Genomic DNA, 72,089 nt, shown 5'->3' with positions numbered 1-72,089 from the left:
TGCTGTGTATACGCTTGGTTTTCTCCCGCTTTTTGCCTGGCAGCAGCTGGCCGTTACAGCTGGCTCTCTAAGCTACTAACTGAACTACTCTTTTCATTACTTCTTACCCCTGCTAACTGCAATCACTGTTTCTGTTTTCTCTTATCCCTGTTAAAATTATAAATAAAAAAAAAAGGACTAAGCATGATGTAGGGTTTCAACATCTCCACAGTTATCATTATCAATCCATATGTCGCTATCCCGTTTTTCAGGATCCCACTCCTTTCCAATCAATGCCCTCACTTTAATGGCAGACACCAAGCAAGGTTGAGATTTCAGTTAACATTGTAACGTTGCTTCTCTAACAATGAGATTCTGAGTCTGATTTTCAGAGATCTCAAGTCTGTGGCTATAGGAAATAAGATTTCTGTCAGGGCACTCATAGGAACTTTTATATCTGTCATACGGCATGTAAACTTCTCATTTAGAGCCTTCAGCTCATCCCTGTCCCTCATCAATGTACACAGCCTATTTAACAACAACCAGCCAAATCTCTATACCTCTTAATTCCACAAAACTCCATAAAGTTGTTAAAAACATTATTACCCAGAGCCTGGCTTCGTATAAGTGAACAATTAGCAGAATCAAATGGTGATATTTTGACTATCTCTTTTGCCAGCCCACCCCATGGACGGGCAGTGTTATTCTGATTATGGGAAACAGAGTCATTAGTGCCTTTGAGTCTTGTCAGAGTAGAAAACCAATAAAAAAAAAAACAGACATTTTTAAAACTCTGTTTTGTTAAGAACCACTTCAGGTACCAAGCTGTATTAGCTAGGGTTCTCTAGAGAAACAGAATCAGCAGGAGATACCTGTAAATATAAAATTCATAAAAGTGTCTCATGTAACCATGGGGATGTAGGTCTGTAGGGTAGGTTACAAGCTGGCAGCTCCGATGAAGGTCCTCAACAAACTCTCAGGAGAGGCTGGCTAGCTGAAGCAGGAAGAGTGATTGTCTCTTCTGAATCCTCTTCAAAGTCTTCTGGTGATTAGATTAATTGTCACTCACTGCAGAAGACACTCTACTTAGCTGACTGCAACCAATGTGGTTATGATTTAAGTCTATGAACTGTCCTCATAATAAGAGAGGCCAGCAATTGGCATATTAAAGATTATATTCCTCTTATCAAGAGGTGGGGTCTATTTCACCTCTCCTTGAATCTGCGTGGGCTGTGTGTCTTGTATGACCAGAAGAAATGCTTCATTATAAAGTGCTAGGTTGGGGGTGCAAGGGTAGTTCAGTGGTAGAATTCTTGCCTGCCATGCGGGAGACCTGGGTTCAATTCCCGGTCTATGCACTTCCCCCAAAACACCAACAAGCAAAACAAACAAAACCCAAACAAACAAACAAAAATTCAACAAATGGTGCTGCAATAACAGGCTACTTACATGGAAAAATAATGAAATGTGACACTGCCATTCAGCATACAACAACAACAACAAAATGCTAGGTTATCAGAAGACTTGCCCTTATAGATTTCCTGCTTTATGAGAAGAAAGATCAAGTCCATCAATGAATTACAATATGCCCAAACAGTACTGATTTCTAAAGACTAAGAATTTTTTTTCTGCAATTCAAAATTAAAATAGAATGGACAGATTTCATACATTTCTTACAAAGTCAAGGAAATGGAAAGAAAAGTATAGTGGTGTTAACCTAAGCTGAACCTAAGATATATAAATCATCCAAACAGAAAAATTAAATGACTCCAAGGATTTAAGGAACCAAGGATCTAAAATGACACAAACAAAAATACATTGCATCTAAACTTGCTTTATCTCCTGCAATTCTGGTTACAAAGCTGAGAAATTTCTAAGCCATGACAAGGTGAAAAAAATCTTTAAAAGGGCAGAGAAATTCAACACTAATTTCCTGTTTTGGGAGAAATGAGTAGGCTTCTAAGTCAGCATATCATTATTGTGGTCAAATGTTAAGAATTTGGGAAATGACATGAAGATCATGACAGCTACCAATAGGGTGATTTCATTTTCCACCAAATTCCACATTAGGTAAGAAGAGCTAGATCCCTTAACTTGCAAACAAATTCTCAAACAACTAAAAGGAGTGATTCTTATTTTGCAAATAGTTGTGAACAAAGCAAGAATAGAAAAGGACTTCAATTAATGACAGAGTTATAAACATTTTTTATGTTGTATAACATTTTACAAAGATTGAAATGATTGTTTAAGTTCTCATTGATGGAAATAAACTAAACTTTATTCTGGGCTAAAAGAGTCTAGCCATGTTTTTTATCCCCCAAACCATACTGCATCTATATACCACACAGCTCCTGTAGAAATCCATATGAGACATAGACATTGAAGAAATAAGCCATTTCAATTGTGTAATCTGATAAACTAATTTCCCCAGAATTAATTTTCTAAAACTTAACTGAGAAATCGGTACAAGCCCCTGAATTCAAGGGACATGTTACTTTTGTTGGTTGCTCAAGTAACTCTAGGCATTATGAAGCTGAAGGAAAGATACTAAAAACTTTCTCCACATTGCAGCCTTCAGTTCATCTTGGGTTCCCCTTATACTGGCCACATATAAATCTCAATATAAAATCTCAAATAAAGAAAAAGGATTCAAGGTTAGTTCTACAAAGACGTATTAATTGAATCAAGGATATAATTTTTTCCTCTTCTGTTAACTTTGAAGTGGCATATTTTTCAGAGCTTATATAGAAATAAGCTTAAAGAGAAAGGCAGTTAAATTCATGGCTATATTTATTAAAAGAAAAATATCAGAAGTGAGGAGCATGTGTGTGTCAAAAAGCTCAGAAATGGCAAGCCTTTCACTGCTGACAAGCTGTAAAGCCTCCAAAGTCAACACAGGACTGGAATATATACAGAGCCTAATCAAACCCTGGACCCAACAGCCAAGATCAAGGCCATTCTCTGAGAAAAGCAAACCTTGAACCGTATCTATCAAGGTCTTTTTTTATTTTCTTCTTTTCAGCGCTACGGCTATTTGGGAACATCAAGGCACCAAACTGCACTTGCACATGGCCTTGATCCTCTAAGTTTTCTATTCCCATGTTTATACTAAGATACTTCTATATTCTTTGGCTTACATATTCTAAGCAAATGGCACCTATAAAAAAAATGCAATGCTATTGCCACACTTTCAATAATAATAATAAAATACCAAACCATTATGAAATGAATGGGGGAGATGCTATTCACTACAACTTAAGAAAGGTAAATACTATTTATTTATTTTCCCACTGAGGACCCCAATTGTTTGGCTAAGGAGATAAGTTTATGATTAAAGGGAGAAGACAAGTAATGGCTCTATTTAATGGAGAGAATTTGGAGTTCTTGGGTAGGGGGGGTAGGAGGTGGGAACTAACCTTCAACTAGGGAACACAGAGTCCATGTGATGGCTTAAAGCAAGGAAGTGTGGCATGGAATAAGGTAGCCAAAAAGCATCCCTAAGGATGGCACAGTGGATGATTCTTAAAAACAGAAATGTTGACTACTCCATTGAAGTTGTTTGTCTTGCTATAATATTTCCCCTTCCACTATAATCTCTTTTTATTAAAGTCTGCTGCCAATAGAAAGAAGATTTTGTGTATATAGTTGCATTTTTGCTGGGTTTTGATTTGGGGAATGTGTGGAATAGGTGAGGAAATCATTGTGTCTAAGTTTGATATTTGTGTCAGTCTAGAATAGGTACTGCTATGAGGGGCAGGGAGATGATCATTCACAAATGGAACTAATTAAACAGAAGCAATAGGCTGGGGCAAGGATGAGTCCAACAATGAAGTCTGCAGGATGTGTAGGAATAATGAGAGAGCTTTTCACTTCCAAAGATTATGGATTGGAGGTCAGAGTCCATCTCATCCAGATAAGAGAAGGAAGGGAAACCCCAGTTGACTTTCAACAAATATGTATCTTCACTTAACTCTTGAGAAATACTATTGCATTTTTCCCATTTTATAGGTTAAGAAACTAGAGTTCTAAGTAACTTTTCCAGGGCCAACCAAGAAGGAGTGGTAGAGCTATGGATTAAAGTGAGATCTCTCTGATTCCAGAGCAATGTTTAGTTTACTAGTCTACATAGAAGCGATACAGACCCTCCTGGAATTGCTGAAATGTATATATACTTACCCTGGGGTGGTGTGGGGGTACTCTGTTGGCTTATGAACTAAAAAGTTCAGTTTGTCATATATAGTGGCACTAACTAAATATCGATCTATATATTCTAAGTCCTAAAAAAATGAGTAGGAAAGAAAAAACAGAAATAAGTAGGAGAGTTAAATGGAAGTAATTACCTTTGCCATATCATTTTTCCATTTTTATCTTTAAAATATTTGTTCTTCACCGGAGATGGATGAATTTGCTGCAGAAAACAGAATGTTTCTTCCCTTTTTACAGAAATTGGGGGAAAAAGAAAATAAGCATGGTGAAAATATTGAAAAGAATTTATTGTTGGCAAGTGAGGGGGGAGTGGGAGAGAGTGACAACTAGGCTGCAATCAAAATAAAATGGATAAAATATGACTGAAAAAGTAAGAAAATAATTATATGTAAATCAATATAGATGAGATTGGAAGTTAATCACAATAATGAGTAACAGAAAAAAAAAGTGAAGTTTTTTTTTTTTTTTTTTGAGGTATAATGGCACAATAGTTTAATACAACCACCAGTCTTCACAAAATAATTTTAATACTTTGTGCCTGGGCTAGCAGCATCTTGCACTGTGACATTCCTATACACACATAAGCATTTTATCCAAGTACAAATGTTTGTTAAAAGAGGAAGTTAAGCAATTGGACTATACAAAGATAAATAGACACTGTAGGTTATTTTTCTTCTTGAATCATTTTTGCTGCATAGTAAATTGCAATTACATGTCAGTATAATGTTACTGATCTGTAGAAAACACTTTGAACTGTGAGGTATGACAACTCCCTTTGAGAGGAAGCTAATATGTAAACCTGAATATTTTGAGTGATTTCTCTTCTTCTTTTTTCTTTTTTTTTTTAGCTGCCATGGATGGGTAAGACAAAAAAAATCCAGCATTCAGAGACCCTAGAAACTTATTTTTTCTAACCACTAAAAAAATAAAATAAAATAGTAGCTATCGTATATTTCTTACAGCACTGTTGAATGCACAAATGTAAATACTGAAGTGAAGCTAAATTTCTTATGGATTAAACCATTATTAAAGAAAAATATCCACAAGGTAACTGTTCATTTACTTTACATCAAGTTGAGATCCTGATATATACATCCCAACTTTATAATTCAAGACTGCAGTTAAATACTTCTAATTCACTTGAATTACCAAGTAATAATTAGAAATGTTGTATTTTCTTAAAAAAGACATGCTAAGCATTTTTTGATATTACTTCTAAACTGAGATGTTGCACAAACATTCCCCCTCACCTAATATTCAGCTCAAAAAGTTAAGTGGTTGAGAGTTGGTATAGCAAAAGCTATCACTGATTTAACATTTCCACCAGAGTAGATACCAATAAACAAAGGTAACTGCTGTTTAAACATCTAATAGGTAAGAAATTAACATGAACCATTTGACTGAAATTAAAAAGTAAATATACTGCCATTCCAATTTGAATATTTTCAACAAATTATTTCCTAAAAAGTGAAGATTTTAAAGATCACACAATGAAGAGTCTCAATTCAGTTAAGAGAGAAGACTGAAGAACACAGTATTTTGGCTATTTCTAACAATTGAGGGTGACAGAAGTCAGATTTCAAAAGGGAGAGAATTGGAGGGTGGACAGCTGAGGCAATTCAAGTGTTTACTCAAAGCACCACAGAAGCAAAATGTGGTTCAGGCTCTACTGAGGAGAAAGATAAAGGAAATATGAAGGATGTCCGATATGTAGGAACATTAAAGGGGAAAAGTTGTTTCTTCCTTAGTAGCTGAGAAAGACAGAGAGTGAAGGGGTAGGGGGAGAAAGAAAGCAGATAAGATTTTAGGAAATGAAGGGCTGAAGGAGATTATGAGGTATATATCAATAAAGAAAAGGGAATTGTCCTAAATGAAGAGTTACAAAGTGACAAAGTGGCAAGATTTATTGAAATTTTTACTGACAAAAGGACCTAAGTGAGTAATTAAGCAATTGGGCTACTCAGTGGCATACACACAGAAAACAAAGGATACTTTCACACCAAGTCTTCATAGTAGACTTGAGTGAATGAAAAGTGAAAATAAGAGTGAAATCAAGTAAGCACTTAAAACAAGGAGGAGCAAAGAAAAAAGAGAATAATACAAGAAAAATAGAACTGTCTACAATCAGAATGTTAATGGGAAAAGTGCAGTAGTTAGCTGTTAAAACTATATTATCTCATTTAATTCTCTTTTACTAAAGGTGGGTACAGTAAGATAACTAAGGCACAGTGGGTTTAAATGGCTTGACCTGAAGTCACCAACTGGAAATGGTGAAGACAGGTGTCAAACCAACGCCTGTCTGCAAAGCCTTTATTTCATCACCATTAGTATTTTTTTGTTGTGGTTAATGAGTAGGTTTTATTGAAGAATTTTTTTTTACTTCAGTAAGCATTTAAAAATGGAACATTTTTCTACACACTAAAACCATTATCACATTTCACAAATTAATTATAATTCTCAATATACTGCCTCCAAATTAAAACTTCATAAACTGCTCTCAAAATGTCACATTTACAGCTTGTCTATCCAAATCAGGATCCAGTACAAGTTGACACTATTCTGGCTATATAATCTACCTGTCCTGTGGTTTAGAAGAAGTCCTTTTCAAAACACTATGCTTCATTATTGGTTGGCCTTCTTTATTTGTCTTATTACTTCTTTGTGGCTTTTACATTATTCTTTTGTCTCTTGTATTTCCTGTAAACTGGAAGTTATATCTAAAGGCTTGATAGATTCAAGTTAAATGTTTTAGTTGAGAGTACCTCATAGGTGATATGTGTACATATTGCAATCCATTAGGAGATGGATAATATTTGTTTTTTTCCACCATTAGTGATGGTTGATCAATGAATTAGGGTGAGGACAGTTTTATTCCTCCATTGTGCAAGTTTAGCCTCATTTCTCCTCTTCCATTGCACAGCTGTGATTTCTCTCTTGTGATGGAGAATGTAGAATTTTTAGTCTTACTTGGGCAAACCATAACAAAGGTTCAATTCTCCATCAATTACCTATAATTTTTTTTTTGTTTGTCTTTTATGGGCAGACTCCCGGGAATCACTTATAGTTTTAATATTAATTAATGAACCTTGCCTAAATCAGTAATCACATTATGGGCTACAAAATGCTGATTTTATATTTCTTTATATCATCATTTACATTTATTAGCTGGCATTCTTCTGTTTCTCTTACCAACTAGGGCTATTGCTTACCCAGAAATACAGATCTTATTGGAAAGGCAGGACAAATGTTTTAACCTTCCATTCTATTTACCAATTTTCAATTTATGATTTATTTGAAAATGAGTCATAACGGACTTACGGATTTTCAGATCCAAGGTGTTTCAATGAATTATAATCTTGATGGTCAAATTGTGCCAAATTACGCCACTGGGCCCTACATCAAACTGGCTTCTATGCCCTTTTGATGATATTCATTGAAAACTTCTTACTATTAGTCACAAGATAACCTGGTATTTCCCTGCTATGGACTTGGAATTAGTTATTTCTTCAAGGAGTGCTGGTTATTTTGATTGAGTAATGATATTGGAGGCCAAAATTTGGGGCTTGAAATGGTAAATACATTTTTTTCTAGTTAAATTGTATATTCTATGGTAAATCTGTTTTCTAACTTGACTTTTATCTCTTATCATTTCCCCCACATCATTAAGTATTGTAGTGGATATTTTTTTAATGACTGACAACACCATGTTTTTTATTGCCTAAGTCTAGGTAACATATATTTTTAAGGCTATTAAATTTTAAGCCTAGGGAAATTGTATTGGTCCTGTATAATATTCATCAATTTTAATCTACTTGTTAATGTTACCCTTTGTCAGCTATTCAATTTCCAGTAACTAGATTAAAATGTTTTTAATATGAATACTCAAATTCCCTTACCAGTAGATATTCCCAGGAAGCCAACCCAGAAGAAAAAGAACAAAAACATGTTATAATTTCTCTAGATCTATTTAGTCTATCATGACATTTTTAAGCACATGTTATATTGATCTGTGTTTAATTCTGTGAAACACAACTGGAATTAAGAACTGAAGGATGGTTTTCTAATCCTTCCATTTGGGAGATGAGAAATTTGGGACCTGCAGAATTGGTGGCAGAGGTGTGATAAGGAATCCCCAACTCTTTTTACTGCTCTTCATTTTCATTTTGCAATTCTGCCACTGATGTCTTTGTTAGCTGATTTGTAGCTTGTAAAGTGGCATCCATAATTTTGGGAGAGGGAAAGGTAGAGGTCAAAGGAGAATTCACTAAGGTAAGAACTGATGACTGCAAAGGTAGGAAAAAGGCAGAATTAAAATCTGAGAAAAGAGAATTTAACCAAGGAAAACATAAGAAGGGGATATGGCAAGGATAGGAATGGGAACACAGTCAAGGACTAATTTTTCTGGTGATGCATTTGATTGGAAAATGCATGACTGAGGGAGCTGAGACTCAATGGTATTTTAAAATGCTTTTCAGGAAGAACACTCAAGTATGAATATCTGGTATTACATTGAAAAGAACCCAAGCTTTCTACACTCACATTGTCAATATCTTTGCAATTTAAAATCATTTTTCTGAAGATGCTAAGTATATTTAGCTGAATATTTCTTAACTAAACTGCAGAAATCAGAAAAAGCATGGTTAATTGATACTAGTGTCTACCTCTTATTTTAACAAGTGAACTTGGGTCCTCTGCCTTTGTTTTGTTAAAGCAGCTAAGGGAGACTGACTTAAAGCCTTTCCCAGGCCCTGCACATCCCCTGCTGGACACAAGAAATAAACAAATTCCCACATCCCTATGTCCCAATGTTAACTTGTTAAAGGTAACTACAAGACTTTGTCAGGAGCACAGTGTTCTTTGTGGACACTAATGAGCCAATGGCCTTAATTATTGCCAGATAATGACCTAGAAAAACCCCGTTTCTTCACTCACTGTTTTCCCTCATGTGTTCCTCCTCTGTAAGTATTGCTAGGTGGAAATGTAGCTGTGCCCTTGTCTTATCTTCCAGCTGTTTTATAAGATCCACATCATTTTGTGAAAGAAGTGAAAATGTAATCAATGATAGTATATTCCATGCTATTAATTGCCATCATGCAACGATATCTGATGTAGTATCTCTCTTCTTACGTTCAGGTTAATCATCTTTTTTCTCCTAGATATTTTAATAAATAAGATTTTAAAAGAGTGGATTATGACATTTCTGATTTCTAGGCTAAACTTTGGCTTTTGAGGTATTCTGGCTTATAGTTGAGTAAGAATACCAGATTCTTGTACTAGGTAATTTTAAAAAGGACTTGATTCTTATGCCTCTAGATTTATTTATTTTTTTTAAGGCATAATAGTCCTATAGAATTGAGTGCCAGAGACTTTCAAATAATGTTTTTCTCTGCCACATCATCATTGGTGTAATACAATTACTAAGATAAGTTTGAAAACAAAAACAAAAACAGCAAACACTGAGGAAAACTAACAAAATACTGAAATGTATTAAGAATACTCCACACAAGAAAGTTAAATACAACTAAATAGGGAAAGTTACTGAATGGTTATAAAAGAGCAACATTTCACCTGAGAATATTTTGATGGTAAACCTAGAGTCACCATAGTTGCTGAATATTCTTTCGAAAATTACTTGACCTTTTATCTATAATCTATAAAATAAGTATCCCACTATTTCCATATATATTGTGGATGAATATTAAGACACAAGGACAATGTTTTTTAGCCAACACTGTAGGAAACTGGAAACAGAACCACACCAGATGTAAGAAAACATTGACTTCATCACTCTTCACAGCGTGATTCTTTGCAAGTTATTAAATTTTTTTATTCCCCATGAAAATAATGGGGATATTTATCTGCTTATCTCTTAAGTTTCTTGGGAAGGTCATATGAAATAATGTATGGAGAAAGAAGCTACACAAATTCAAAGTGATGTCATAGTAGTTTAAGTTGCTGATATTTACAGATTTATCTCCATTTACAAATTAGATGTCCTGAGATGTAGAAGGTAAATAAATTTCTGTAATTAGAATATACTTAAAAGAATCTGTAGTGAATTGCTCAATCACTATTTTATTCAGCAGTTGAACTGGCAACAATTGGTGATGAAGCCTAATAAGTAAAAATTGTTTTGAAAAAAGATGTATCTGTGTTATGCAGCTTTGCTTTTTCAGTCATCCGACCTGATCTTGTCCCAGTATTTTCAGAGTTCTATCCACACTTGCCTCTTCACCCAAAAATGTTTCAAATAACAGATTATTTGAAAGTCTCTGGCACTCAATTCTATAGGACTATTATGCCTTTTCTTAAAAAAAATTGAATCTATTGTTCTATTTAAGTATACTCCTAATTGAACCTATTGTTCTAAGGAAAGTTCTTGGGGAATCAAAAGTTTAGGATGTAATATGGGTAAGTATATGGAGAACAAAGAAAAAAAAAAAACCCGAGAAGAGAAAGGGCAGGAGAATTAAGAATGAAGTGAAAGGTTGTGGATTGGAAATTTAGAGGTATATAAACAAAACAAAACAAATCACTACCACCACCACCACCACCACCACCTCCACCACCACTCCTTCCTTCCCCCATGAGCACCACCATCACTATCACCACTGCCACGGCTACCTATGGCTTCTGCACCACTCCTCCACCAGCCACTCCATCCCAATACAAAAACATATAGAACAAAGTCTATATATACATATATGTATCTCAGGAAGAATAATGAGAAAATAAGGAAATATACTTTTGTATATACTTAAATTTAAGCCTTAATTAAGGAACTACCTAGAATAGTGGAATCAGTGGGCCTATTTCCAGGTATGAATTTAAAAACATAATGTTAAAGAAAAACAAACAACAAAACTTGTAGTAATGCAAACATCTTTTTATAATTTATTATTCTTACCAATAGATTAAACTAAGGCAGGTCCTCTTACTTAAAAAATTTAGAGAAAGAAAATAAATCCAATGGTCTTTGCATTTGAGAAAGGTGAATCAAATTGACCTGTGCCATGCTTTCACCGAGGCATATGAAGGGTACTTGGAATTAAATCTAGCCTCTTTACTATTTTTACTGCATCTGAAACAAAAGAAAGAAAATGCCTGTGGATACAGTCCTGGACCAGAAGCAATTTATTTCAAGGATCACATATGACTCCTGGTCAGTGCCATTTTTAATGCCAAATATAATTAGTTTTAAGATTTGTAGTTTTAAGATTTGTCCATCAGACAAAAGAAATCTGTGAAAATTAAATAAGTACTGGTTGAATATCCTTTCTTTTCTGAAAAATAATTCCAAGAAACACATAAAAAAAACTCATACATGTTTGCAGATAGCCTTGTCTGTTTATAAAGGCTATTTGGAAACCTGTAACTCCAGGTCATTTCTGCCTTCTTTGCTTGCGTGGTAGATTGGGTAATGGAGTTAATTTGGAGAACAAGAACAATATATAATGACAAGTAGAATTTTTTTCATAAGTTCAGCCAAATTGAGAGTGTAGCCAAAGTCAACAGCTTCTCAAACTGATTTGATTTCAGAAGCATGACAAGTGATTAAAGTTCTAATATCATCTGCTTTTCTGTAACTTCTCAGTTAAAAAAAGTTATCATACATATTTAAGTATACTCCTGATCTTCTGTGGTTAAATTTTCTAACTCTACTTATACATTTTTGACATAGCAATAGTAAAGTAACAAATGATGAGGCATTACACTCTAAAAAAAAATAGCTAAAATGTTAAATTATGTAAAATAAACTAATCTAAAGTAGTAAATAACTTTCGATTGGCTAGCAGTTAACTCTGACATGAAGACAAATTCTTTAAAAAAAAATTATTTCATAAGCAAATCAGACTACATGACAAATACCAGCATATCTCTGCTTGTTTTTCAATCAGTTACTTAATGGGTGCAGGGGTTTCCACCATGACTTCACTGAACAGTCCCCTTTCTCATCGCCAAACTTCTGGAATCACAGTATCTACTAGTGGGATTCAGAAAATCCCAGGTATTCTATACAATGTTCTTTCCTCGTCATCTTACTTCTACCTATAGTGCTACAACTCCCAGAAATGAAATGGCCGGTCACTTCTTCCAGAATAGCTTTCTTCCCTTCTAGAAAACCCAATCCAAAATGTGCAAATGTTCTCTGTGACCAGAATCGACTCTGTCTGCATCTCTCATTTTTAAAACATTAATGAACATATGACAATGTCCAGAAGATTCCAGTCTTCATTCACCATTTTATTACTTAGATAAAATTTACTGGATGACTCTTATGGGTGGATATTGATCTAGGCTCTTGGTGGTAAGACAATGGCTCTGCCCATGTGGAACTAGCCTTCTGAGTGTCTGGGGGAATGGGAAGGGACAGTATTAGCAGATGGGGACCAAATACAAAACAAGATAATAACAGCTCTTGCTAATGCTATGGTAAATAAGGTGATGGGATAGAGAGAGATCAAGGGATGACTTTACATTGAGGGGTCAGGAAGGCTCTCTGAAGAAATAACATTTAGGCAGAGTCAGAATGGCAAACAGTAGTAACCTGAGTGACCTTCACGCTAAATAACATATTGCCTGCCAACAAGAGGACTCTGCTTTTAGAAGGTCCTCAGCAAATGTTAAATCTAAGAAGTAATCCCTTAGGTACTTACTCCTTATTGCAAGTGAGCCACATGCTTAATATTAAAGAATATAAAATCAGATTAGTTTGAGATGCCATAGAACACCTATGTACACAATATTTCAAACACATGTTTATATGTACAGTATAAACATTTACAATAGGTTTTTAAGGAATAAAGCCCTAGTCTTGATATTATTATCATGTGTTTTATAATACGCAGGTATAGCATATGGTATTTGCATAATATTTTAGTATATTAACAAAAATCACCACCTTACCCCACTACCAAGGAAAAGAGGTAATGGAGTGGAATGTTCAATCTGACATGGAATTGTAGAGAGAATACATCTTTCTGTAAGGTGTTACTTCATTCAGCTACCTTCTAAGCTCAAATGGAACCAAACCCATTTAAAAAATTCCAGGCTACTGGGAGACGGCCTCTGCTTGTATTCAACTCTATTGATGATTTCACTTTCTAGCTTACTGATGTTCTGAATATCTGTAATATTTCTAGGTGTTACTTTCTAATCAAGAAGGATTCTGATGTGAAACAGAAAAAAATTATCATTCTTATCACTCCCAATCCTAAGATAAAAACAATAAAACCTGTCATCTTTAGAAGAAACAGTGTTCGACAAAGACAAAAATGAAAAATAAAATGGGAAGGATGTGAAATACAATACAAGTACAGGACCTCAACAGAGTTAGCAATGTATTACAAAGAACATTGAAAAGTCTACTACACAGATAAGGAAAACACAGACCAAAAAAAAAGACAGTGCAAGCAAAGCATAAAATAAAAAGGCCATTTAAAGTACTCTTCTATTGCCAAAGTTAAAAGAAAGTCCCTGCTTCAAACATGAGTGCACTGACATCTACACTAACTGGACACCAATTTAAACAGTGCTACCAAGCTAATATGGATGGAACAGGGCTGAGTAAGGACACAACCTTCATCTTAGCCCTCTTTTGATTTACACACACACACACCTCAATTCAATAAGCCAACAGAAAAAAAGCATTGTATTGGTAATTGTGTGTGATGGGTTTTGGTTTATACTAATAGGTTGGTAATTATTTATCAGGTTCTTAAAAAAAGCAGGAAGTGTTTGTGGTACAATCGACAAAACAGAATGACTTAATAGATCTCTTTCCCTGCAGTGTTCACCTGAGTAGCTGCACTTTTAATTGTGCCATCAAAGCCACATGAAAAATAATAGGGCGACCTTATGTTACAAGTACAAATTCTAAAGGGTCAAAATTGAAAGCTAAGTGGATTATAGGTAGCAGATTGGCTCTAGGCCACATATATAATTTTTTGTGTGTTATACATAAACACACCTTTTTTTTTTTTTTTTTTTTTTTGCATGTGCAGGCACCGGGCATCGAACCTGGGTCTCTGACATGGCAGGTGAGAACGCTGCCACTGAGCCACTGTGACCTGCCAATAAACACACATTTTTATACATACATATTGGGGTCCTTTTTTTATAAACCATTTAATTAGAGTGAGAACATAATTTAAGCTAATTAATATTTTTTTAGATACACTATATCCAAGCAATGAAATTTTATTCAGCCATAAAAATAAATGAAGGGCTGAACATGCTACAAATGGATAAACCTTGAAAATACTATATGCTGTGTGAAAAAAGCTGACACCAAAGGACAAATAATGTATGGCTTCATTTTTATGAAATTTCTAGAATTAATAGAGACAGAAAGTAAATGAGAAGTTATCAGGAGCTGCGGAGAGTGGAAATGGGGAGTTATTGCTTAAGGGGTACAGACTTTCTGTTTTGGGGTATTGGAAGTTTTGGTAATGAATGGTGTTGATGTTAATACAACTTTGTAAATATAATTAATGCCACTAAATTGTACACCTTTAAATGGTTAAAATGGCAAATTTATATTATGTTACCACAATTGAAAAAAAGAGATGAGAAAAAATTTATAGAGAATTACAGAAACTAATTCATAGTCTTTGACATATTGGCCATATATGGTATGTTACATTAAATTACATCGCTGCTCAGAGACACAAACTCTTTTCATGGGAAAACTTAATCTACTTTATTTATAATACACACTGACGAGGTTTTCAGGAGTCCACTGTGGCAACAAGAAATACCTGCACAGAAACAGCAATGGGAAATTGAGATAACACTGCGATAATTCGGTTCCTTTTCTGCCCCTCAAAAATAAACACCACAGGAAATGTTAACTCATGTTTAAAATTATCTATTCAGTCACTCAAATAAAACTACAAGTCAAAGAAATGTTGAAAAATATTTTCAATGAAAACATTCTTTATTGTTCAGTGCACATTTCAAACCTTCTAATTGTATATATATATATCATGCAAGATGACTGACCTCACGGTTGTCTAACTGCTCACTGTAACATAACCTTTTCTGAGATTAAACATTTAAACAATTATACTGACTGCAGTAATAAAAATAATTAAGGGAAATGACTCTCAACAAAGCAAAATGCTACAGAGCACATATCAAAGTTTGGTTTTTTTATTGTATTTAATTCTCCACCTAATGCAAATCTCTATTTTTGATGACTATTATTTACAAAAATGACCGTGGTTTTGTATGCAATCTATAGGCACTCCATCTAGCTGATGAAGAGAAGTTACAATAAAATTTCAAGTAATTTCATAGTTTGCTTTTTTTTTTTTTTTACCCCATTTGGTTAGTCCAAAACAGAGCAATACCTTTTTACTTAAAAATGCTTGTTTTTTTCAATATACAATAAAATGCTTGTTTCTTCTCTTTAGGAAGATAACTGATTTTACTCCTATGAAAATGGAGCTGACCTCTGATAGTCTTTTTGGACAGGGGCTGATTGCTCTTTACATGTTATCCAAGTTGTTTCCATTAAGTGGAAAGGAGCAGGGCTTCCTGCATGCCTGAAAAGATGACTCAGACAACCTTTTCACTCAGCTATGGTGGGATCAACACTTCTATTCTACGCCAGTTATGGTAGCATTCCCAGCATTAAGACCAAAGCACCAGCAAACTCACCTCATAGAAATAACCAGTGCCTCTAAGAGAAAGATGAATTCCGAATTTCTCACTGGCACATTCAAGCCAAATGGCCCTGAGCAGGCATAATATACACTTTTCTACATAGCTGGAAGTGGATGCTGCTGCAATAAATATTTAAAAATGAAGAAATGGCTCAGGAATTGAGCAGTGGATAGAGGCTAGAAGAAATGTGAAAAGCATGTTAGAAAAATTGGATATTCCCTTGAACAGACTGTTAATTAACGACTCCACTAGTGAGGGCACGGAAGGAACTGAAGAACATGTAGAGAAAACCTAAATGCCATAGAAAATACCTAAATAGTTGAGAAAAGGCTGTTATTAAAAACGTGACATTGAAGGTAAACCAGACAGGGCTTAGAAGGAAATGAGGAACATGTCCCTGGGAGCTCAGGGAAAGGGGATCCTTGTGACAAAGTAGCAGAAAACTTGGCTGAATTGCGTTTCGTAGTTGTGGGGAAAGCAGAACTTGTGAGTGATGAACGTGAATACTTACCAAGGTTTCCAAGCAAAGTATTGAAGATACAGTCTGATTTATTCTTGCTGATGACTATAAAATGTAAGAGGAGACAAGGCAATGAAGGAAGAGTTGTAAAACTAGGATTTGATGAGTTGGGAAATTTTCAGCTTACTCAAATGGCTAAAATTAAGCGATTCATTGTTGGGAAAATATGCTTTAGTGAAAAACTGAGGGTGTGGACATGACGTTTTAATACCTTATAAAGAGCAAAACGGTCATAGTATTCAGTCATACAAAAGGTTCTTTGAAGAAATTAAGGAAGTAAGTCATAGATCCCCTCAACAAGCTTAAAAGAAGCCAAAGAGATGGGATAATTTAGAAAAGATCTGCAGAGGTGCCTTTTATATGACAATGAGAACCACAAAAGTTCTTGAGGATTTTAAACTAAGAGAAACACTGCCATCTGAAATGGAAGGGGACAGAGAGTAGAAGATGAAAGAAGGGTGCTGGATGCCCAAAATCCTAGAGGAAAAAGAACAAGCTGATAAAACTGCTCAGCTGCAAACATGTACTTTCTTTCATGAAAAAAGACAACTCCAAGGGGCAAACTACTGATGAGTTTACTCAGTTGTATTTCAAAGTTGTTTGGGATGGGTAGCTCCTTCCTTCATTCCATTTTCTATTTGAATGGGAATGTCTATAACTGGTATCCTATGCTCATCCTACCATTGTATTTGAGAACAGATAACTTGTTTTCTAGTTTCACAGATGGAGTGGAATTGTGCTCCAGGATTGATCAGAACCAAAGTTCTACCCATAGCTGATGTAGATGCTGAGATTATGAATTTGGGGCTGATTAAGTTTAGGATGATGCCATCATGGTTTGAGACTTTTGGGCATCTTTGGATTGAAAGATGTGAATCTTTGAGGCTGGGTGGGGGGGTAGACTGTGTAAGGCAGAAAAATGTCCCCCAGCCCCACCCCAATGTTTATGCCTGATCCTTAGAACTTATAATTTGTTACCTTACGTGGCAAAAGGGACTTGGCAGATGGGATTCAAGTTACTACAAATCTTAAAATGGGAGTTTTATACTGGGCTATCTGGGTGGGCCCAATCCAGTCATCTGAGTCCTTAAAAGCAGAGACCCTTTCCTGGCTATTAACAGAGAGATGTGACAGACAGGAAGATCAGAGAGATGCGATGTTGCTCACTGTGAAGATGGAGGAAGGGGGCCATAAGCCATAGAATGCTAGTGGGCTGCAAGTTACAGAATGCTGATGGCCTGAAGAAGCTGGAAAAGGCAAGGAAATAATTTTCCCTAGAGCCTCCAGAAAGGAACAAAGCCTTGCTGACACCTTGATTTAGGCCAATAAGATTCATGAAGGACTTGTAATCTCAGAGTTGGAAGAAAATAAATTTATATTATTTTAAGCCACTAAATTGTAGTTATTTGTATGGCACTGATAAAAAACTAACCAGAAGTAGTGACCAAAGATGAAATGGTATCTGGAAGGAAGAAAAAGCTTTTCTATCATTCCTGATGTAGCTTACCTCATTAGGGAACTGTTTGGCTTCAGCAGCAATCCAAATACTTATGTTGTTAATTAATTAGATCCATTCTGTCTGACAGAATTTGTATTTCTGCATTTCTACAGTTTTGTTTTTGAGGTGAATATATTGTGGGTTTAGCCCTTAGAAGTGTTTGGTATACAAAGCAGTTTCCTCATAAAAATGTGTTGAATGAATAAATGAATGTGATCAAGGCCGGCTCTAGCAGAAATTGTAATCACTCTATTTTAAAGAATAGCTAACACAGCTCAAGAATTGCTGACCTCTTTTTCCTTTGTTTCTAGTTTATGATGGCCATAATTTTATAAAATACAAGGTCAAATTGTATTTTTGATATTAGAATTATACCTAAATCAATAAGTAAAAAAGATGCATAAAATCTTAGTAGGAGAAATTATATGATCAGAGTATTTCAAAATCAGAATAGACAGTTTTCAATATAAATCATAGAAAAATTCTCAACTATTTGATCAAAAGATTCCTTAATGGTTGTTGGACAATGCAACATCAAAAAACTTTAGTACAAATTTTACCATATGCGTTTATCAAAAAGGGGTTTTGTTTTCACTGCAAACAAATGCTGTTACATTTACACTTTGCATGTAACAGATTAGTCTACCTGGATGTTTAAAAGCTATTGCAATAAACTAACCCTACAACTAAACACTCAGACAAATTTATCTTATCTCAAGATCTATACCTAGACAGGATTAATCTATACTACAGCTAGAAGACAGAATTAAGGAAAAAACAAAACAAAACAAAATTCACCTGTAAAGCAATAAAAATAATTGGGTTGTTTTATGCTGGAAGTATCCTCCTCACTAATTTGGCACATAATCTATTCCTACATGCGACGGCATTGATAGGAACATTATTACTTCAGCTGCTGGAGTATCACAGTATTGAGAACATCTGCTTCTTGCAGTGTCACGCTTTCATCTGTTAGCTCTTTGTTTGGAAATGAAGTCACAAGAACAAAATCAAGAGTTGCAAATTCAGGACGGGACTGTACAATAAAGTCCCGAACATCCAAGATCCTGAAGAAATAAGATAAAAATAATGTGATACTAAAATCATACTGCCTTTTAGGCTGTTAGCTAAAATTAGATAATAATGATAAAAATTCTGTAATTCCAACATTTATTTTAAGTTGCTATAATTTTTTTTCATTTACATTATTTCAGTGGATGGAAGACTAAGTCCTTAAGTTAAAATGTGAGGAAAACCTGACCTATGAAATTTAACATTTATTTTTGCAGTTAAACAGAAAATCGTCAGGTAAATTTTGCATAAGTAGTAACAATGTTATTACATTGAAAGTACAGGTCCTACTTTTTTCAGACTGTAAAATATGTTACCAGCATATGATCCAGTAAAACCTTGGTAGCTCTGATTAGTTTGTGGCTACAATAGGTAAGTCTACAACAAGAGAAAGCTTAAGTCATAAAAGTTAGTAAAAAACTATATTCACATATACATAGTAACTCAACTGAGATTGCAAATGTATCCCTTAAGAGTCTGGCTTCAATGAACAAATAAAAAATAGCATTTTATTAGCACAACAAATGTCTATTGATAAAAGATACATTTAAAACAGCTTATTTAAAACATTTGACAACAGCGGAATTAAACTTTACTTACACTACAAATTTATATTATGAAGAATATGCTATATGGATAAGTTCATACCAATCACAATTATCACAAACCTTTAAATGAATCAAATCTGAATAAGGCCTCATATATTAAATTAAGTTTATAATTTTTTTTTAAAAAGAGTATTTGTAATTCTTCTTTACTAAACAAAACTATTTAAAAGATTCTGCATCATATGGTTTTAGCAACAGTGCAAAAGCACAGCTCTTGCTGATCTGTGTGTAATATCTGAATTTATATTGGCACTTTGATGGCATACAGAGGCTGTTTAAATTCCAATTATGCCACTTCCTACACAAAGCTACATCCTTCAAAAATTTTTCTTGTGTCAAAACTTCCTTCAAAACTAAATCTAAAGAATTTCATTATCTTCATTATTCAAGCCACACACAGTTTTAAATAGATATGTAATTATGTGTACAATTCAGCCAACTATATTCTCTGCTGGTAAAGAAGCTTACCTGTGTGTACTATTGAATCTTTGTATCAAACGACTCCCATCTGCTAACCTGATCTGAAGTTTTGTTGTTGGAACTGAATCATCAATAAGAACAACTGCATTAAGTATTGACTTATCCTCCTCTTCTGGGGAGGAAGGTGTGCTGACTATTTCAGGTGTAAGGCTAAGAAAGAAGAATTAAAGAATTAGAAGACAAATCTGAATACATAAAACATATGACAAACTGAAGACTAAAATAAAGCCCTTGAATCTACAGCTGATTTTTAATTGATTCCTGGAATGACTTCTAGACTAGCAAGAAAATGGCTTTCTTTGAATCTTCTATACTTCTTCCAACCGCTTTCATTAAATTAAAATTATTTTGGAGCTTATGATTCTAATCTAAATACGATGCTAATTTTTTTAGCCAATCTTTCTCAAAAGCCTAATTTTGCATTCTTTCCTCTTTTATCTCTTTGAAATTTCACAAGTCTGTTTAGCACGCCAATTTCTTTAACATGAAATCTGAGCAAATTTGAGTTAAAACCCAAGAATCATCAAGAATGTAGACAGACTTGATGTGAAATCCCAGCTATGCCAACTGTGTAAACATGAGCAAGTTAATCAATCTCTTGCATCCCAATAAAATGGGAGGAAATAATACTATCTTATGAAGGTGTTAAAATGCTAAGTAATTCTTGGATATTAGTGAGGAATGAAATTTTACACATGGTGATAAATTTATAATGAAGCTTATGTGATAAAACATCTGACCATATGACTCTGACCACCAGCGGCCTTTAACATTGCTCTCTTAGTTGCTTCTAATTCTAGTAGGGTTGTCAGTTGTTATAAAAGCCAAATGCAAATGTCCAAAAAATAAGAGTGCTCTTTTGGGTAAGAGATTAAAACAAATTTAGCCAAATTTTTTATAGACACAAAATTTTAACCCTTTCTGAGTCACATTAAGTAAATCTTAAGATAATTTTGATGTTGATTTCAAATACTAAAATTCAGATGACTTCCTATAAATTATTTTCTTTTGACAAGAAATAAAAAGAAGCATGTCTATCATATCTGCTAATATAAAAGTTCTACAGCATTTGGACTTAAGTTCAGTGCAAACTTAATTCATCATGATTCTTATTCCCATCCAAACATTTTCTCTCACAGAATATATGATAAAGTGATAAAATTAACTGGTATTTACAACTAACACTTCCCTTTTCTTTAGCTATTTTCTGACAGTTTTTTAAATTGGTATCAGAATATCTATGATAGATATGAAAAAAAAAAAGGGAGAGAATGACAATTTGTAATAACTGACCAGATATTACTGACTTTAGAATTTTCTTCAAGTATGGAATTGAAGGCATTAGCAGTTAAATGTCAAGCTGGTTTACTGTGCCAGCAGTGCAGGGTCCCTTACACATGGGAAAGGGGGCCAAACCAAAGAGAAAGGCTCCTGTGAACTGAATGAGGACCATCTCTTCCCTCCTGTTTCCCAGCCCCGACCCCTAAATCATCATCGTCATCATTATCACCACCACCACTGCCACTGCCGCTGCCCTACTACATTCCTTACTTCATTTAGATCCCTTGTGAGGCACTGCTGCATTCTTGCTAACAGCGTGGACCAGGGAGGCAGACTGCCTGATTTTAGTCCTACCTTAGTCACTTATAAGATCACCTTTTTATGCCTAAGTTCCCTCATTTGTAAAGAAGAAATAGCCACAGCAGTTGTTATAAAGATTAAATTAACTAAGACACAGAAAGCATTTTGTGGTGGTTTGAAGCTGTATGTATTCCAGAAAAACGTATCTTTAAACTTAATCCATTCTTGTGGGTATGAACCATTGTAAGGAGGACCTTTTGATGAAGTTACTTTAGTTAAGGTGCATGCCACCTCAATCAGGATGGGTCTTAATCTTACTACAAGACTCCTTTATAAAAGAACAAAATTCAGACAGACAGAGAGAAAGCCACTGAAGCAAGAAGCTGAAATAAACAAAACCTGGAAGAAAAAGGGAGAGAACAGCAGATGCCATTATGTGCTTTACCATGTGACCAAGGAGCAGAGGATCAATAACCAGTCTTCAGGGGATAAAACATCACCTTGATGTTGCCTTATTTGGGCATTTCTCTAGCCTCAAAAACTATGAGTGAATAAATTCCCATTGTTTAAGCCGAAGCATTTCATGGTATTTGCTTTAAGCAGCGTAGGAAACCAAAATACACTTCAAACAGTGCTTTCATATAGTTGGCACTATCTAAAAGTTGGCTATTAGCATTATAATTATTATTATCCTAAGAACAACTCTGCAAGTCAGATATACTATCCCTACTGATAGATGAGAAGCTAAGGTTTATCTTGGACTCCTTCGACCACACAAAGCTGACCAGGTAAGCTTCTTCTCAAAATACAAAATAAAGAATGGGAAGGGAAACTAGGTAAGGAAAGGTCTGTCACAGCTTTCTTTGTAAAATGTGTATATATGAAAACGAAATTACATGGAATAATAACATTTGAGAACTGGAATGGGCTTACAATTACAAGATCATTTAGGACAACCACATCATTTCCTACGACAGAAAACTGAGTCAGAAGGACTAAAAACATGTTCAGAGCCACACAGCAGGCAAGTTGGTAGCATGGTATAAGCATATCTTTTGTTTTCTTCTTTTTTTTGCATGGGCAGGCACCGGAAATCGAACCCAGGTCTCAGGAATGGCAGGCAAAAACTCTGCCACTGTGCCAGTACTGTCTGCCCTAAGCAAATAAATTTTAAAAGTTACAGTAACTTCAACATTTAGCTTTCCAAGTCCGGACTTGTTCACAACTTAATACTTTTTCCTCATCATTCAATTGATCAAACCGTAGTGATGTTTGTCACATATTATTTGTGTGTTTCAAGAATTATATTAAAGAGAAAATTTTACAAAAGGAGAAGAAAGGGAAGCTTATTGATAAAACAGGGTCTTTAGCAAAACTGGAGGAAAGGCTGTGGGTTAAAAGTGGAGTCACTGCCTTACACAGGCAAAGAAACCCTCTACTTCAACCTTAAAGAAGAAGGTAAGGATGGATAAGGTTAAAAACTAGGTGGCTGAGGGGAACAAACTAAGAAAATTCATTCCTGTCAGTCTGCATTTTCTCAGTGAATTGGAAGCAAAACCATTTAGAATACGGCACAGGGGCGGAGAGACCAGCCTTGAGAATGGGAGAGGAAGCGGGCTGTCTCGTGGTCCAGGTGTGCGATGCAATCCAGTAGCTGTACATGAAGGTCAGGGGGTTGGAGAAGAGGTAGTGGGATAGAAAAATGAAAAGAGAAGGAAGGGACTGCCAAACTTTAGAAAAGAGAGCCATTAAGAGGCCAGAGACAAAGATGAGGTCAGATCTCAGATGTAGAAACAAGTGAGTGTCAAAAAGAAGCATATGGCTTTGCCAATATAGCAGGCAGGCAGTAATTATTCTTGAGCAGGAAGAGATATGTGCTTCAAATTATGATTTTTTTTCACCATACTTGTCAGCTCAAAGGCCTTCTATAAATGCCCAGTTGCTAATCCTCTCTATCAGAGATGATTCTGTGATGTTCTAGGGCTTTCACTTGTTGGGCTCTACTCTGGTTCACCAAGCTAACATTTGTACAATAATACAGCTTGTTCTATCATGGCAAGTTTGCAGACTTTTCCCTGTCATTCACTTGGTTCTGTTATGTTATGTGAGGATAGTGAGTAATATTTTCATGCATTTAGGTTTACCCTACAATTATTGGTATATTATGATAAAAAATCGAGTTAGCTTCCATCTATGTAGTATTCAGTTTTCAGTATGGCTGTCATCTATGAAAAACAATAAAATTATTTCCATCTCTGTTTTGTTTCTTTTTAGTTATTTCTCTATTCAGTAATATAGTATGGAACCCTTGGGAAATCAGCCATTATAGAAAGTGACTTTCTAAAAGATGAAGGTTAACTGTTAGTCTATCTGCATTTTAATGTATTTCTTTAATGTTAAGCCTCACAAATATTTTATGCTTTCTTAGAAGGCATATAATTATGATATTCAATTATTCACTATTTGGGTTAATGTAGCAAATAGGCTCATACCATCACACTCATCTTCTCTTAGCATAAACTTTCTATATACCAGAAGCTGAAAATCCATATCCCAGTACTCCTTGCAGCTAGGATTTTCTGACTTAGTCCTTCCCCCAAGCAAACATCTAGTAAGGTGAGAGTACTATTGTGCAGTGGGACCTAGGCAGCTCTTCCACAGCTGTCATGATGGCCCATTCTGGTGTCTGGTCCCAAACTTCCTGGGTACTAAGCTGCTGATGGAGGCACAGGAAAACAGTCCTCTGCTTTGCATTTCATGTTCCCTCTGACAAAATAAAGCTTGGTTTCTCAGCCCCCCAGAAATTCTATAAACTACCCAACAGTCACATTACTTAAGAAATTCCTTTATACTTACTAGGGAGTAGACTGTTTTCTTTAATTAGAAAACTTGATCAGTTAGGGTAGTGATTAACATAGCACACCACCAGGGATTTCTGCCACTCTCTTGCATCATTTTCTCCTTTCTTATTTGACATTTCCTCTAGTTATTTGCCTTATAAGGAAAAAAAGGCTGGCATTTGTGAGATACCATCTACGTGGGTTTGAAGCTATTATGTACCCCAGAAAAGCCATGTCCTTTAATATTGCCGGATAGGATCCTTCTGATTGTTTCCATGGAGATGTTACCCACCCAACTGTAGATAGTAACCTTGATTAGATGGTTTCCATGGAGATGTGTCTGCACCCATTCAAGGTGGGGTTCCTTACTGGAGCCTTCAAGAAAGAACCATTTTGGAAAAAAGCTTTAGCACCACCAGAACCAACAGAGCCCACTCAGTCAGTAACCTTTGGACATAAAGAAGGAATATACCCCCAGGGGAGCTTCATGAAAGAAGCAGCCAAGAAAGAAAGCTAGAAGACATCACCATGTGCCCTCTCAGCTGAGAGAAACCCTGAACTTCACTGGCCTTTCTTGAGTGAAGGTAGCCTCTTGTTGGTGCCTTAATTTGGACATTTTCACAGCCTTAGTACTATAAACTTGCAACTTAATAAATTCTCCTTTTAAAAAGCCATTCCGTTTCTGATATATTGCCTTCTGGCAGCTCACAAACTAGAACACCATCATTAGATAAGATCAGCTTTCTTCCCTTATTGTTGGATGCTCAGGAGGTACCTACTTCAATTCTAGGGCTGCATTTACTTTATTTCTACCAATAAAGATATGCATTCTAATATAACACTTCTTGGTCACAAATTTAAATAATAAAGGATATATGTTAGGAACATGTGTTCTAATTAAAAATCATAACATCAACACACAGTAAGTAAAAAAATGAGAAATACTAGAGATCATTTAAAATATATATGGGGGTAAGGGTAGTAAAAACAGGAGGGAAGGAAGAATACAGTTCAGGAGAAGCCCAATCTGTGCTTGCATGAAAAAGACATGAAGGAGACGACTTCCAAACAAACTTATGATTGGGCACTGCAGAGTTTGGGGCCAACACATGTTGCTGTATTCCCTACATACTCAGGAATCAGCCTCTAACAGAAGAATAGGCTACAGAACGAGAGACCAGACATATCAAAAGCAAGGTCTGATATTGCTAGCAGACAGATACTAGAAACGATATTGGATTCTCTCCTATTGTTAGAAATAAGAGGGGGGTAAAGAACAAGTGTGCACAGGCAAATGAAAAGAACTCGGAAGGGAAGGAATCACATGAAAAGGAACAAAGGATGTACAAGAAGTACACTGGAAACACTGCCAATGCCACAATTCCAGAGTCGTGTAATAATAAGTGGACAGAAGGTGATTTTCCCCAAAATATTAACAAAACTTATGAAAAAAAATGACGCCAAGTTATAAAAGAGTCTACTCACATATTACACCAAACAAATTGTTTTCAAAATTGTGCCCTGCAAAGTCCTAAGGGGTTCTTTGGAAGTATCTCAGAGGCAATTCCTTCCTTTACTTAGAATCAGAGAAGCTCAGGTTTTATATGAGCTTATATAGTTGGCTTCCCTCACTTGAAAAAAAGCTTTGGTGGCATAAAAAAATACTGAAAACTACAAGCTAAACAAAATGCTCCTGCTGCAAGAAGACCTATGACAGACATGCAAGCTCAAAGCTATGATGTAAAATATCAGCGGCTTTGTGTGATCAACAATACTTCCCAGTTTTTCCTTTAAAACCCTGTCATCAGAAAGAGAGTGTGGCAGTAGTTAAAAGCAGACTCTGGAGCCAGAACACCTGGGTTTGAATCCTGCACACTTGCCACTCTACTAGCTCAATGATCTTGGCCAATTACTGCATTTGTAAAGTGGAGTCATAAACAGTATCTACCTCAAAGAGTTGGATTAAATGCCTTAATGGACATAACATGGTCAGAGTGCCGGGCATTGGGTGATGTGAGGTAAGTGGTAGCTACTGATATGACAAGTTTTGCATATCTAATTTCATCAGAAAGGTCTTCACAGTTCCTGGTATTTCATTTTCTACTTCACAAGTGAGTCACTTCAAATGTTCAAGCCTCTTTAATTAAAATACCCCAAACTCGAAACCTAATTGTCTATCAACAGGGGACTGGGTAAACAAATTACAGTTACTTATGCAAGGGAATAATAGCCAGGAAAAAAGTGCTGGTATTACCCAGAGAAAAAACTTAACACTGATGCATCTCAAAAGCATCACACTAAATGGAAGAAGCCAGAAGAAAATGCACACGCATTTTATCTTTTCATTTATATGAAATTCTAGAAAAGGAAAAATTATACTAACAGAAAATAGATCAGTGATTGCCAGGGACTAGGGTGGAGGAAGGAGATCAAACGCAAGAGGGTCCGAGGAAACTCTGGTTGACGGATGTGATCTATATCTTGATTTCACAAATTTTGTTTCTTTTTTTTTTTTTCATTTCCAAAGCAAATCCATTTTGAACAAAGACTATTATTTTTCTCATTTCACGATTTTACCTTCCAAGTTTCTGACCTTCTCCACTAAAAGCTTTGAACCTCAGTTTAGGTTTTATGTACTCTTGATCCTGGTGGTCCTCCATATCCAAGTTCACTTGGCCACCACGAACCAGTCGCTGAAGCTCCAGGGGAATTTCTCTTTTAAGAAGCAGGGAGAAAAGGCTGGGTTACTTAAAAAAAAATTATAATAAAGTACACTGTTAAGATTAGTGTAATTAAGTTGTGAGCAACACTGGAAGACAGTAATTTATGCTTAAAATAATATATAAAAATTTCCATGACTGATTAGTCAGTGCAGACCTTGAAGTCACGTTACATTATTCCTTAGTAGTTCTCAACCTAGGGATCCTTTGGGGTATCGCAGTGATTTGGGGATGCTTCTGGCATTTAGAAAGCTAAACTGTAAGGCAGGAATTTATTCCTAAAATAGTATTAGAAATGTTTTGAGGATATAATGATGTAGTAACTACTTATTTCTAAATTCAAAACTTCCCCTGGGGGAAGTTCTGAAAATTTATAGGGGTGCTTTTAGTTGTGATATGATTCACGAGTGCTCTGTCACCCAGTGACAGGGACTGGGAAGTGCAATGTCCTGCAACGTGGGATAATCCTGCCTAATGAAGACTGTCATGGCCTTCACAGAATCACAGACGGCCCTGTAGTGAAAACACTGTTTATGATAGTCTGAGCCTAAAAGCTAACTCTGTCTTAATAAACAGAAAAATATTTTCTTGGCTATTCTGTTAATATACTTTGACTTTTCCAGGAAAGTAACTACCATATATATGGAGGGAAGTCTATACTTTGTTTCATTTGGAACTTTATCAAGTCCCAGCCCACAATGCCACTTGCATAAGTAAGTTGCTCAATTAACACGTCATTATTCTGTTTTTATACCTGTCACATGGACATGAGAAGTACAGAACTGCATACTGGAGCAAACCATCCAACTACTTTGTTATATCTTCTGGTGTGGTCATACCTGAGCATTTATAAACTGAAATACATATAACTTCAAGATAAATTATTTTCCTTTCATTTCTCTCGTACATTAAAGTAAAATATTATATCACAATTTTTAGAAATACAGTGCAGAAGTAGATATATTATCTATTAGTTCCTTTGTAAAGGTAGCATTACAAAATATTTGTTATAAAAAGGGAACAACAGGTCTTATACTTTGAGAACCACTATTTGACTTCATTTACTTCTTTCAAGGAGTCTTTCCTAAAACTCTTCTTGGTCATAACACAGTGAAGCTCAAATTAAAAAAAAAAAAAACTGTCTTTTAGTATACTATAGTCATTTGAACATTAGCCTACAAAGTTTACAGCTTACTTCCCATCTGAGAATGTATTAGTTCGGATTAATATCATAGTAGATTCTTCACCAGCATGTCCTTTTCTTCTACCTTCTTGAAGTCTGCATCAATCTCACTAGTACTGATGTCCTTCACTAAGCACAGAAAGACTCCCCCTACCTAGGTGCTCCTGCCTCTTCCCAGGGATCCTGCAGGTTTCCAAGCCCAAGCAGGGACTTAAATGTATCCTAGGCACACTGCTTCCTAGGACAGCTTCCCACCTTTCTCACTGACTTCAGCATACCACTTACACCATTTCTTTTTATTTTTGTATCCTGACCTCATCCTTGAAGATTCCAAATTCAACATTTATGTTAATTAGTCTTCTAAAGTACCTTTGCTTCTGAGTTCCTTCAGCCACTCCTTGGACACAGCTCATCATTTGGGAAAGGTCCACCTTTAGTTCCTCTATAGAGTTCAGTCCCCTTAACTGTTACTTAATCACCCAGTTCATCACTGATCTTATGCTTTCAGTTATAGTTCTATTTGGATATATCCCATTGTCAGCTAGTGAAACCATAACACAGAAAATCTTTTATTATCTCTGTAAAAATCACTTGATTCTTCATTTGGTAGTAATATCTACCCTGACAAATACCATCTCTATAAAGTAGCTATAGTACTCTATAAAATAGTAGTTCTATTTCTGATACACAGCCAAGAAAGCAAACTTCCCAAGGCAGGAAAGAACCAATAACTTGTTAAATGTGTGAAGGTCACATGAAACTGATGTCTGGAGGTTAATATCATGCAACTTTTTGCTACTGCTTAGTGTAAATTAAATGAGACTAAATATAATTAAAGCACTTAGAGAAGTGTCTGATACACAGTAGATGTTCAATATATGCTAGGCTTTATTTAGTAAATCATTATTTAAAAAAGAGGCTCTGCCTAGAGATTGAAGAAAATGGAAAAGGCGAGACTCATTCTATAGTTGATGTGGTAGGTCAATGGACCACTAGGAAATAATAAAGAGCAAGGAGTTATAGGGACAGAAAATAATTTTCACAGCATGTAGCAAACATGCCAAATAGGAATTTTCAAATGCTCTGGTATGAGGAAGGTCTCTGGCAGCTAGATCCTTTCCCCTGAATGAGAATAGCAGGACAACTAAAGGGAAAAAAATGAAGAAAAACATAACTTCTAGAATAAATTCTGAAATTTAACTTTAAAATTAACTAAGAAAGACACAAAGTCAACTCAGACAGGTACAGGAGGCATAGTATAGTATACTTTTTTAAAAAACAATCCTAGACCAGAATTCAGAAGACCTGGGTTCTAGATCCCTTTGTACCTTTATTAGTTAATTTAGGTATGCCAATGAATTCTTTTGGCCTCAGATCCTTCATGTAAAGAGAGGCATACTACAACTTCCTTTACAGGGACTACAAGGTCCAAAGAACATAATGGATATGATAGTGTCTTGTATACTATAAGGATTTTATAGAAAATGGTACTATTATTATTATATTTCAGACAAATACACTAAATAACCAAATAAACGAAATAAAAGTATTCAAAATATTAAGATGGGATCTGAAAATCTGAAGGGGAAAAAAAGGATAAAAATGTAAAAGGGGGTGGTGTGATGTGCCAAAGTTCTTGCCTGCCATGCCAGAGACCCGGGTTTGATTACTGGTGTCTGCCCACGCAAAAAAAAGAAAAAAGTAATAGGGTACAAATAGCTAAATAGTACAATAAGATGAAACGATAATAACATGGGCTCACTGTGGACCAGGTACTTATTCCAACCACTTTACATATTAACTTATTTATTGCCCCACAGCTCTGTAAGGAAAGTGCTATTAGCCCTGGTTTTCAGATAAAGAAGTTGAGGCATCAGAGAGGTTAACTTGTCTAAGGCCATAAGTAGTAAATGGTAGAGCTGGGATTCAAAACCAGGAAGTCTGTCTCCCATGTTTGTGGTCTTAAACACTACACTGTACCAGGGGAGAGGGAAGAGTTGCTCAGATGTAAGAAACAAATCAAGCATGGAAAGCATGGGAAAATCAAATCAAGCACCTGAATTCAAAGGCATAGGAAAGACAAAAAGGATGGATTTTCTGCTTTTTTTATTCACATGTGGTCAATGAAAAATCTTAGTGAAAAACACAGCTCCATTTATCATATCCAGGTGGTAATATTTGTGAAAAGAGAATCAAATCCATCCTACATTATAATACTTCATATAAACAGAATTTCTTTCAATCTTACCCTATTGGTTTTATTTGTCTTAACATAATAAAATCTGAGTTTTACAAATTCATAAAAATAATACAATTGACTGAATCTAAGAGGTAGAAGAATTGGTGAGTTTGGGTGCTTTTAGGATGGATCAGAGAATGTATGGTTTAGTTTTACAAATTATTACTTCTAACATGTCTGTCAAAATTTTAGAACTTTAAAATGGGATAATAATAAATTGGAAAAAAAAAAACAGACTAGGATGAAAATGGACTGATATTATGAGACTTGGACCCAACTGGCTTTCCATAATGTTTCATACCAGGGACTAGCATTCAACTGAGTTTAACGTGCAAAAATACTCTGCAAAGTAAATTGTACTCTGTAGTTAGGACTCTATGAGTGTGTCTAGTTATTATTCTTAAAGAAACAATTTAAATATCTTTATATCTCTGCACAGGGTAGATGAAAAAAATGACTTAAAGGTGCAAGGCACTTACAGGTAGGTTAGTTACCATATATGTCTGCACAAATCAAATAAGACTCTAAGATGTTTTGCCCCCCTAAAAAGCATCCTTGAGTTTGCCTATATAGAAATTACCAAAATATAATATGATTGCTTAATTTAAGAAGCTGAGAATACCTAGAGTTTATTTACTTCTTGCACTAACCTTTTGAAATCTTCTGCCAGCAGTAAATGCCACTTTAAAAGATTTCTAATATAAGTTGCTGAATTTCAGGCATACATGCAATGAGAGTCACCCTGTTAACAGTAAGCAGGACAGTGGCTTAGTGGATGTGAGGAGGGGCCACATGCTAATCCATTCATTGCTTTATCACAGTAAGCTGAAATAAATCTGCCACAAGAAAAACAAAAGCCTATCTTGATTACTGTTTTTTTTCAAAGTTATGAATTTGTACCAAAGAGTAAAAATTCTCCCTGCTCACTCTCAAAGCTATTCTGAATAATAAAACTTCCATACAAATCAAACTACCTAGGGGTCTATATAAATTAGAATTTATAGAGGATGGAGTATACAATGGTTCCTCTAGAGGAGGGGCTGCTAATGTGTGCTTCACAGACCTCCTGAAATACTTGTGTGTTTGTATTTGCATATGGAAATGCAATTTTCTTTTCAGAATTGGTTCCACAGTTTTATCAGAAAAGGGGGCCAATGACCACTGCCTTTCCTCCCCCAAAGTTACATATTAGTGACCTACAGATAGCAACAAAGCCTTTATGCTTAGGAATACCCTTTCTCCCCAGCAACCACTTCACATCCACTTGGTGAAACACAGTGGTTTCTACTACTGAACAGAGTCTGTTAAAAAAAAAAAAGTCTTACCCTTAATTACAATTAGAATACAAGTAATATATCTTACCCTCTCTTAACAGACTCCAGAAATTGAGCATTTGTGGGGTCGCTGTAAGGCCTCAATTCTCCATCATCTAAACTGAAACCATTGCTCCACAGTTTAAGCAAAATCTGAACCTTTTGAACATAGGTAAAAAAAGAGAAATAAATTCAAGAATTCATTTCAGCCAAACCATCTTAAGTTTCAAATGTGGAATCTCATAATATATTAAATCATTTGCTTAATTTAAACCTGGAGTTGTTTGTACCATCCTTTCATAATTAAAATAAAGACATAAATGAAACCATGTGTGTTTGTTTAGCAGATTTGTATTTAGCATAAAAAGTAGACAATGGCTGAACATGTCAAAGTATGTAGCCTGACCCGAATCTTGCAGCACAATTATTCTTGGTTCACTGAGCAAAGAAAAGCAATCAGGAGGGGCATCCACAGTGCCCAGCCACAGCCACCTTCTCCTTTATCTTGGTCCAGACCATCTTCCCTCCTGTTACAGAGCTTATTCATGCCAGGGTTCAAGACATATTTTCCAGTGATTCTCCTTATTTTCTTACAGAATTGGAGAACTCCAAGGCTAAAGTATAAATGTTTAAAATGAAATTATAGGCCAAAACATGAAAAGGTAACAGAAACAAAGAATGACTTAAGGTGTTCTATGCTTAGAACTCAGCCCATTCTATATAGATGACAGTATTCCACTTAAAATAATTATAACATATATGCAAGCTTATTCTGACAGAGTGAATCATTCATTCATTCACTCATTCACTAGTTACTATATCTCTAAGTGCAAGGCACTACTGAGATGCAAAATATAAAAATCAAGGCTGAAAAACTTAAATATCTATCCTTTTAATCCATGTTTCAGAATATGGCTTAAAAAAAGATTATACTATCAAGGCTTCCTTTTAAAATAAACAGTAGTAACTAAAGGCAAATATCCATACTTTTTCATTTTGATTAATGTACCTACATCTTGCAGGTGGCTTTCTCCATAGATGTATTCAGACCGCTTACAAAAGGAATTACCCAATCTGTATCCTCCACCTGTGAACGACTAAAATACAGAGTAAGTGAGCTAAAATTCACTAATTTATTAAGCAAAATGTTATTTTAATATGAGATGTATATTTTAAAACTAGATCAATCAAAATGAGTAGAACTGGATCATACTTAACTAGGAAAACTTATTAGAATGGAGGTTTTGTGTTACAGAGATGTACAGTCAAGTAAGAAATCATGTTTCTTCACATGAAAACTGACTCAGAAGCTGAAATAATTTAGATCATTTAAATCATAGAAACATATTTATGCACTAAAATATACATTTTTTAATACAGACAATAAAAATAAAGCCACCATTTATATGTCACGTCTTTTAATGAGAATTATAATATTTAAACAATATTTCACAAAGTCAAGAGAGTAAAGGCAGAATTTTATGAATGGGTACATATTATTCTGAAGAAGTTCTGTACTATTTTATAAGCTGATTCTATTCAACTGTAACAAGCTAACAACAATTGTTCTTTTTGTTACTATACTAATCACAAGGCTTTCAGTTTTTTCAGGTAGTACAGGTTATGTGATAAAAATATTATTTCTTCTTCTTTTTTTTAATATTATTTCTTTTAATCACCATTCATTATGAATGAGCTTATAATTATTACCTTGCTTTCTTTTCCGTAGACTAAACTATATCAATTCCTTATTTTCTTACAGAATTGGAGAATTTGCAAGAACCAAAATTACCTTGGATTTGGCTTTACATCAAATGATGAAATGAAAACTAAAATTTAAGTTTCACTTAGAAAAGTGGTTCTCAATAGTGGATGTCTGGCAAAACTATCAGAGTAGTTTTTTCAAAAGGTACATGCCTAGGCACACCTCGAACCTACTGAATCACAATACCATGAGGCCATGTGATAGTCTTGAAATCCTCTTCAAACAATTTTTTTTCTTTTGCATGGGCAGGCACCGGGAATCAAACCCGGGTCTCCAGCATGGCAAGCAAGAATTCTGCTACTGAGCCACTGTCGCACCACCCTCCTCAAATGATTTGATGGGGAAATACTCAGATTGAAAAATCCTGATTACAAGAATTTATGAAATTATGCACAAAAGGACATATGCAGTCTTCTTTGATATAACAATACTGGGTCAACTCATAGTTATGAAAATTGTATACATTTTAGACAGTTATACAGACTATAAAAATTTTATAGAAATTTACAGAGATGCAAAAGCAATTCTATGCTTTTCAACAGAGGAGAAGCTTTTCAACAACAGTGCTAGAGCATTTAGTCAGCCATAAGCAAAGAAAAAACCAAGAAAGTAAAAAGAATCTGAACATATACCTTACATCTGACACAAAAATTAACTCAAAATGGAACATAGGTTTAAATGAAAAACCTAAAACTACAGAATGTTTAGAAGATAAGATAGGAGAAAATCTTTGGGATATAGAATTTAGTACGATACATATAAGAAGATGTAAAGACAATCTACAGACAGAGAAAATATTTGTAAACCATATATCTAGCAAAGGATCAATGTCTATTAAGCGATGTAAAGAACTCTCAAAACACAACACCAACTGTGCTGGTTTGAAAGGATGTATGCCCCCTAGAAAAGCCATGCTTTAATCAAAATCCCATTTCATAAAGGTAGAATAATCCCTGTTCAATACTGCGTTTGAAACTGTGATCGGATCATCTCCCTGGATGATGTGATTTAGTCAAGAGTGGTTGTTAAACTGGATTAGGTGACGACATGTCTCCACCCATTTGGGTGAGTCTTGGTTGGTTTACTGGAGTCCTATAAAAGAGGAAACATTTTGGAGAATGGGAGATTCGAGAGAACAGAGAATGCTGCAGCACCACGAAGCAGAGTCCACCAGGCAGCGACCTTTGGAAATGAAGAAGGAAAATACCTCCCGGGTAGCTTCATGAAACAGGAAGCCAGGAGAAGAAGTTAGCAGATGATACCATGTTCGCCATGTGCCCTTCCAGATGAGAGAGGAACCCTCATCGTGTTCACCATGTGCCTTTCCGATGAGAGGAAAACTCTGACTGCGTTTGCCATGTGCCTTCTCACTTGAGAGAGAAACCCTGAACTTCATCGGCCTTCTTGAACCAAGGTATCTTTCCCTGATCCCTTTGATTGGAGGTTTCTATAGATTTGTTTTAATTGGGACATTTTTTCGGCCTCAGAATTGTAAACTAGCAACTTATTAATTTCCTCTTTTTAAAAGCCATTCCGTTTCTGATATATTGCATTCTGGCAGCTAGCAAACTAAAACCGATTTTGGTACCAGAAGAAAGTAAAAAGAATCTGGACATATACCTTACATCTGACACAAAAACTAACTCAAAACCGAACATAGTTTTAAATAAAAAACCTAAAACTACAGAATGTTTAGAATATAAGATAGGAGAAAATTTTTGGGGTATAGGAATTCAGTATGATTCATATAAGAGGATGAAAAGACAACCTACAGACTGAGAGAAAATATTTGCAAACCATATATCTAGCAAAGGATCAATGTCTATTAAGATATGTAAAGAACTCTCAAAACACAATATCAACAAAACAAATAATCCAATGAGAAAATAGGCAAAAATCCTGAAGAGACATTTTACCCAAGAAGAAAGTAAGGATAATGGCAAATAAGCATCTGGAAAAATATTAAACATCACTAGCCATCAAAGAACTGAAGTGTGGGTGGGCCATGGTTGGCTAGCAGGCAGAGTTCTCACCTGCCATGCTGGAAACCTGGGTTCAATTCTTGGTGCCTACGCATGTGGGAAAAAAAAGAACTGAAATGTAACATCAGTAAACATTAGGGAAATGCAAATGAAAATCTCAATGAGATACCCATTACACAAGTATCAGAATGACTCAAATTAAAAATACTGACAACACCAAACGCTGGCAAGGGAGCAGAGAAACTGGATCTCTCCTACACTGCTGTTGGAAATGTAAAATTGCACAACCATGCTGCAAAATAGCTTAGAAGTTTCTTTAAACAAAAAAACCACATGCTTACCATATGACCTAGCAATTGGACTCACGGGCGTTTATCCCAGAGAAATGAAGATTTAGGTCTACTTTAAAACCTACACATGATTGTTCACAGCAGCTTTATGTGTCAAGGCAAAAACTGGAGTCAACCAAAATGTCCTTCAATAGGTAAAGGGTTAAACAAAGGCTGGTGCATCAGTACCTGGAAGGCTACTGGCAATAAGGTGGACTTACTTGTTGAGGCACAATAAGCTGGGTGGATCTAAAGGGCACTGTCCTGTCGAGTAGGGAAAGCCACTCAAAAGCGCACACACTGTGTAACTCTATTTATGTGACATCTCCCAAATCACAAAATCATAGAGCTAGAAAACAGATTCAGAAGAGCCAGGGGTCAGGGATGGTGGAGGAGAGGACAGTGGGTGTGGGTATAAAGGAGTACACCAGGAGGGAGATGTCTGAGGTGATGGAGTAGTATCTTGACTGAGGTCATTTTACACACATCTGTTAAACATGTGATAAAGTGACCAGACCATTGCACATACACAGTCTATACCAAGGTCAAATTCCTGGCTTTGATATTGTACTATATCCATGCAAGATACAGCTATTGTGGGGACTGGGTGGAAATCCATGAGACTTCTCTATACTATCCTTGCAACTTCTTGTGAATCTATAAGTATTACAAAATAAAAAGTAAAAAAAGCAGTTATACAGTAATGTAAGAAATGGCCTCAATTTTTAATCATTAATAAAAAGAACTGAGCAAAAATGATGATCTTATAAAAATGAAGAATTTAGAGAAATGATATTTCTAAGAAATATGAAAAATACAGAAGGAAATCAAATATAAAAGCAGTATTTTTACTCATAAAAGTTAGCGGTTACCTTAGGTTTATCATCGCCTGATGCTCTTGTGGCTTCATTCAGAGGAACAGCCCCATGTTCCCTTGCTTCTCTGAAAAGTTCATTCACGATTTTCCCAGTTGAAGGTCGAACTATGTGCAATCCACTGTATTCACGTTCACTTGAATAGAACCTTTAAACATTATAGTTCATGAATAAGAACTAATAACACAACCAACAACTTTAAAGTAAAAAGTGATATAATTCTATGGAAATTTTCTTTTTTAAAAAGCTATTTCTACAACTTCTGTGGGAACATTTACTTTTAAAAATAGAATTAAGGAAAAATTAAATAATACATAATTTATATACTTTCTTACTCTGAATTATGTTGGCACTGGAGACTAGGAATACAGGTCCTTAGGGACTTTCTCCAAAATTAGGATATGCAAAACAGAATAGGATGGAGGAATGGGCAGATCAGGTATCAATTCACTATAAGTGAAGGAAAAATGTACCTGGAGCAGAACCCCACTAACAGAAGACTACCTGTTAAGTGCTGAGGGCAGTGCTCTGTCCTGCTAGTGCCCTGGAGCAGTACACGAGAGCCTGAGTTTACAGAGTAGTGACCCATGGAGGCCTTAGAATGGGAAGCAAAAGCAATGCTGCCAACAAGGGGCTCTCAAGATAAAGGTTTGTTTAAAGAGGAGATGGGCCACATGATTTTAGGCAGTTAGGGCATTAGTGAATTACAAAGGATTACCATTTTAAAAAGGAATCACAAAGACAAAACAAAATAAAACAACTTACCTCTGAGGTGGTGTTCTTGGGCTTTTAAAGACTGTAGCTTTAGGTCTATCAGACTTGGAAGATTTGCATTTTGCTTCATCTTCATATAATTCTGCCAAGGCCAACTACATAAAAAGAGGCTTGTTATAAATTATACCACTAGAAATAAAGTCCTCCCTACCAATAAAAGCTATAAAGAAAATACTGACTTATAATTGAGTGGTAAAGATTTTTCATAAAAAATAAAGGCTGCCGGTATAGGCCCTGGTGACTCAGCAGGCAGAATTCTCGCCTGCCATGCTGGAGACCTGGGTTCAATTCCCAGTGACTGCCCATGAAAAAAATAAATAAATAAAAATAAATGTTGCTGCTTCAGATGACAATGCCCTTCCAAAATAAAGTCACTGCATCTTTCATTTTATAGAACTAACCAAAATGTCACATAGAATAGAATAAATTGAAGGTATGATTTCAAATTTGGCTCTACATAATTCTCTTGCAATTCTTTTAAAAATACCTGAAGAGGGCGGGCCACAGTGGCTCAGCAGGCAAGAATGCTCGCCTGCCATGCCAGAGGACCCGGGTTCAATTCCCGGTGCCTGCCCAGGTTAAAAACAACAACAACAACAAAAAACCCTGAAGATATTTCACATTAGCATCAGCTTACTCTCACTAGAGCTCATGAAACTTCTTTTAGCTGTTCCAGTTTTCAAGATCTGAACACATAAAACAATTAGAAAATTATTCTGTTTAAAAGTTTATCAGCCACGGATACATCCCAGAGTATATTAAACAGATAATCAAAAAGTATTGGTAATGTACCTTTAGGGATGGGAAAACAATGGGGAAACCCCGGATACTGTGCCAAACATTAGGGACTCTCAAATCAATAGGCTAAGCCCTTGATCTAAAGGTCTGCTCTTGTGAAGCTTATGTATATACCAGAGAAGCTTAGCTTATCTGTAAGTATGCCTAAGAGTCCCCTCTGGAGGACCTCTTTTGTTGCTTAGATGTGACCTCACTCTCTCTAAGCCCAATTCCGCAAGTGAAATCATTGCCCTTCCCCCTACATGGGACATGACATCCAGGGATGAAAGTCTCTGGCAGCATGGGAGCTGACCTCCAGGAATGAGCCTGGTCCTGCACCGGGGGATCAACAATGCCATCCTGAACAAAAGGGGGAAAGGAAGTGTAACAAATAAGGTATCAGCGGCTGAGAGAGTTCAAATAGAGTCGACAGGCTACACTGGAGGTCACGCTTATACATGCTACAGTTAGACACTGTTACCTCTCATAACTTGCCAAACCCAACCAAAACCATTTCTGCCAATCCCAAAGAACATCTAGGGCATTATATAAGATTCTACAAAGGTTCCATGTACTAGGGTAACTTTCCAGAAACCTACAACCTCCAGATGGGTCCCTGGACCAGATAAGTCCTGAAATACAGAGGGGCCAGCCCTTCTAGAACATCTACTAGTTCCATCCCCCTATTCCATATTTATGACAGGCCCTTCCAACATGAAAAAGTTAGAATGGGAATAGTCCAAATACCCCTAAAGAGTGGGAGAAAAATCCAAGGTGGTGGTAGAGTTTATACAGAGCAAGTCAGGTTTAACATATGAGTATGAGTGCTGAATTGTTTCACTGGTACTTCTTTTAGCCTCCAGTACCTTAGAGCAGCTAGAAATAAAAACCTAAAACTGTGAAATTGTAACCCACACTAAACTCTGAAATCCATTCTATAACCAATTGTTGCAATGTACTTTGAAATGTATTGCTTTTATGTATATGTGTTTTTTAAAGAGAAGGAGGAATATAACAGAGGAGATAGGATGTAACAAATGAATATGACTACCGAATCATTATATTGATACTTCTGTTGGTGTCCAGTGTCCTGGAACAGTTAGAATGAAAAACAAAAAATCATGAAACTGTAACCCATACCAAACTTTAAAATCTATTTATAACTTGCTAAATGTACTTGGAAATTAATGCTTTTTTGTATATATGTTATATTTCACACACACAAAAAGTTGACCAGGCATATAACTTTCATAAAGTTTAGGAAAACATGCTTCTGATAAATGACAGAAGAAATTTTATATGCATACACAAACATACATGGTTTACATACCTTTAAAAATGCAGCAGTATAAAATAATAAATTATAGATATATTGTTGGATATCTTCAAAATAAATGGAATTGTATTTGTTCTTGGAATGGGAATTTAAAATTATCCAAATATTTCAATATCATTTAAGCTATTTTTTCCCCCACTTTTCTCACCTCTGGAATATGGCCTTTGTGGCTATTCAATTATAATGGGCATGAAAAAAATTTTTTTTTCCAAAACCCTACATAGAGTGCTCCTTCTAGAACTTAAGAGTCAGAGATAGAACTTAGAGATCATTTAGAAGCACAAGAGATATGAAAACTACTTCTGTTGCTTCTTTCCTCAAGTAGGGAAAGAAGGTTAGGTTATTGGGGCAAAGTTAATTCTTAGCAGATACTGTTAGTCAAACTTAAGAATATATAAGAAAACAAAAATGAAAGGCTTAATCTTTCTCCATAATTTTTTTTATCCCCCCAGCCCACACATCCATAAATCAACTTTCAAATTTCTAACATGGCAATTTTGCTAGAAATCCTAATTATAGACATGCTCTATAATCTAAAAGAACTAGATTTAAATCCTAATTTGGCTCATTTCAGCCATTCTACATAAAGGCTTTTTAAATTTTCTTAAGTAAATCATACCTTTCTTTTCTAAATCCTCACACCACCTACTATCCCCTTAATGACATTTACCTTAATCATTAATTGCCATTATTAATGATTATATCCTTTTCTTACTATTTTATTCCCCGTTAGATTTCCCCAATTGTTGTAAATATAGTGCTTATCAGGCACTCGACAAATACATGTTGAATTATGTAAAGACTACAATACAACATGGCTCAGAAATAGATGCAGCTAGATTAATATAGTTGTCAATTTTAAATGGGATGTTTGTTATACAGTTTTGCACTTTTTTTTGATTAAAGAAGATTTGAAAAACAAAGAAATATGTTCCTTAGAATATGAAAATCACTAATTCTCTTAAGTTTACCATTTGAAAAAACAATGAACTTTTAAAATCCATTTATCATGTTCTGATCAAATTGACAATATCATTTCTGTTTGTGTATTTTATGTTCCCTTTTAAGTTTGAGCGTATGATTGAAATATTCATCTGGAAAGAAAATGGGGCCCAAAACAGTAAAGACTCTTGAATTACAGGTAATGATGGGACCGTTCTGAAGGATGAGACACACATCAATGCCATCATAATTAATTTTGTTTTAACTTACTTCATGCACTTACAAAATGTTAGATTTGGAAAAAACTTAGAAATTATTCAATGCAGTCCCTAATAGATGAGGTAACTGAGACCTAAGACTTTATCAAAAATGACACCACTTGAAAGTATCTGAGCTGGGTTTGGAACAAAGATCCCTTAACTCTTACCTGATTCAGTGCTGTTTCCATTATGCTTCCTTCATATGAAATGAATAAAACTGTCAAAGAGTTAATGTGCTAAATTTCACAAAATAGAATTTAAAAATATAATGGGGGTGTGCTAATCTCAAGACATAAAATATGCTATTGGCAGGCTTAGTGAATTGCAAAAGTTCAGAGGATTTTTATGACAGACTATGAAAATATAACCTGCTTTAATGGAAAAAGCAGGTAAGCAAGTGTGACAGAGAAAGGCATGCTCAGCAGATACTTCGAGTGCTCCCCTATGTTTCCTAGCTGCCTTGCTTAGGCATGGCCTCTGAATGGCTATGAGCTAAGGAGTGAATGACCTGGGGAGACGCTCAGAAGTGAAGCTCCAAAGCTTTGGGACCACAGTCGGTTCACAAGATGGTGAACCACTTCTCAGCTTGGATCCCTTAATCTCAGTCAAACATTAAATTTCTGATTTCAAAATGCATTATGAATTAACAGGGCGGAGTGTCCCACAACACAAATATTTTTCAAAATTTAATTATAAATATGTTTTAATAGTTCATAAAGAATAAAGTAAGTAAGTACTGATAATCTCTCCACTAGAATTTGAAATGTGAAGAACTTGGAAAGAAAGCTGAAAGCAAAGCAACTGAAGAATAGGCACTCAGGTATATAGCACAAAATGAAAAGTATTAGGATTCTGAGCCTTCCAGTGGCAAATGCCAGAGAGTATAATGAAGGTTTATTATACTGAACAGCAGCATCCACATCACCTGGGAATTTGTGAGAAACATAGATGCTGAAGTTCCACCCTAGACCTTTTGAATTAGAACCTCTGGGCTAGGGCCCAGCAACCCATGTTTTAACAAGCCTTCCAGGAGATTCTGGTACAGACTAAGGTTGAGAACCAATGATATATGGAGTAACGAATCCAAAAGGATTAGGATTGTGGCAATTATAGCACAGTATCAGACATCTTAATCTTATTCTTCCTCACTTTTAGTACTATTCTTTTTGTCCCATATTGCCAAGTCTAGTTTCAACCCTAATAAAGTACTGAATTTATTTCTCGTGCCTCGCAACTCCAAACTATCTGGAAAACAGAATTAAGAACAGAAACTTTTCCTTCTATTATTCTGGAGAAAAATCTGGACAGAAGCCCATGTGCATGGATGGACTGTGGCACATTAGAAGAGACTAAAGTTTCTGAAAACACTCAGAAATAGTACTGATCCCTGAGGAGGTTTTTAGGCTTAGACTTGTCAACAACCTTAAACTTCTCCACTGAACATTTTCCAATTTGGAGGAAATTGGAGGCCAATTGCATATGTTTCTGATATGCAAATGAGATTTCAAGTCTGCAGTTTCTAAGTCTAAGGCTCATAGTTGCTGGGAGAGATAACTGTCCATCTTTCTTCTGGTGGTACCTGATAATTACTATAAGAACATTCCTCCTGACTTAGATGCCAACAAATCCCACACCACATTGACAGCTAAAATACATTTTCTTAGGTGTACCTCTGCTTATTCCAATTAGTAACATACCACTCTTTTCCTCTATAATGCCATGAAAGACTCAACCCCAAAAGTTAGAGAAGTAAGAAGTAGCCACTGAAAACTGCACTAACTGGTTAACTCTTAAGAGTAGCATGGCAGGATCAAACAGTCCCACAATAATCCAAAAATAATCAATGTCCAAGAAACCAGTTGGGGAGAACATCATGCAATTCTTTTAAACTTTTGATATATATTTTATTTCTTGAGACAATATCACTTTGGTTGTTTTCAGGTTTCTTTTCAAGTTCTTCACATTTCTATTAAATTTTAATTTTATTCTTTTACTGTGAAAAACAACATAAATACCAAAGAAAAAAGCAATAAATTTCAAAGCACACTGCAACAATTAGTTGTAGAATAGATTTCAGAGTTTGCTATGGGTTACAATTCCACAATTTTAGGTTTTGACTTCTAGCTGTTCCAGGACATTAGAGTCTTTACCATGATAATAAAAGCGAAATCATATAGTATCTACCTTTTTTGTCTGGCTTATTTCACTCAGCATTATGTTCTCAAAGTTCATCTATCTTGTCATGTGCTTCAGGACATCATTTCACCTTACTGCTGTATAATATTTTGTTTAGCCATTCTGTTGATGGGCACTTGAACTGTTTCCACCTCTTGGGAATTGTGAACAATGCTGCTATGAACATCAGTGTGTAAATGTCTGTTTGTGTCATTGTTTTCAGCTTTTCTGGGTATATATAGAATAATGGTACTGCCAAGTCATAGGGCAACTTAACATTTAGTTTTCTAAGAAACTGTCAAACAGACTGCCATAGCGGCTGCACCCTTACACATTCCCACAAGTAGTGCATAAGTGTCCCATTTTTCCACATCCTCTCCAATATGTGTAGTTTCCCCACTATTTTTATAGGTGTGAGATGTTATCTCCTTGTAATCTTGATCTGCATTTCCCTTATAGCTAATGAAAACGAGCACTTCTTTATCTTTTTATTTTTTTATTTTTTAAAAAAATATGGAATGCTTCACGAATTTGCATGTCATCCTTGCGCAGGGGCCATGCTAATCTTCTCTGTATCGTTCCAATTTTAGTATATGTGCTGCCGAAGCAAGCACGAAAATGAGCATTTCTACATTTGCTCTTTGGCCATCTGTATTTGCTCTTCGGAATAATGCCTATTCATATCCTTAGTCCATTTTATAACTGGGTTGTTTGATCTTTAGTTGCTGAGTTGCATGATTTCTTTATGTATACAAGATATCAAACATTTATCTGCTATCTGATTTTCAAATATTTTCTTCCATTGAGTTGGCTGCCTCTTCATCTTTTTGAAAGTCTTTTGAGGCACAAAAGCATTTGATTTTGAGGAGTTCCATTTATTTTTTTCTTGCACTGCTTGTGCTTTGAGTGCAATGTTTAGGAAGCTATCTGCTATTACTTGAAGATGTTGCTCTGCATTTTCTTCTAGGAGTTTTATAGTACTGGTTCTTAAGTTTAGTTCTTTGATCCACTCAATTAATTTTTGTATACAGTGTAAGGTAAGTGTCTTCTTTTCATTCTTTTGGCTACTGATAACCAGCTGTCCCGTGTTCATTTATTGAAAAGACTATTTTGTCCCAGTTCAGTGGATTTGGGGACCTTGTTGAACATCAGTTGACGATAGATTTGGTGATCTATTTCTGTACTCTTGCTTTGATCCATTCTATCTCCACTTCTATCTTTGTGCCATTACTACGCTGTTTTGACCACCGTGGTTTAATAATAAGCTTTGAAATCAGAAAGTGTTAATCCTCCCATTCATTTTTTAAGGATATTTTTTGGCTATTTGAGGTCTCTTTCCCTTCCAAATGAATTTGGTAACTAGCTTTTCCGAGTCTTCAAAGTCGGTTGTTGGAATGTGACTGGTTGTGTTGAATCTGTAGAACAATTTGGGTAGCATCCTAACTATATTTAACCATCCTATCCATGAGCAGGGAATGTCTCTCCACCTATTTAGGTTTTCCTTGATGTCTTTTTTTTTTTTTTTAAGGTTTTGCCTTAAGATTTATTGCATACTCTGTAGGCAACTGCTATAAGCCATCAAAAAGCAAGGCTTAGTAATAAAATTACATCTTCAATGAATGTAGCAATGGCATAAAAACAATTTTGTGGAAACATATGAATGTAGCAATTGCATAAAAACAATTTTGTGGAAACATTTAAGGAGGAACAGTAACTTAAGAGTAAGAGAACACCAGAGGATTAGGAATGGACAATTGCATAAGCAAAGGTTCAGAAGCATGAAAATCCCATCAGCCTTAAAAATCTCTGATAACCCCAGCTTCCTTAGTCACTATGCTCAGGCATCTTCTTTCCTCTGCCCCCACCCCTAACCGATTTCACATTGTTTCCATTTTATACTTGCAACTCTGTGCCCCCAGCTTATCCCTCCTTCCACCTACTAGAGACTATAAACTTTTCTCTGGGAGTATTTTAGCAAAACTATATGTGAAAACTCCAACTGATCCAATCATCTTACTCACAGGAATTTATACTAAGGAAATAGTGATGTTTTAAAAAGTGTGTTACTTAGGTATCATTGATAATAGCAGAAAATTTAAAACACAGTCTCAACAACAGGGAATTGTTGGATAAATTAAATACATCCACAAAAAATTATGAAATCATTAAAATTTGCTTGTGAAGGATATTTAATAACAAGGTAGATAGCATAAGCTTATACAAAATGCATGTTGCAGCTAAAGTAAAATACCCTTTCACTGGGTAAAAAGAACTTGGTTTATAAGTGTATACTTCAGTGCACTAAAAAAAACCCACACTAATTATAATTACACAACATCATAGTTTATCCTCTTGTCTTAACATGGGGAAAAAAAATCCTTTAAAGTCATTTGAAGCTTGGAATAAAAATTCCATAGTTAGATTTCTAGGATCACTCTGTCAAGTCTTCATGAACAGCATTTTTGACTGCCCTCAGGCCTTCTCTTATTGTGTCTTTGGGTCACTGTATTTATTTGGCCCTTTCACCAATGTCGCAGAACAAGGACTGTTACATCTCTCAAGGTGAACTTCTCTTCTCCAGCGTATACCCATAGACAAGGCCTGCATGCCCCAGACAGTCAGGATTTAGGTCATCTAAAGAATTCAGAGCTACCTCACCACAAGCAAGAGTCAGCCTCTCCGTATTTCTCTTCTTAGTTCTGTGCAGAGTTACTATGCCTTCTTTTGCAAGAGTATCTAAGGAAAAGGCGTCAACTCCCTTTTGATTAATGACAATAAATCCTTTATCTGAATCACTACACACTTTTTCAATTTTTTAGCTCATTTTCAATGAGTTTTCTTTCAGCTTTTACTCATTTTTCTCTCTCATCTGCATTCTTTTTTTTTTTTTAATATTAATTAGGAGTTTATTGCTAAATTTTTCTCTTGCTTTGGCCTGGCAAATGTGTTTACAAGAGCTGCTTTAGACAGAGATGGTTTCTATAAAAATGCAAACAGCTCTGTAAATGTAAATATTTGAGCAGCTAGCCTGGGAGGTTCATGAGTTCCAGCTGGACAAGAGAAAAGTGAACAGTGATGCCAACTAATTTTTCTTTAGAGTTATGGATTTACAGAACAATCATGCATAAAATACAGGATTCCCATATACCACCCTATTAGTAACGTCTTGCATTGGTGGTACATCTATTACAATTGATGAAAGCATATTTTCATAATTGTACTATTAATTATAATTCAAAGTTCACATTAGGGACCACCATGTTGTACAGTCTTGTTTTTTTTAATTAATTAAAAAAATTTTTTAAATACCAAAAAACACGAAGCAAATGCAAACATTCATAACTTTTGATCATTCTGTTCTACATATATAATCAGTAATTCACAATATCATCACATAGTTGCATATTCATCATCATGATCATTTCTTGGAACATTTGCATCTATTCAGAAAAAGAAATAAAAAGAAAACAGAAAAAAAATTCATACATACCATACCCCCCAGCTCTCCCCCTCACCAGCATTTCACTCTAAATTTATTTTAACATTTGTTCCCCCTATTATTCATCTTTATTCCATATGTTTTACTCGTCCGTTGATAAGGTAGATAAAAGGAGCATCAGACACAAGGTTTTCACAATCACACAGTCATACAGCGAAAGCTATATCATTATACAATCATCTTCAAGAAACATGGCTACTGGAACACAGCTCCACATTTTCAGGCAGTTCCCTCCAGCCTCTCCACTACATCTTGACTAACAAGGCAATATCTATTCAATGTGTAAGAATAACCTCCAGGATAACTCTTCTGCACTCTTATTAAAAAAAGCCAGAGTTTATCTGTTTGTCTGTTTTTTCCATATTCTACTGACACACTGCATGTGAGGATGTAAGCATTTTCAACTCTTTTTCATATCAGGATGCTGTGCACCACGGTCAAAACAAGCCCTCTGATTAAGGTTGTATCATTTTCAGATTCAAGCTTCATCTCCATCTCAACCATAAAATGGTCAATAGGTTCATCTTGTTTTTAATGGCCCAAATGGAGTTCACTACAGCCTCTGTAAAAACATCAGGAAGTTCAGCAAAAACTTTAGTACACAGAGATGTTCTAGCCACATCTATAAGCATTTCTCTGTCCATCTCTTTGCTTACTCTGATTTGCTCCAAAAACTGAAATACCTTTTCCTTTGCAGCTTCAAACCCTTCAGCTATTATTCTGGGATGAAGATCTTCAGAAATGTAGAGAGCCACTTGTTTCAGCAGCTCTCTAATGATTAAGACACTGGAAGTAGTACCATCACCAGTTATGTCATATTGGGCTGTTGCTAATTTTGCTATTAAGGAGGCTACTGGGTATTGAATTTGCATTTCATGAAGCAGCACATTGCCAACTTTGGTTAGCTTGATGTCTCTAGCACCAGAAACAAGCATCTTCATGGTGCCCTCAGGCCCCAGGTTGGTCCTTAGCACATCCTGCAGTCCTCGCGCCACACTAATGTCGACCGCCAGTGCCACCTGGGTTTGAGCCACCTCAGCCATGGGGTTCAGGGTCTTCATGGATGCCATAACTGACCCAGCAGAGACAGAGGAGAAAACCCCTGCCTGGTTCAGTGTGGCCAGAAACTTTCCTTGATTTCTTTCAGCAATGTTATGTAGTTTTCTGTGTCCTTTACATCCTTAGTTAAGTTTACTCCTAGGTACCTGATTCTTTTTTCCTTAACTGACTCCTCAATTAGGTCATTGCTTGTGTATAAAAAATTACTAAGTTTTGCACATTAATCTTATATCCCGCCACCTTGTTCAATGTGTTTATTAGCTTAAGAACTCTGTCGCAGATTTCTCAGGATTTTCCAAATATAGTATCACGTCATCTGCAAATAATGAAAGTTTTACTTCCTCCTTTCCTATCTGGATGCCTTTTATTTCTTTTTCCTACCTGATTGCTCTAGCTAGAACTGCTGCTACAATGCTGAACAATAATGGTGACAGAGGGCATCCTTGTCTCAATTCCAATGTTAGGGGAAAGGCTTTCAATTTCTCACCATTGACAATGCTGGCTATGGGTTTTTCATATATATCCTTTATCATAGCGAGAAAGTTACCTTTGATTTCTATTTTTTGAAATGCTTTTTGATCAGAAAAGGACGTTGAGTTTTGTCAAATGCTTTTTCAGCATTGTGCTGGCTTGAAATTGCTATGAACCCCAGAAAAGCCATGTTTTCTTTCCTAATCCAACTTTATGGGGCAGACCTATTGTTTAGGGTTCAAACTGAACAGATTATCTCCACAGAGATGTAACATGCCCAGCTGTGGTTGTGTGTGGCCCTTTGATTAGATGGATATGTAACTCCACCCATTCCAGGTGGGTCTTAATTAGTTTACTGGAGTCCTTTAGAAGAGGAAACATTTTGGATAGAGCTCAGAGCAGAGCAGACACAGATGCTGACCCTTGAAGAACAGAGACATGGCTGTTTGGAGATGCTTGGAGCCCAGCAGACACTAATGTGATTTCTCATGAGATGTTAAGCAAGCCAGAACATGGAGAGAGCCAAGGGAAGCTAAGAGATGAAAGTCAGCCCCACAGAAGCAAAGTGAGAAATCCCTACAGGAACAGAGGATGAAGCAACAGAGCCCAGGAATATGAAACCAGCAGATTCTAGACACGTCTTCCCAGTTGACAGAGGTCTTCAGTAAAGCCATCAGCCTGTCTTGGGTGAAGGTAACCTCTTGTTGGTACCTTAATTTGGACACTGTCACTTCCTTAGAACAGTAAACTTGTAACTTATTAAATCTTTTAAAAAGCTGTTTCATTTCTGGTATACTGCATTTCAGCAGCTAAACTAATACAAACATCACTTGAGATGATTATGTGATTTTTCCCTTTCAATTTGTTAATGTGCTATATTACACTCATTGATTTTTTTGTGTTGAAACACTCTTGCATTCCTGGTGCAAACCCTATTTGGTCGTGCTGTACAATTCTTTTAATATATCATTGGATCTAATTTGCTAGTATTTTGTTGAGAATTTTTGCATCTAAATTCATTAGGAAGACTGGCCTGTAGTTTTCCTTTCTTATAGCATTTTTAACCCAGTTTTGATATTAGAGTGGTGTCAGCTTCATAAAATGAGTCAGTGTTCCTTTTTCCTCAGTTTTTTGGAAAAGTTTGAGTAGATTGGTGTTAGTTTCTTTTGAATGTCTGATAAAATTTCTCTGTGAAGCCATCTGCCCCTGGGATTTTCTTTGTAGGAATATTTACGGTGATTGATTGAATCTCTTTGTGATTGGTTTGTTGAGATCTTCTATTTCTTCTTGAGTAAATGTAGCTTGTTCATGTGTTTCTAGGAGTTTTTCCATTTCATATAAGTTGTCTAGTTTGTTGGCATTTAGCTGTTCATAGTACCCTCTTACGATTTTTTAAAAAATTTCTTCAGGGCCCATGGTAATGACACCCTCCCCCACACCCCATTTCTGATCTTGTTTATTTGCAGACTCTGTCATTTTTTCTTTGTTAGCCTAGCTAGGGGTCCATCAATTTTAGTGCTTTTCTCAAAGAACCAACTTTTGGTTTTCTTGCTTTTTTCTATCGTTCTCTTTCCCCTCCAAGTCATTTAATTCAGTTTAATCTTTGTTACGTCTCTTCTTCTATTTTCTTGGGGTTAGTTTGCTTCTTTCTCCAGTTCCTTCAGGTGAGCAGTTAAGTTCTCAATTTTTGCTCTTTCTTCTCTTTTAATATAGGCATTTGGTCAATAAATTTCCCTCTCAGGACCGCCTTTGCCAAAAGTCTGACATACTGTATTCTCTTTTTCATTCATCTCCAGATATTTACCGATTTCTCTAACAATTACTTCTTTGAATCACTGGTTGTTTAAGAGTGCTTTTAATCTCCATAATTTGTGGAAGTCTTGGTTCTTTGGTGGTTATTGATTTCCAGCTTCATACCATTGTGATCAGAAAAAGAGCTTTGAATAATCGCAATCTTTTAAAATTTATAAAGACCCGTTGTGTGCCCCAGCACATGATCTATCCTGGACAATGTTCCATGAGCAGTAGAACGTATATCCTGGTGTTCTGGGGTGTAACAATCTATATATGTCTCTTAGGTCTAACTCATTTATCAAATGTTTAAGTTCTCCATTTCCTGGTTGATACTTGGCCTGGTTGTTCTATCTATAGAAGTGGTGTATTGAAGTCTCCCACTCTTATATTTGAAATGTCTATCACTCCCTTCAGTTTTGCCAATGTTTGCCTCATGTTACTTCGTGCTCTTTGACTGGGAGCATAAACATTTATGATTGTTATTTTTTTCTTGGTGAATTGTCCCTTTTATTAATATGTAGCATACTTCTTGGTCTCTTCTGATGTCTTTATATTTAAAATCTATTTTGTCTGATATTAGTATAGCTACTCCTGCTTTCTTTTGGTACAGCTTGCATGAAACATCTTTTTCTATCCTTTCACTTTAATTCTATTTGTATCCAACCTGTATCTTTTAATTGGTGAGTTTAGTCCAGTACATTCAAAGTCATTACTGTTAGGTCGGGGAAACGGGGAAGGGCACTGCAACTAGAGCTGTGGAGGCTGTGTCGCCCCTCCCAACATGGCTTCTGGAACCACCCCTTCCGGACACCTGAGGTACAGAACTGATGAACCGCCCCTTCTGACCACCTGACTTCTGGAGAACCTGACCCCCTTGCTTAGCCCACGCCATCACTCAGGTGCTGACTCACCTCCCTCCGTCTTGGGTTCGGTGAGCTCAGCCCGGGAGCACAGAAATAAACCCACCCACTTTAAATTTCCCGGTCTACCATCCTTCTTTCTCACCCTTTCGCCTCCTAAACCTTTCAATTACTATAAAGGCATTTCTTGAATCTACCATCTTATCCTTCGGATTTTATTTGTCAGATCTCTATATTCTTTTCCCTCTTTCTCTTTTTATCCTTTAAGTTACCCACACTGGTAGTCTCCAATTCGGTGCCCTCCTCCAGAACTCTCTCTTCTTTTTTTTCTCAGCCGACAAAATTCCCTTTAGTATTTCTTGTAGGGCTGGTCTCTTATTGACAAATTCTCTCAGCATTTATTTGCTGGTAAAATTTTAATCTCTCCCTCACTTTTGAAGGACAATTTGGCTAGGTACAGAATTCTTGGCCGGAAGTCTTTCTCTTTTAGGATCTTAAATATATCACACCACTGCCATCTTGCCCCCATGGTGCCTGCTGAGTAGTCTGAACTCAGTCTTAACGTGGTTTCCCTCGTATGCAGAGATAGCTTTCCTCCTGCTGCTTTCAGGGTTTTCTACTTCTCTTCAACATTTGACAGACTGCTTAGTATGTGTCCTGGAGTAAGCCTATTTGAATTTATTTATTAGGCTTCTTTTATTTCTGTATTTATGTTGCTAATAAGGGTATGTTAGTCAGGGTTCTCCAGAGAAACAGAACCAATAGGAGAGATCTATAAATATGAGATTCATAAAGGTGTCTCATGCAATTGTGGGAATGGAAGAGTCCAAAATTCTTAGGGCAGGCTGTGAAGCTGGCAGTTCCAATGAAAGGTCTGGACAAACTCCTCCACAGGAGAGGCTTGCTGGATGAAAAAGCAATGAAAGATTCTCTCTTCCTCCTTAAAAGCCTTCACTGATTTTTTGGACTATCTCATTATAGGAGGCACATCTTAGTTGATCATAGATGTAATTGAGCCACAGATGCAATCAACTTACTGATGACTCAATATACCAGCCTTCCAGTTTATCAACCAGCCAAAAAATAGCCTTGTAGCAACAGGCCAGGGCTTGCCTGAAAGAAAACTGGGCATAATTATTTGCCTAAGCTGGTTTCACCAGAACCTAACCATCACAAAGGGTTAGGAAGTTTTCCCCCATTACCTTCTCAACTAATTTTCTTAGACTTTTACTCTTTTCTTCTCCTTCTGGGGACAACACTGATTTTTTTTTAACTTCTTTAATTGTATAATATGACATATATACAAAGCAAAGAAAGAAAAAAGCAATAGTTTTCAAGGCACTGTTCAACAAGTAGTTAGAGGAGAGATCCCAGAGTTTGTCACGGGCTATCATAGCATCATCTCAAATTTTTTCTTCTAGCTGTTCCATAACAACCAATGATTCTTATTATTTGTGTACTTAGTTTTGCTCATTATATCCCTGAGATCCAGTTCAATTTTTTCCATCTCTTTTGCCATTTGTTTTTTTGTGCGTTTGAAATCAATTGTCCTGTACTCTAGTTTGCTTATTCTTTCTACTTCTTCTTTAAATCTGCTGTTGTGTACCTCTAGTACTTTTTTTATTTCGTCTATAGCTTCTTTAATCTCTGTGTGTGGTACTGCTATTTTTCCATTCATTCTTTCAAATTCTTATTTATGTACTTCTAGTGTCTTCTTGATCTCTTTTATGTTATTAGCCAAACTATTAAATTTATTTAGTAGAGCTGTCTGAACATGTTTGATTAGTTGTTCCAAAGTCTTGTGTCTCCTTTGATGTTTTAATTTGGTCCTTAGGCTGGGCTATATATGTCTGCATCTTTATATGCTTTATGATTTTCTGTTGACTTTGAGGAATGTACTTATCTTGATAAGGTTACTTAGGAAGTTGATTTCCTTCAGTAATCTAAAATTTCATATATGCATGATGGACATGCAACAGGACACAGGGCATGGGGTGGAGCACAGCAGCATGGTGGCATTTTGTGGCACAGGGATAGGCACCAGGCAGGGGTGCTATGCCGGTGCCCAGACACAAAGGGGGTGTGGCACAGGGTTGTCAGGGGGCATGGGGACTGGGTGTAGCTTGGACAGGCCATGGAGCACAGGGGCAGTGCACAGTTTGGGGGCACGTGGAAGTATGGTGTGATGGTAGCGGATCAGGGTGTTCTGTGGATGCGGAGGGGCAGGTCATGCAGGAGTGCACCCGGAGTGCACCCGGAGTATGGGGGTTGTGGGTATCAGGGTGCAGAGGTCAGGGTGTAGGGGTGTGGGTCACGGGGACAGGGGTCTGGGGTAGGGTGGGTGGGGCAGTGGTATGATGGGGGGGTGCGGCTGGGATGTGGATGTGATTGTGCACAGGAGCAGGGTGCAGGTGTGCAGGACATGGAATGATGGGGAGGAGTGTAGGTGGGGGTCAGAAGGGGCATGTGCGGGTCGTGGAGTACGTGTATCTGAGGTGGGATGTGGGTGTGGCACGAATTGCTCCTGAGAACCTAGGAGGGGGTGTACCAATGCGGATGTACGTGGAGGCGGTGCACTAGTATACAGGTCATTGGGGATGGCAGGGCATCCTTTTGCAGCTTGTGTGGGGGCAGGTGCAGTTGTGCAGGTGTGGGGACATTGGAGTGCAGGTGTGTGCATTTGCCAGGCTGGGGGTAGGGCACATGTGAGTGCATGAACGTGGCACAGAGGGAGGGGGCCATGGCAGGGATGTACATGTACAACGGACTGGGGGTGGTATGACAGATGTGCAGAGTGGCTACGTGGGTTGGGGGGCAGGTGATAGGCAGGGCGTGAGTGTGTGCATATGCATGGTGGGGGGGCAGGGGTGAATGTGTGCATACGGTGAGGATGTGTGGGTTCAGGGGATAGCAGGGTTCAGGTGCGTGGGGTGCGGTGAGGGGGTAGGGGAGCATGGCTTGCGGGGTTGGGTGGCGTGCATGGGAACAGTGTGCTCAGGGAACGTAGCTTGGCTTACTTCCTAGTCCCCGTCTCCCTGTCAGGCACTCCTGAGGGCTCCAGGCCTCAGTTTCGAAAGGGGCACATTAGGCTCTTTGCATTAGCTGGATGGTCTTTGGTTCTCTGAGTCTCAATTCCTCAGCTTTTTCAACCAGGGGCCCCCTATGTGGTACAGAAAACCCTGTCAGGTCACTTGCATCCTGTCGCTGTCCTGGTTGTTTTTCTGTCACTTCTCTAGCTGTTCCTTGAAGAAGGGGTGAATTTGACCTATTCTTTCCCGGCATATTAAAATCTAAAGGAAAGATTACAAATAAATACTGTATACCAAATCACATTTCATAAAGTAACCAGTTACCTCCTTACTAAGGCACACTGTAGTTAGGACATGAAACAAAAAAATCCCTACCTCCTAATTTATGGTGGAAACAAAACATTCTTACAATTAACACATATAAGAATACATCCACTGGATTAAGTCATTAAAGTCAGTAATCAATCTGTCAGGTATCAGGTGGTCATTTAACAAGCTATATGTATTTTCACATGAAAAGAAAAAATAGATTTAAATTAGAGGAAAAGGATATTAAGTTACTCAGTTCTAATTTTAAGGGCATTAGAATGAAAAAGTCAGTGAAAGCTACAGTTGATTTCTTCCCTTAAGGGAAAAGGAACCAAACACTTATCAAACATGGGGACTGTGTACAGGCACTTTACAAACATTTTAAAATTATTTACAACACCAACACCAATATCACTCCCTTTACAAATGAAGACCCTGAGGATCAAAGTTAAAATATTTTCCTTAACTTCACACAACCATTAGACGGCAAGACCAAAATTCAGTCTGACCCATAAACTCCGTTTCTTCCCAATACCTCATTCTACCTTTTTAGTGATGTTGGTCTATAACAGAAAAGACGAGGTAGAGAATAGCTTCCTTTTTCTTGATTCTGCTTATTACTACAGAATTAACTTATGGTGACTGTAAATGGGATTATTCTACACTTGGTTCCTCTCCTGGACAACATTCTCTAAACTTAAACTGATCTCTCTATTTTCCAAATTCCTCATTTTAGGCACTGCTTATTTTAGTACTCACTCTCCATCTTGAAATGTTAAGTTAAATGTATCATATCCTATTTCTCAAAAAAAATCTGGCTTCCTAAAGGTAGAAGTACATTTTAATTTTTTTATCTATCATTCATAGATATTTTATACATTGACTGTGGATTTATATTTGCAGTACCCAGAGCTAAGCAATAGTTCCTTATTTATGTGGCCAGACAGTCAAGAGATGCTTGCTTAGAGAAGTAGGTGTGATTATAAAGAAACAGAACTTGTTTACCTAGACAGTGGATTCCATCTCCTTTATTTATAATTACAGCTTCTTATAGATGTTTATTTGGATTTATCTATGATCTTATAAGGAGATGGGAAAAAAGCTTAAAATAAGAAAAACGGTGTCAGCATTTGGTAAAGCAGTACGTGGTAAACTCATATTTTAGCTAACTAAATGCCTGTGTCCTACAATGTTATAAAGTTTTATTTCTCCGTTTCTTATGTGCAATGTATTCTAGACTGTAACTTCTTTTTTTTTTTTTTGCATGGGCAGGCACCGGGAATCGAACCCGAGTCTCCAGCATGGCAGAAGAGAACTTTGCCTGCTGAGCCACCGTGAACTACCCTAGACTGTAACTTTTAAAACTAGGTTGTACAGCAATAGCATGACACGCTTTAGCACCGCCCTTTCAAAGAGAAATGCAAGGGTACCTTTTTTTTTTTTTTTAAATGTATCAGTAATCAAGTAAAAAACAACATCTGAAACAAGAAAGGAGAAACCACTGCATGCGTTTTTAATGTTTCAGCGCCCGCTGACTTCTACAGCCACAGTAAAGCTTCCTTCTGAGGTAAATCACAGGAAGCCGCTCAACAGACACCACAAACATGCCATTCAAGATTAGGTGGCTTCTGAGTTTAACCAAATGGTAAGAATGGGTTGAGGCGCACGAGACCCGGGCATCCGTACACTTGTCTCCACGAATCCCGCGGACTGTGCACCACTCGGGCAAACCCGCAGGCGCGCGGTCTGGAACTGCTCAGCCGCGGCCAGGGGCGGCTTCCGACCCACACCGCCGTCCCTGCCCCGCCCGCTCCCGGTCGCCGCCGCCGCCGCACCTGCAGGTCCCGGGCGCTCGGGGGCCGCGGCCCTGAGGACCTTCGCTCTCCTTCGCCGCGCTCAGTGCCGCCGCCCTCCGCCATCTTCCGCCCGGTCCCGGGCGCTTCCGCCGACGCGCCTCCCGGGGACTTCCGGGCGGGTTGCCGGGCAACGGTGGAGCGAGGGCAGAGCCGCGCGAGGCCCTGGGCGCGCCCACCCGCCCGGCTGCCGGGTCGCTTGGCGCCCGCGCTGACTTTTCCCTCTTCTTCCTTAAGAGGGGTGGGCTAGGGACGAGTTTTCGTCTGCTGCACGCTAGGTCTTGGAGGCACTGCTTCTGGTCTCTAGCGCAGCCTGGGCTCGCGGGCTTATTTACCTCAAAAGGGACACCTCCGGGCGGCCGTGACAGCTACAGATGGTCAGGCCTTTCATTCGCTTAGTTTGATTTGAACTCCTCTTTTATGCCGCTACTGCTATGCCCGGAGGATGCCAGTAAAAAGACAAAATGCTAGTCATTATAGAACTCTCAGTCTAGCGGGGAAAAGACAGGTGAAAACACGTGTAGGAGATCGCTGTACTGCAAGTTCAGGTAGAGAGGAAATGTCAAGTTGTAGTAGTTTGAGGAGTGACAGGGCAGTGACGGCTACGTTTTCAGTGTGTTTGAAGTCAGTGGTGTGCCCGTGTTTTAAGCTGAAGTCTTGTGAGAGCCTATTAAAGTTTTTGGGAAATTTGCAAGCCGGTTGTTAAACACCGCCATTATTAAAAACTAAATTATATAAACTTACAATGAAATGATATTGAAACAAAGGTAATAAATGCCCCAAACTCATCACTTTCTAATTATTTTAATACATTTTACTATCATCTATGCTCTTGAGATATTATATAATTTTGTGCACTAACTTTTTTATGTAATCTATATTTTTTTGTTAAAGAAGTTGTACATTTACCCAAAACCATGCAGAAAACCCAGAGTTTCCATATACCCCATCAACAACACCACACCTCGCATTAGTGTGGTAACTTTGTTATAATTGATGAAAGAATATTATTATAATTGGGCAATTATCTAGCATCCATAATTTACATTAGAACACACTGTGCTGTACAGTCCTCTTTTTCAAAACATTTTTTGCAACTTAAAATTTCCCCCCTTTTTTAAAGAACCATATTCAACTGTATAATTCAGTGCTGTTTATCATGTTCACAGTGTTGTGCTATCATCACCACCATCTATTACCAAAATTTTCTGGTCACTCCAAACAGAAATACTGGTTCATTTAAGGGTTAACTCCCCATTCTCTACACCCACCAGCCCCTGGTAGCCTGTATTCTAGTTTCTGACTCTGTAAATTTGCAAATTATAATTATTTCAGATCATTGAAATAACATATTTGTCCTTTTGCATCTGGCTCACTTCACTCGACATTGTGTCTTCCAGGTTCATCCATATTGCCATGCGTATCATTCCTTTTCATGGCTGAATAGTATTCCAGTGTATGAATATACCGTATTTTGTTTATCCTATAATTGTACATTTTTGCACACCTCTTTCCAGCTTTTGGCTCAGTGATATCATGTTGGTGGCTTGAAATAGATCATTTGGAAGTACTTACATCACATATTAGAAAATACCACAAATAAGAGCTCGATATATTGCATGTACTTTTAAGCACATGGTGGACAAAATGCTAATAATGCAGAAGAAACTTAAAAGTGTGCAGTGTCTGTAACTATTATAAGGTAAATTGCAAAAAAAGAGGAAACATTCTTTCAATATTTGAAAACTCCTAGTCAGTTCAGGAAATAAGTTGTCACATCAGGTTCTTACACATATTTTTGTTGTTTCACTTTTATCTTGTTAATAGAAACAAAAATATCAACCAACATTCAAGTGGTCCCCTTGAACTCTACTTTTGGCTTGTGATGAAAAAGAAGGTATCTCTATTCATCTTTCTACAAAGAAATCTGAACACAAATGATACTTCATTTGCTCCATTCTCTATTTTATAGGATGAAGGATTTTAAGAATCATGGAATTTATTCTGCCATGAAGATTCCTGCAGAATGGTCTGTCTCATACTCACTTTGATATGCTATTTGTATTGCATCTTGGGGTGCTTAAATTTGAGACCTAATTTTCACATTTTGCTGTACTTGTTTTTTCTTTCCATTAGACTGTGAGATCACAGATATCATGAATCTTATCTCTAGTGCCTTAACATAGGATAATGTGGAGTATAATAGGTACTTTTAATAAATGTCTCAATGAAGAAATGAATGAATGAATTATTTGTGGATCTATGGTTCGAACCTGGGTTTGACTGTCTTCAAAGTCTTTTTCCATTCATGGAAAGTCAAGAAATAACAGCCTAGCCTAACAGAAATCTTTATCAGCTACGGGCAGAACAATGTGTAGCCCATCTATCTTGGACCAATAAACTGTATCCAAATTAAACTTCACGGCCTAAATGAAAACCACGTTTGGGTAGTTTTACTTATGCTGAAACATTACTGAGGCCATCAAGGATCAGAGGCCACGATAAACTATGAAGGCCTTGTTTCATCCTTTAAAACATTTAAATCTCTTTTTAATGATTATAGAATATAAGATATTTCCATTTGGGAATATTCATAGGTTGCATTTGTTATTTCATTTAATCCACAACAACCTTCTTTCTGGGTTAGATATTGTCTTCATTTTACGGAAATATTTGAAGACCAGAGAAATAAAATGACCTTGCGCCTGTCAAGGCTCTCACTGCATTGCACATAGGCTTTTTCATACTATACTTCTACCATTTTCTTTGCCTAGAATGAAGCAGAAATGAGGTATTATTTCAAGATCATTACTTCGAGTGTGATTTTTTGGTAGGTATTTACCAGCTTCCCCAGGTATTTTGGTTACTCCTTACCCATATAACTACCCAAACTTTGTACACAATCCTTTCACAAGCTATTCTAGTTTGCAAGCTGCCAGAATGCGATATGCCAGAAACGGAACAACTTTTAAAAAGGTAAATTTATTAAGTTGCTAGTTTACAGTTCTAAGGTGGTGAAAGTGCCCAAATTAAAGCAAGGCTATAAAAATGTCCAATCTAAGGCATCCAGGGAAAGATACCTTGATTCAAGAAGGCCGATGACGTTCAGGGTTTCTCTCTCAGCTGGAAAAGCACATAGCAAGATCTGCTAGCTTTCTCTTCAACAGCTCCCTGCGACTCTGTCTGTTCTGTTGGTTCTGTTGGCTCTGTTGGCTCTCATGGCTCTAAAGCTTTTTCTAAAAGTTTCCCTCTTAAAGGACTCCCAGTAAGTGACCCTACCTTGGATGGGTGGAGACACATCTCCACGGAAACCAACTAATCAAAAGTTCCCATCCACAATTGGGTGGGTCATGTCTCCATGGAAACAATAAAAAAGATCCCATCCAGATATATGGAATTGAATGAGGATTATAGGACATGGCTTTTCTGGGGGTACATAATAGCTTAAAATCAGCACAGAAGACTTTTTTTTTAGTGTATTATGGTCTGGGTATCACTAGACTGTGAAGCCCTCCAAGAGGAAGGATTATTTTCTGTTCTTTCTATATCTCCAATGCTTAGCCTGTAACAGAAGTTCTGAATACTGAATACTTTTTTTAAATTATAGTTATGCAGTTGGGTATACTTATTTTTGAATGCTTAGTATATTTTAGTTTAAATCTTATACAAAAATTCCTTACTATTTTCTCAAATCCACTTAATCACCAATTTTTCAATTTAAAAGTGCATAGTACATAGGTTGAATTAATACATCTAAATTCCAGTTGGACTTATCAGGAATGTGTGCATTGATCAGTTGCCTAGGCAAGAGTGGGTTACTCTAGCTGGGAGAAGCGGCTGCTGTCCTGAAACAGAAGCAGCCAATAGATTATTGGATCAGCAAGACTGGGGGCTTCACTGCCTGAATTCACATTTACTGATGTGAAATTTTCTCAAATTTAAAAACTTTAACAATTTTTTATCAGTCAACTTAAAGAAAGATGTTAGGTACTGTGGGGATTCACAGATGAATAATCTAGTTTTTGTTCTCATGTTTTGACTCTCACTCCCTGCAAATAATGCCAGTAAACTTGTAATTTATATAAATGATGGGCTACAGAAATAAAGAGGGACAAATTAATTTTGACCTTGAAGGAGTTGGGTAGTGGAGAGTTTGGCATCTGACCTGACCATTAAACAGTTCGGAGATGGAAGGGCATTCCAGATAGAGAGGACAGGAGTGAAGGTTCAAAGGGAGAAGGCCTAAAGTATGTTTGGTCACTAGGAAGTAGCTTTAGCTAGAGTGGAGGAACTATGTGGTGGCAAAGAGGACTGTAAATGATCAGGAAGAATCACAGATGCCATGCAAAGGACTTTGCCTCTTGTTTCTAGAAATTATTGGGAAAAATCAGATTTTTTGATGAGAGGATGATATTATCTTGCCTTTATTTTAACAATAGTACTTCATACTTGTAGATGGATTGGAGGAGTATAAGACTGGAAGTAGAGGGACTCCATTAAATATTTTGAGGCATCTTCTGGATGGAGGGTAAGAGGCCATGAAAAGATTAGTGGTAGTGGCACAGTGAAGTGTTATACCTGTCAGTCACAGAAGTTAGTTTTCTAACTCTTCACAGCTATCTCCACTAATCCTATTACTGTAAGGCTCAGTTCTGCTCCAGCCCCTAACAAATATGAAATAAAGCAGTTAGACTCTGTACCAACCTCAGCCCTAATCATTTTTTTTAGCCCAACAAATGTGTGATTTATTTTTTCTATCTTTTTTTTTCACTTGTGTAATATAACATATATACAAAGCAAAGAAAGAAAAAAGCAAAATTCTCAGAGCACTCTTCAAAAAGTAGTTACAGGAAAGATCCCAGAGTTTGTCATGGGCTACCATACCATCCTCTCAGATTTTTCCTTCTAGCTGCTCCAGAATATAGGATGCTAGAAGGAATAGTTTTCTTTATCATCACAATCAACTTTTTTGTGTGTGTGAAAAATAGCATATGTAAAAAAAAACGCAATAAATTTTAAAGCACAGCACACAATGAGTGGTAGAACATATATCGGAGTTTGACATGGGTTACAATTCCACAATTTTAGGTTTTTACTTCTAGCTGCTCTAAGATACTGGAGACTAAAAGAAATATCAATTTGATGATTCAGCTATCATATTCATTTGTTAAACCCTACTTCTCTCTATCACTCCACCCTCACTTTTGATCTTTCTATACCACTCTTTAGGGATATTTGAACTATGGCCATCCTAGCTTTTTCATTTTGGAAAGGGCTGTCAATAATATGGGGTAGGGAGATGAGCTAGTTGATGTTCTAGAGAGACTGGGTCCTCTAGGTTTCAGGACTTATCTGGTCGGGACCCATCTGGAGGTTGTAGGTTTCTGGAAAGTTACCCTGCTGCATAGAACCTTTGTAGAATCTTAAGTATTGCCCTAGGTGTTTTTAAGGATAGTCTGGAATGGTTCTGGTTGGGGTTTGGCAAGTTATGATAGGTAGCAATGTCTAACTAAGCTTGCATAAGAGTGACTTCCAGAGTAGTCTCTGAACTCTGAACTCTCTCAGCCACTGATGCTTTATTAGTTATACTTCTTTTCCCCCTTTTGGTCAGGATGGAATCATTGATCCCACGGTGCCAGGGCTGGACTCATCCCTGGGAGTCATCTCCCACACCTTCAGGGAGTCTTTCACCCCTGAATGTCATGTCCCATGTAGGAGGTAAGGCAATTATTTCACTTGCAGAGTTTAGATTAGGAGGGTGAGGCCACATCTGAGTAACAAAAGAGGTCCTCCAGAAGTAACTCTTAGGCACACCTGTAGGTGGGTTAAGCTTCTCCACTACCTGCATAAGCTTCACAAGAGCAAGCCTCAAGATCAAGGGCTTGGCCTATTGATTTGGGTGTCCCTAATGTTTGACCCAGTATCAGGGGATTCCCTGATGGTAAAGTTTAACAGTTCCATATTTTTTTTCCTGTCCCTCAAAGAACTTTGCTAATACTTTTTGCTTATCTGCTTATTATATTCTAGGATATATCCAGGCATTACATTAAACTACACAGGTTTAAAGGCCTTCATGCTTATTCTGTCAGCCCCAAACATTTTGAGAGGCTTAGAATGAGGACATACTTCCTGGGAGAGGGTTGCACAGTAGTAGTGGAGCCTAAGTCCCCTTCCCTGCCTTCAAGATGTACATCCTGGGCACCGGCAGGAATCTCCGTACTGGTGGAGGATGTTGTGCTGACTCAGTCCTTGCAATCAGATGTCCATTAATCCTTTCCAGTTAAGTCTGTCCTCAGATCAAGACTCCTGCTCAAATCCCATTAAGTAGTTTTGGCTACCCAGCCCAGTGCCTGCTCTGTTTTAAGAAAGGCTGGTTTCTCTAACACTTTGGGGGTTCATCTGGTATAATGTCTCACCTAACTTCCCATTATATTGCCTGGAATTAATGTCTTGTTGCAAATCCCTCTTCTCCTCCTCCCACTCCCTCTGGGTTAAGTACGCTGATGACCCAGTGGTAGGTCATGCACCCACGTCTGAGTGGTGGCTCCTCCTATCTTAACTTGAGAGACAAGTGGTTCCCATTGTCTGTTTTTCATAAATTCAGCAATTTGTTTGTCTTAACCGTTTAGGTACTATCAGGGGTAAGAGCAGAGATTTCAGGAAGATCTCAAACCTTAGTTTGCAACTTAGTATTGCAACTATTTGATCTTCAGCAAATTTTTTGAACTTTTAAAGCTTCAGGTTTTCATGCCTCACTTGAGTTTTTCATGCAAAATGGAGGAAAACAACAGTTATCTGAAAGGATTGTTTTGATAATTAAATATATGTAAAACATAGTAGAGGGCCAGCTCAGTAATAAAATGAAAAAGTTTCACAAAGGCAAACTATGTGAAAGATAATTCATAATAGAAGATACATAAATAGTCAATAAGCACATGAAGAGATGTTTAAAGTTATTTGTAATCCGGAAAATACAAAGTTAAACAGCAATGAGCTAGTACTATACACTCACTAGAATGGCGAAAATTAGAAAGACTGACAATACCAAGTATTGTTGAGACTGTGGAGCAACTGAAATTCTCATGTATACAATGCTGAGGAGAAATGGAAAGCAGGCATGCCAAGGCTTGTTCTTAGCCTAGAATCCAAAATGTTTGGGAAAATTAATTCAGAAAGCCTCAATTCTTCAAAAAGACACAAATATTTTCTCTACACACTATAAAATGCAAATATTATACTATAATGCAATGATTTTATGTCAAAGCTAATGCTGTCATTCATTTTTACTCATAGTTCACTATCCTTACTCCTCAGAAATGTCAGAAGAGTCCATATCTAAGCTCTAGGATTATGTCTCTTGCATGTAATTAGGTTTATTGAATGAACCTTTATTTTCCTGTCATTTGATTTGCTTCCCTTTCCTGTCCTCTTCAAAACAGTGTTTCCAAAAAGAATGACTAAGTGTTCAAACATTCTGGAATCTAAACTTCTTTGTGTGGGGTAGGGGTAGGGTTGACATAAAGGAACACAGAAGTAAAATAATCTCTCTTGAAATTTTGCCTCTGGGAAATTTGGGGTTTTGACAATTCAGGACCATCATATGGAAATCACTAGTAGCCTTAGAGGCAATAAAATGAACGGGTGCATTTGATGTCTGATAACCCCAGATTGATATTTTGCTTTCCCTTCTGCTTTCTACAGTTTGTATATTTCCTCTGAGGCTATCATTTGTTCCTTTTAAAGACAATTAGCAGATCTACCTATAGGAGTTATAGTCTTTTAATTTGCTATAGTCTTGACTATCAGACTCTAGGTTTTTAGAACCATGTATAATAGAAAAGTAAACACCCACTGAGAAATGATATTATCTTTAATTCATGGGTGGGGGATGCTCTGTTCACATTATCCTCACTCAGAAACATGGGTTAATACCATCTGAACCCTCTGAAACTGTCAGCAGGGGAAGGACATTTGGTAAATCATGCTCAGGTCTTACGACATTTTACTAGAAGGGGTTTTGTTACTTTTGTTGCTATTTCTTGGGCAAAACAAGTCTTATAGCCATGTCCAACTATCAGAGAATCAGGGTAGTATAATCCTACCAGGTGCTCTGAAGGAGGAGAGCTGAGATTCTTACTGAGTAACACCAATGACTAACTTAATATAATGCACAAATAAAAAGCAGGAAAGTACTTGAAGTTTTCCCTGCACTTGGTCTTGAAACATTGGTCCTAGGGGTAAACAATCCCTTCTATCTTACTCTAATGTTATGACAAACATACTATGTAGTGGATTAGAAAATGTAATGAAGAAAAGGGTACTTAGGATATTGAAAAAATAATCACCATAAGATTCCCAGAAGACTTTTTTTTTTAAGCCTCTAAGCCACTGAGAATTTTTTTCTGTCACAGTAGTAAGGTAAGTTAGAAGTGTTCTTACTTCCCGATTTCAGAATTATGCAAACATAACATTACTCATGGACTTTGCAGTGTCTATTTTGGAGGTCCAGAGGCATTTTTTTTTTTGCTTACTTCCCAATTCTCAGTTGTGCAATGTTTTACTGTCTTTGTCTTGGTTTTCTTTTTAATGAAGTGCTTAGACAGAAAAAATGGCCAGACAGAGCAGGAATAAAAATAAAAGAGTTACAGTTCCCCAAATGGCAGCAGCACTTTTCTGTTCACCTCTTCCCAAATTAGACATTGAGTTCATGCAGAGAATTTAGAAGACCTTCTGAAGTTAAAGTTCAGTGAAGAGCTAGGCTCCAATATCATGTGATATGACGCATTTTAGAAAATATGAAAGCCAAGTGCAGGCCTGAGATCTTGTCCCCATGTTAAGGTTTATTGTTCCTGTTGACCAAACTCAGCCATGCCAGCACACACATACAGCCTATTGTGGTGGTTTGGTGCTGTATGTACCCCAGAAAAACATGTTTCTAAATGTAACCCATCTCTGTGGGGTGAATCTCGTAAGTAGGGCCTTTTGATGAGGCTTCTTCAGTTAGGGTGTGACCCACTCAATCAGAATGGATCTTTATCCTATTACTGGAGTCCTTTATGAATGGAATTAATACAGAAAGAGAGAAGAGGTGGGAGGAGAGAGGATGGGGGGAAGATAGGAAGCAAGAAACCGAAAGCAACAAAACCTGGAAGAGAAGGGAGAGACCAGCAGATGCCACCATGTGCCTTGCCATGTGGCAGAGAAGCCAAGGATCGCCAGCAGCTGGTCTTCAGGAAGAAAACATCGCCTTGAGGATTCCTTAATTTGGACATATTTCTTGGCCTCAAAACTGTGAGTGAATAAATTCCCATTGCTTAAGCCCAACCTACTTCATGGTATTTGCTTTGAGGAGTCTGGGAAACTAAAACATCTACGTATAGCAGAGCATCCCACTGGCATGCCTCAAGTTGGCTGCAGTTTTGCTGAGATATTGATTTCCCAGTGGGAAAGCAACCCAAGGCTTTTGAACAGTCACCACTAATGCCAGCTGCACACGTTTCATCATTTCCTGCATTTCCCTTAACGTAGATCATGAGACACTGACTTACAGCATTGCCTTTGCTTCTTCTCAGCCACTTCCAGAAACGTCAACCCAGAGATAGTTGAGCTTTTTGGGCTAACATATTCCTCAAAGGCCCATGGTTCTTCCCACACTGACCTTCAGCTCCTACATTCAGCTGTCCCTTAAGACTCAAGATCTGTGTGTCCACCGAGCCTCTAAGTCCTCCAAACATCCAGGACACAGATCTCAGCTCCCTTACTTCTTCCCACAATAGACTCACAAATCTTGCTTGCTGAAGATTTGAAGAGGCACGGGGATGGTTCAGCATCTCAGTTTGCACAAAGCATTTTGCTCAAATACTCCTTTTTTTAAAACATATTTTCTTAGTGGTCTCTGCTCTATCATGCTACACTGTTCCCAGGGTGAGGGTTGAATTTCTCCCTCTCCCATTCCCAATTCCATATCCCCATCCTTTATCAAGTGGGACAAATATTTTAAAAATTATTAGTGAGAAGTCCCTTGGAGTTTTGTCCTCTACTCAAAGGTACTATCAAGCCATTTCTCTTCTTTGCTTATCCTTTACTTTCTTTCCTCATCTCTTCTTTTCTCTCTGTTTCCTTTCTTTTTTTAGAGAAGTCATAGGTTTACAGAAAAATAATGCAGAGAATCCTATTAACACTTTGTGTTAGTTGTTACAACTGTTGAAAGAATGTTAACTATAGTGCTTGATTTAAATTAGGGTTTGCTGTTTATATTATACAGTCCTGTCTTAAAATTTTTTTTATTCTAGTAACATATATACAATGACCTAATATTTCCCCTTTTAATGACATTCAAATAAATAATTCAGTAGTGTTAATTAAAAAGGTCATGCTAGCATCACCACTATCCATTTACCAAAACTTTTGCATCACTCTAAGTAGAAATGGTATATGACTTATGCCATTTCTTTCTTTCTTTCTTTCTTTTTTTTTTTGTATCCTCTATGGCAGGGGTCACATTTCATTCTTTTTCCATGTGGGTATCCAATTATTGCAGCACCATTTGTTGAATTTTTTGGTTTTCGTTTCTTTGTTTGTTTGTCCTGGGAAGTGCCGGGACCGGGAACCAAACCCACGTCTTCTGCATGGCAAGTGAGAATTCTACCTGAATTCTCACTGAACTGAACTACCCTTGCACCCCCTAAACCATTTCTTTTTGACAAATTCCCTGACAGGAATTCTGCTGAACACAATTAGCTCTATCTCATTACATACATGTATTTTTGATCATAAGGGGATCTTGCATTTACTTCCTGATTGTCTTATGAGATGTATCTTGGCCTGTTGATGAAATGCTCCCACATTAAAAAATAGAAAGATGTGTTTGCAATGTGGTAAATGTCCACAAGAGGGCGCTCCAAGCACACAGATTTGTCTTCTCACGATTCCAGTTCCAGATTTCTCCTAATCTTTTTGGACATAAGGTGAAGCCTTCAGGAATACAATATTTTATACAATTATGAAAATATATAATCATATTTTTATAAACATATATAACATCTATATAGTTTGCATTTACCTAAATATATCTATATGCTACGTGTTTTGGTTTACTAAAGCTGCCAGAATGCAATACCAGAAATAGATAGGTGTTTACAATGGGAATTATTAATTTACAATTTACAGTTCTTAGGCCATGAAAATTTCCAACTCAAGGCATTAACAAGTTGGTATCTGGACTCTGAAGTCAGGCTGTTAGCATCTGGGACACCTCTGTTACCTGAGAAGGCATACGACCAACATCTGCTGGACCTTCACTCCTGAACCTCATTGCTTTCAGCTTTTGGTTCCAGCGGCTTCCTCTCTGAGCTTCTGTGGGTCCTCCTTTAGCTTCTCTGGGACTTTTCTCTATGAGCTTTTCTTTATTTCATCTCTCTGCTTTTCTGGGGCTTCTCTGAGCTCTCCGGACTTTTTCTGTGTATCCTTTATCCTCTCATAAAGGACTCCAATAAAGGAATTAAGACACCCTGAATTGAGTAGCTCAAATCTCCATGGGAACAACCTAATCAAAAGGTTCCACCCACAAGAGATCTGTGCCCACAGGAATGGATTAGAAGAACATGGCCTTTTCTGAGGTACAGAACAGCTTCAAATCACTACACTATGTCTTTATGTATATACTATTTATATAACATACATAATTAATAAAAATACATTAGGAGGGGTTTAAGCCATTGTGATTGTTATTATGTAAAAAGGTAAAAATGAATTTGTTAAAGAGAGAGAGAGATGAACTACTGATATGAAATTTGCAGTTTAAAGAGATTGTCTAAAGCATCTAACATAACAGAATTTTTATTTTATTAATTATTTAGTTGAAAAATGTCACCAGGCTATTCTTCAAACCTTCACCTTTGGGTGGAAAGCACTTTCTCTCTTTTAATTTAATAAAAATCTGAGTTTTTCTTTCTTTATTCCCCCAGATTTCCCCCACCTTCCACCCTCCCACCCCTCATCCTCAGCGTCAGAGACAAACCTGTTCGTTGTCCTCAGAAGTAAGGACCAGAATTAGTGCAGTGAATGTGAATATTAAGGGATACTCCCTGCCTAGAGAAGTGAGCTTTACAGCTGCACTCGACATTTCATAGAGCCCTACACTGTACTCTCCATTGTCAAAATGAGGCACTAATAATAATTTAAAAAAGCCAACTTGGAGTGAGTTATGAGATCATTATCCCAACTGTATTCTTGTATATGAAGAAATGTCTGGCCTTTGTTTGAAATTAGGTGAGACTTGTTTGGGTCTGCTGCTTTTTGACTCTCATTTCAGCCAAGAAAAGACTAATTCCAAGGTCAAAGCCTTCCGTGTTATTCTTGCTTCTATTTCTTTGTGCTTTATCATGAAGAAACCTACAGATAAGCCCTGGACGATTTTCTCTTTTAAATTCTTATCTCCACTCTTTTAAGAGAATATGAATTAATTTGAATAAAAGAGTTGGTTTTTAGGATTCTATTACTTATCTTTTGCCATCAACAACAGCATCAAGTGCCTTAATGCAAACCATGATTATAGCAACACAGTATCTGCCTTTTGGGAGTAACAGCCTTAGATTGAGAAGTTTAGGGAAGGTACACTTTAAGTAAATGTGGCCAAAGGTAAACGAATGTATTATGGGTTACATTAAGTGGCAGTAATGGGGAGAAGACATTTCTGTTGGCCCAAACACGGGCCCATGGTTTTCACATAGCATCACTGGACAATGATGAGACATCACCAAGGGAGATACAGGGTAAATAACTCATGCTGGAAAACAAATTCTAAGGCATCTTCATTTTAAGTTTACTTAAGTAGTAGAATCCAAATAAACAGAATGTTTATATATAATTACATTTGTGAAACTTGATTTGCATATGCTTTTAGGAATTTGAGTGTTGTTAAAGACGTGATACTGTGAAAAGATGTTTATATTATAAGCAGTATATTCCTTTTGAACCACTAGTAACTAGCCTAGCTCTAAGCACATATAAGTATATCATGGATATTAGATTGATTGATACTGAGTCTCAGCCACGGAAGCACCTGAAGACCTTAACTACCTACCAACATCCTAAGACTATTTAGATCCCTAAAAAAAAAAAGGGCTTCACTTTGTTTTTCTTAAAGAACTAACTTTACTCATTGATAGAATAATTTGGTTTGTGTATAGGTGAGTCAATACTGGCTCTTGACTTTCTCAATTCTCCCAGCCCTCAGCATCCACTGATCAGCTGTGCTTTCTAAAATTCCCCCCATTTGAATCATTGGATAATGGAACTTCAGAATTGGAAGAACCTTTAGCAGTTCAATTCTTTAATTTATAAGTTGAAGAAAAGAGAAAGGTTACAACAGCCCAGAGAGTCCAAGTAGTTAGTGACGTAGCTAAGTTTTTGAGTGTCTCCTAGTCCATGAACCCATCTTTGGTGAGACTTGAACTCCATCCATGGAGGGGGTTTATTGTGGCAGGCGTATAGCTCTGCCTCCTGAACACAGATAACTGCATTGGTGGGAGTCACTGGACCCAAGCTGGGCCAAACTGGTACTCTCTCGGGGACATGGAGGTAGGATTTTGACATGTCAGACTGTGCAGGGGTCTGGGATTGAAACATAGGGGCAGCCTTTCTCTGCCATGGAGTCAGAAGATCACAAAGAAGGGCCCTGTGGAGATAAATAAATAAATAAAGGAAGTAGACCTCCAGAGAAGAGCAGAGGTGAAGTGAGAGCACCTTCAGGGTTTCTGACATCTGTCAGGTTTTGTGTCCCTGCCTTGGTAATTATATACACATTTCCTTGATTGCATTGGGCACATTGCCATATATCATCTAATTTTCACAACCACTTTATGAGGTAGGTATTTTTATCCTCATGCATAAATGTGCATCTCAGGAAGCATGTTCAGAGTAGCTGAGTTACTTGGCCAAACTTGTCCAGCTAACTTGGTATAACAAGCAAGGTTGACCAGAAGTGTATCAGATGCTAAAGCACACACTTAATTTCTCTGCTCCATAAAGCTATGACATTAATACAATCAGTACCTGGATTAGCTTGCCCTTCTCCAGCAGTGGCAGTGATCTTGAGTGCATGTGAGAGGAGGCAGGGAGCAGGAAATGGTGAGGATGCAAGGGAGGGTCTCATGAAATCCAAGAAAGTCCAAGGATTGTGGGACACATGAATAAAGAGGAAAGGGAAAGCTTTTCCCCCTGTGAAGTGTTCTCCTATTTGATTAATCTATTTTTTTCCCTGTGTTTATTTTTCTTTTCAAACTTAAAAGTTATACATACTGATGGTGAAAATTATTCGATCAGAATGGGAGCATATAAGTAAAAATTAAAATTTCCTCCTCTGCTGGACATATCAGTTCCATTCCCCAGAGGTGACTTCTGTGAACATTTTCCTTTGCACCCTTAGAGCAGATGAGTTACAGCTTCACCACAAAATCCAGTTTCCTGCAGTTCAGGCATCTGGACCTCTTTGGTTTTCGTCACTCGGCTGCAGCTTTACAAGAGGCATCCTGATAGGACTGAGGTTGGCCAAGGGGCTCTACCATCTGGGCACCTGCTTCTTCAGATTGGCCACTCAATTCAGAGAGCTGCCATGAAGTAGGTATACTTGGTGCCCAAAGAGCTGGCTGCACAACACGTGGAGCAGCTTAAGGGAAGAGAAGTGGGCAAAGGCTTTGGTTTGGGCAGTTCTGTGCAGTGTCCTCCAATTTTTGTCTCCTTGTGTATCATGTGCCTCTGCCTGCTTCTCTCCCTTCGAAGGATTTTTTAACTCTTTTGAAGGTGGATGCACTAACGATGCATGTGCTTTCTGCAAATTAGAGATTAGGGAGCATTGTACAATGCTTGGTAGGGAAATGTTTGATGAAATTGGAAATCCATTCATGGCATGAAAGAAATTTTAACATGACATTTATCAATGCGTAAAGGAAGAGCCACTCAACTACCAAAACCAGGTGTTGAGTTATGTTAATTTTTTGGATTGGCTGTAATTTACATTTTAACATTATATACTAGTACAAATAAAATCTTTCATCAGTGGCGGTTATCAAGAATTAGATTAGATCATTATTTTAAAAATCTTGATTAGAAATCACACAGTCATTTCCAACATATTGAAATTTGTGTTAGTGATAGCAGACTTAGAAATATATTAAATATTTGAAAATAAATTTTGGAATTTTTAATTTATTTAATATTATCCCTAATCTTATATGGATTTTATTATAAGTATGTACTATAAAGCAAATATCATTAAATTTTTTACCAAGCTCCAAATAGATGTCCCTAAGTCCCCTCCAGTTTATCTGAGTGCCAGACAATTTTTTTACTGTGTTCATAGCCTGACAAAAGTATAATGTGTTGCCGTAGAGACTTTTCTATGCATAAACAAATGTATGTATTCTATGTGTAGATAAATTTATCACATATATACTACTTATCATGTACTTATAACATTAGATTGTATATAAAACCATGCATAAATAAATTTTGTCTATTGTATATATTTATAAAACTTATAGCTTACCCAGAAGAATTTAGTACACATATAATGCAAAACCAGATTTTTTTCTTTAAATATAATACTTAGTCTTCTCCTATAAGTACACTTAGAGCAACCTCATTTCAAAAATGCTGCATAGTGTTTATACAGCATGACAGTGTACATTCCTATCCTTTATTTTATGTCTCCTATTAATGACATTTATGTTGTTTCCAGATTTATTTTTTTGCTATTACCAATAGTGCCACAATACTTATGCAAAAATATCTGTAGAATTGATTCTTAGAAGTAGAATTGTTGGGTAAAAGAGTGTATGATTTAAAGTTTTTGATAGAGATAGTTAACCTGCTATGCAAAATTTTAGTACCAATTAACTCTCTCATTTATAGTTTATGGGGGAGCCTGTTTTCCCAACAGTCTTCTAAATTATCAGAGAGTTGGAAAATGCTGTCTTCTTTTTTTAAATTGTGGGTGAGGAGATAAAAGAGAGATACAATAGGAAACATAGATTGCTCACACTAAATAATTGGATCAGCAGTGATCTGTAGGAGAAGCCATAAAAGCATAAC

At 36.9% G+C, this 72,089-nt stretch overlaps 1 protein-coding gene, 1 long non-coding RNA gene, 1 other non-coding gene and 1 pseudogene across 4 annotated transcripts; 1 reads left to right on the top strand and 3 right to left on the bottom strand.

Annotated features, from left to right (window-relative positions):
- Nucleotides 1-15,421: 15,421 nt before the first annotated feature.
- UBXN2B (UBX domain protein 2B) lies at nucleotides 15,422-56,085 on the bottom strand. The gene is made up of 8 exons (XM_077166818.1): nucleotides 55,980-56,085; nucleotides 37,625-37,728; nucleotides 36,857-37,007; nucleotides 32,922-33,005; nucleotides 31,958-32,067; nucleotides 27,031-27,168; nucleotides 20,021-20,182; nucleotides 15,422-18,940 (listed from the first exon to the last, which is right to left on the bottom strand). The coding sequence occupies exons 1-8, from the start codon at nucleotides 56,061-56,063 to the stop codon at nucleotides 18,778-18,780; spliced, it is 996 nt and encodes a 331-aa protein (XP_077022933.1). The 5' UTR covers nucleotides 56,064-56,085; the 3' UTR covers nucleotides 15,422-18,777.
- LOC143688654 (uncharacterized) lies at nucleotides 26,258-33,788 on the top strand. 2 transcript variants are annotated; one of them, XR_013178208.1, is made up of 4 exons: nucleotides 26,258-26,471; nucleotides 27,797-27,886; nucleotides 32,931-33,017; nucleotides 33,671-33,788. It is a non-coding gene; the product is annotated as an uncharacterized LOC143688654 (long non-coding RNA). The 2 variants fall into 2 exon arrangements; XR_013178207.1 differs by lacking the exon at nucleotides 27,797-27,886.
- LOC143689113 (U6 spliceosomal RNA) lies at nucleotides 43,631-43,737 on the bottom strand. Its single transcript, XR_013178581.1, has one exon. It is a non-coding gene; the product is annotated as a U6 spliceosomal RNA (small nuclear RNA).
- Nucleotides 46,941-49,624, bottom strand: LOC143686255 (T-complex protein 1 subunit zeta pseudogene; annotated as a pseudogene).
- Nucleotides 56,086-72,089: the final 16,004 nt, after the last annotated feature.

This window comes from Tamandua tetradactyla, chromosome 6 (genome assembly GCF_023851605.1).
Source record: "Tamandua tetradactyla isolate mTamTet1 chromosome 6, mTamTet1.pri, whole genome shotgun sequence".
Classification (NCBI taxonomy): domain Eukaryota; kingdom Metazoa; phylum Chordata; class Mammalia; order Pilosa; family Myrmecophagidae; genus Tamandua; species Tamandua tetradactyla.
The sequence above is the reverse complement of the archived record's forward strand: the minus strand, read 5'-3'. Positions and strand labels throughout refer to the sequence as shown.

Bases quoted from the DNA above. Each gene is read 5' to 3' on its own strand.
- UBXN2B (XM_077166818.1), bottom strand. From the start codon at position 56,063: ATGGCGGAGGGCGGCGGCACTGAGCGCGGCGAAGGAGAGCGAAGGTCC. The intron at 33,006-36,856 runs GTAACCGCTAAC...TCTGTATTTTAG, and splicing joins CAGGCGATGATAAACCTAAG to TCGTTCACAGGTGGAGGATA. The intron at 18,941-20,020 runs GTAAGCTTCTTT...TTATTTCTTCAG, and splicing joins AGATTCAATAGTACACACAG to GATCTTGGATGTTCGGGACT.